Source organism: Vidua chalybeata, chromosome 2 (genome assembly GCF_026979565.1).
Source record: "Vidua chalybeata isolate OUT-0048 chromosome 2, bVidCha1 merged haplotype, whole genome shotgun sequence".
Taxonomy (NCBI): Eukaryota; Metazoa; Chordata; class Aves; order Passeriformes; family Viduidae; genus Vidua; species Vidua chalybeata.
Window position 1 is genome coordinate 27,266,945 of NC_071531.1, and position 72,089 is coordinate 27,339,033.

At 38.5% G+C, this 72,089-nt stretch overlaps 1 protein-coding gene and 1 long non-coding RNA gene across 5 annotated transcripts; one reads left to right on the top strand and one right to left on the bottom strand.

The window, feature by feature from the left end:
- Positions 1-9,262: 9,262 nt before the first annotated feature.
- SLC5A7 (solute carrier family 5 member 7) lies at positions 9,263-57,791 on the bottom strand. Of its 4 annotated transcripts, none has more exons than XM_053936473.1 (10): positions 57,712-57,779; positions 35,744-35,833; positions 33,070-33,289; positions 25,743-25,856; positions 22,346-22,501; positions 19,563-19,711; positions 17,631-17,774; positions 15,685-15,838; positions 14,311-14,528; positions 9,263-13,626 (listed from the first exon to the last, which is right to left on the bottom strand). In XM_053936473.1, the coding sequence occupies exons 3-10, from the start codon at positions 33,242-33,244 to the stop codon at positions 13,003-13,005; spliced, it is 1,734 nt and encodes a 577-aa protein (XP_053792448.1). In that variant the 5' UTR covers positions 33,245-33,289; positions 35,744-35,833; positions 57,712-57,779; the 3' UTR covers positions 9,263-13,002. The 4 variants fall into 4 exon arrangements, with proteins under 4 accessions (XP_053792448.1, XP_053792449.1, XP_053792450.1 ...); XM_053936474.1 differs by having other exon boundaries at positions 35,744-35,820; positions 57,712-57,776; XM_053936475.1 differs by lacking the exon at positions 35,744-35,833 and having other exon boundaries at positions 57,712-57,791.
- LOC128784662 (uncharacterized) lies at positions 24,335-25,655 on the top strand. The gene is made up of 3 exons (XR_008429572.1): positions 24,335-24,467; positions 24,734-24,959; positions 25,610-25,655. It is a non-coding gene; the product is annotated as an uncharacterized LOC128784662 (long non-coding RNA).
- Positions 57,792-72,089: the final 14,298 nt, after the last annotated feature.

Below are 72,089 nucleotides of genomic sequence, written 5' to 3' on the forward strand. Positions count from 1 at the left end.
ATTTGTCCCTATGGTTCCGATAAGGGATGAAGATTCTCCTTAGTCCTCCTTTTATTGTTGATGCATTTATAGACATTTTTTGTTGTCTTTTCTGGCAGTAGCCAGAATAAATTCTAATTGAGCTTTGGCCCTTCTTATTTTCTCCCTGCCTAATTTCATTACATCCTTGCAGTCCTCCTGAGTTGTCTGCTGCTTCTTCCAAAGGTTGTAACGTTTCTTCTTGTTTCCCAAGTTCTAGCAAAGCTGTCTGTTCAGCCAGGATGGTCTTCCTTTCTGGCTCACCTTCTGGTGCATGGGGATGGGCTGCTCTGGTGCCTGTAAGATTTTCTTCTTAAAGAACATCCAGCCTTCCTGGACTCCTTTACTCTTCAGGACTGCCTCCCAAGGTAGGGACTCACCCAATCAGCATCTTAAGCAGGCCAAAGTTTTCCTGTGCTAGTCACAGGTAATCTTTCTGCTGACACCCCTCCTTACTTCAGTGGCCCTTTCAATGGTCACTGTTTTTCTCAGAATGATTATGAAATTTCTTTGCTTAACTTTACCTGCCTGAGAGGCTAGGGTTTGGCACAGCTGGTTAATATTAGTATGGTCAGACAAAAGCACTGCAGAAACTAAAATATCCCTCAAAATCTTTCATGCACTGCTGGTGGCAGCCCCCTAATATGCCAGTAATTACATGTTAAAGTGGAAAGGGACCAATATGCATGTGGGAATTTTGTTTATTGGAAGCAAGACCTTCAGCATCTAAAGTTTCTTCATTTCCCCCAGTAATGACCTTGCACTGGGGGCTGTGACTGCAACAAGATCAGAATTGATGGTGGTGATTTACACTTCACTCTACTTCTTGATTTCACTTTGGTGCCTGCACAAAATGATTGACTTGCAAAGTATTTCTTCTTCAGCTGGCCCTTGGAAAGTGAAGACAAATAATTACTCTTGTTGCTCTAAGATTTTAATTTAACAGCTTTTGCGTTTAAAAGAATATATGCATATGATCCATATAATTTTGGAGGAAGAGAATACTGCAACAATGAAAATGTTTAAAGTGAGCAATATATCCAATATATATATACATATATATATTTGTATATATTTGAACACAGCACATTTACTATGGCATTCCTGACAGTTGTTGTGAGAGTCCCTCTGAAGTTTCATGTACACTTACATTGCTCTTTAGATGATTTTAAAAATCTACAAGAAATGGAACTATGATGTGAAAGGACTGTGAATGAAATATTTTTCTTTGTTATTATAAGTCTATGTATTTCAAAGATTCCATGTTTCAGGTCTCTTAAATATGACATAATATATATAAGTTCTGGTTGTTCTAATTAAGGTCTTGCCCTGTATATGCAAAGTTACATGTATGTATACAGTTAATTTTTACCACTCTCTCTGTACTTTTATTAAAATTACTTCAGCGGTTTTGATATTATATTGCCATCCATCTGCAAAACTCAAGCAAAGTCTCCTAAGGAGAGATAGTAAAGCTTAGCCAGTTGGATAATTAATCTGTCAACCATGCAAAAAAATGGAATTGTGTTAAGGGTTTGGGGTCTTTTAAAAATATTTGGCCAACAACAGAAGACAAATATAAACATAAGTCCTGGCTTAAAGAGCTTATAGTTTAAAGCCCTTCAGAAAATTATCTACATAGGGATGAAAAATTCATTTACTATTAGAGTTATGTGCTATGAAATCCAATGAATGGTTGTTTTCTAACACAGGATTAGTACAAATATATGATATTGGCAGTATATGTTTGACAGGCTGTCTAGGGCATGTGCTATTACTCTGGGATTTCTTTAATAATTGGCTTCAAAGAGATATTTCAGTACTTGAAAGAGCAGACAGTTATTTATTCTGAAAGTGCCAGCAATGGAACTCAAATATCTACTAGATCAGGTGTAAAACCTTGAGCCTTAGATAATAAAACCACAAATAAATTATAAAAGCCATAGGGCAGACTTTAAAAGCAGGCTGGAAAAATGAACAACTACAAAGTTCATTGCCTTCTAGTCCTTCAGGATTCACATTTCATTAAAGAGGGAATCATTTCAGGCATTGAGACAGAGCACTGAATTTGTAAGCCTCTAAGGTGTTTTTAATTTTCCCATCAACTACAGGAATGTTGTAAATGGGTAGGCAGCTCATGTGAAATGAAATGCCCCTTTCAACAATAACATTATTGTAACCAATTAGCAATTGCTAATTTAGCAGTAAATACTGTGCCAAACACAGTGTTTGACTGGAAGAGAGTGTCTTTGCATGGCAACATGACAGTTTTATAAATCCTCTACTACAGGAAATAGTTCTGCATGTCAAATAGTTAACACCACACTGCACTGTTCTGCACAAGGTCATAGAAAACCTGCCAGACATTACTCAGAGCAATGAGAGTCCAAGAACTGCCAGCTTTTGAATTAATTTTGCTAATAATGTGCTGGGGAAATGGCTGTCGAAGCAGAAGGTTAGGGATGTATTCATTATTTCTATCATTATTTATATTATAACAGAATATAGGTATTCTAGACAACTTTAAGCCTTCTTGGGTACATTGCAGACACATAGGAAGAGATGTTGCCTTAGAGACCTTAAAGCTAAACAAAATAAACAAGTGAAGGACAAGCAAAAGCAAAGAGGTGCAGTGACTTGAGGTGCGGTGACTTCTGACCAGTTAACACATGAGAGATAGGAAGACACCCTACTTCACCTCCTCTGCTCTGCTGCTTGCCCAGCTGACCTGATCTAGAACAGTAGCATCAAAAACCCATTTTGTAAAAGTGCCCAAGATGGTCTGAGACACCTAAGACATTTTGGATGGATTTTTCCACCCTTCCATTTCCCTGGTTCTACAGGCAATGACATTCCCTTCCTGGTCCCACTACTCAGGTTATAAGAGCCTAATTGGCCTAATTTGGCATTTATTATTTTATTTTTAATAGCAAAACTAAAAGCTGAACCTCAGGAATTGTGTTCCCAGCCAGTTTGTATCAATGTTTGCCCTTGTCCTCCCATTTTATCCCTGGTAGTTTTATTTATGTCCTCTTTTTCAGCTGTATGGAATAAGTCTCCAGAACATGAACTGTCTCCCTGTATATTTGTGGTTTTCTTCAGTGCAGTGAAACTGCAGCCATTTGACCTTTGCAATAATTGTAAAAATCAACATAAGTTTGTGAGAAGAAATTATATAAGGAGAAATTAGACACAGAGGAATAGCCTGGTGTAAACCTTTGTTATGGTAAAACAAATAAATCCAGCAAATAGATCCAAACATTTTCATTGTCTCATGCCCTTAGTGACAGATTGGGAAGAAAAAGATGGGGAAAGAAGCAGTATGAAGACTTTGAAGAGGTCACATGCTCCCAAGGCCTGCTTCAGCTTCCTCTAATGCATCATCTAGTGAAATCCAAATTATACTACATATGTGAGTCCTATTCTTGTCCTCCTTGTCACAGACCCTCAGTTCCAGTTGCATATATATATATGATGTGGTGGGCCTGCATTTAGAAAAGCAATTTCTTGGTGCCTTATAGATTTTTAATTACAAAGACTCTGCTATTTATCTAGAAGTTTTGTAACCCTCCTTACAAAATATTTGTACTCAGGTCATTGCTGGCTACAGCACAGGTGCAATGAGGGGCAGGACAAACACATCTAATCTATCCATTCCCATCCTAATTTGCTGGTGGTGCCTTGATTTAGAAGCAAAAGTTAGCTTGCTATCAGTAGCTACCATTATTCCCAACTTGCTTTGTCTCCATCCATAAATTGTTTAGTAAAGCATGATATTTTTCTTGTGGTCTTGTTACCCTACAGTGTTCTATGTGACTGAAAACCATCCTAGACCATGCATTTCGAGTGGGTTTATAAACAAGAAGTTCCTCACTGATAACACCTGTCACAATGGCTCATTGTGTGATTAACAAGGATCTATTACTAATGTAAAGTTTACTTTTGAATATTCAATTGTAGTTGGTAACTCTTCAGTTGCATCCCAACTGCTTGTTTCCAGGATTACTCTGGTATACAGTGACAGCAGAGACAGGACCATTAACCTTCTTTACTAAACTGAGTAATGGAAATGTTCTGCATTGTCCTGGTATTGCTATTCAGTGCCATATTGCCAAATGTCTATTTTCTCTGACATTTCTTCTCATGACTGTAGATACTGTAATTGCTGTGAGACCTCTGCCTTTTTATATCCCTATTTTTAAATTAGAAACATGTTGTTAAATAAATCTTTTTGCTGACAATTTCTCTAGATTCATTAAAAACCTCTGCAGCATTCCTTAGGTTGTTGGAAAGAGACATAAATCTAGAGGAGATGTTGAAAGGGAAATGCATGAGCAGTGCAGCTGTAAATGCTTTTGCTAGGTTAAGGAAAAGGGAATGACATGAGAAATCCCTCAGACAAAGCCTTTCTTTCTGAACATATGGGCTACAACACAACTAATTTCTGGTATTGCCTTGCTCTGGTGCATGTATTTTTCTCATAGTACACATGAATAGAAACTGCTTGTGAATGAAAATTAGTTATAAAAAGGCAGTGCCAAGTTTCCCAAATTTTGATGCAAGCATTCAAGCAAGATAAGTTAAACATATATTTTAGTCAGTTCATCAGGCATGGGACTGAACTGTTTGTACAATCCAGGTTTTCTTAAGTTTGTATTTCTGCTTTGAGCTGATTTAGTAGTATCCAAGGAGCAAACATTTAACTCTTTTTAAAAATGAACTTCCCTTAAAACGTTAGCATTGAAATCCTGTGAGAGGGCCTGTTCAGGAATTAAGGCTTCATCTTTCCTTTTTTAAGAAGGGAAATAAGCTCCTTATGAAAATATAACTTGTTTATTTTCCTTATTTGACTATTATGTTAGGCTGCTAAAATGACATTTCCCTTATTTTACAAGCAGTATTGATTAAGTAAAATCCTTGAGGACACTTCACCAGAAGCAGAAAACTTGATTTTAAACTGATGGAAAATACAAATTTTATTTTCAGTCCTAAAATTGAGTAACTGTGTGTGTTCCTCAACATGGACACATTATGTGCATAGCTGCTGCATATGAGTGCATACACAAATATCAGACAATGTGCAAATATCATTTTAACTTACACAGTAGAATACCAATCAGTCTCTGTCAGCAACCACTGCATGATTGCTGGATAATTAGAGTTTTAACTCATTGAGCCCAAATCTTCCTTTCCTTGTCTCCTGCAATAGGTGTTTCTACACCTTCTGGCTTCACACAGCTGATCCTGCTCAACAGCACATTCCCATGTGTGACACCAGCAAGGTGTCAGTACTATCCAATGGCTACAATTCAGAGGCTGTATAAGATGATTCTCCAGACATTTTCATTTTTATTGTCAGTTTTCTTGGTGTTATTTTGAGTAAAACAATCTCCCATTTTATCTAGGAACCACAGTTATTTTTCTTTCCTGTTTTCATCAACCAGAGCCGGGTGTTCTGTATAGTTCTTTACAGACAAAATAATTAACTTTAATAACCTACCTTAAAACTTAAAGATTAGAGTTGTCCTTTTTTAGGTTGGCTGTCTTACCTTTTGTTATTGAAGCTTATCACTAATCTACAATTAGTATATGATTTTGAGTGTATAATAATTAAAATGTACATTTAACAATATCCAGCAGAACAGATAATTGACGTAAGAGAATATCATGTCTTCAAATATTACTTTCCTGTTGGGCAGGAAACAAGAATGAAGCAGAAGTTATTAGTTCATTTCTTTGTTGGAGCATAATATTTTCTAACAGTCTCACAGGATAATAAAGTTTACATAGCTCCCTGATACACAAACCCTGAGAAATTTTATTACTTCTGGTGTTCAGTTAACTTCACTGTCATATTTCTTTCACCTCATCTTTGTGGGTAGGAAAAAAATCTGTACAGAAATCTTTTTTTTATTGCAAACTATTTACATTTCTCTTACGTGCTGAGCAACTAGGCTTGCATTTTGTGTGTTGGCAAAAGTAGCTGTTGATCATTACTGGAGTGGGAAGAGCACATTGTGGAGGAAGTCAAATTAAGATACTCTAGATTCCAATGATGCTGGTATCTAGGAAAGAAAAGAAGGAAACCTTAACATTGCTAAAGGAGCAATTGCATGTTATGCTGGGCAGTTCCACAAGCAAAGTGGAATTGCTCAGCATACATGCAATCAAACGCAGCAGAACTTCACTTGATGATATTTTTTGTGTGTGATTCTGTGGGATGATGTGGTTTTTAAAGATGGCTCTCTCCCATTTTTGACTGACTGTCAGTAGGCTGTGTGCAAGTTCATACCCAGACAACTCATGTGATGCTGAGGACGGACTTGCCCACTATGCTTGACCATAGAACAATGCAAGTACCAAAGGATGGAGAGACAGCAAAAAGACCTAAAGGCTGGTGGGCAGCAGGCACCTCTTCATTCCTCTCACCATGGCCATGCTCCTGCCAAGCCTCACAGGAAGAGAAGCCTTACCCAGTCATGGCTCTGCAATGGTTAGTAGTGTAATGTAAAAATTGACTGTTGTCAAAATAGCACTGATCAAAGATAATCTATGTTTTATCTAAACATACTGAAACCACAAGAAACTAGAAAACTGGAGCTGGCCATGCCTTGACTGGCATGCCCTCAAGTGACAGATAAGTTTTGGGAGCATTTTTCCTTCTCAGTCTTTTTGAAAATTGTGTCCAATGTTTTGATGGATGTGTACTGCTGAATAACACAAAGTGCAGTTCAGCATTCTAATCTCTGTTATTAATATCTGGATAAAAATTATATTCCATTAGCAAATTGGCCGGATACATTCAATTCCTTTTGCTTGCTATGAAATTCATTAGCTTGGCAAAAAAAAAATGACCTTTTCCATTTCGAAAGGAGTAAGTCAATTTTAGTGCTTCAGTCATAATAGTGGAAAACTCTCATTTGGAAGAATTAACAAGTGGCTAAATGCCATTATACATTGAAGGATGCCACTCAAATTTACTTCAAGTGTGTTTAGACTCTTAGAATGATGCACATTAGGACCAGGAGCAGCATGAGATGTAGGTCTGTGACCTGCAGGACCTGACCATCATTCCTGTTTCATCCACACAGTCTATTTTAGCACTACTTCTGCTTTTTGTCTACAATATGCCAATTATTTCAGAAATTCAATCATATGATAAAGAATTTGTTTCTAATTGCCATTGCACATCTACTCTATAGTATTGCACACTCATATGTCTTTTAATTAATATATTTTTAATAATTAATATTGTGTATTTCCACTTAGTGTATTTCCATCTAAAATAATTTCTCATTAATCTTTGTATATAAAGATAATCTTATCACTCTTAGCTTCCAATACAAAGTGATTTTCTACCACCAGATATTTTGCAATGACATTTTGCACTAAGTACAAAATTGAAATATCAGCACTGTTTTCCTGTGCTTTGACTGTTTGAGGCAGAAATCTATTACCCACAGGACTAAACCTGCTAATTTTTAGGCACCATAAAAGTCTTTCTTTAACAGTTTCTGTCAGATTTCAAATGTTTACAGGATCATACAGTTTGAAGTAGGATTTCTTTCACTAAAAATACTAATGTGTGTTTTTCCACATTCATGTTAAATTCTTTAGGCCTGTATAACCTCACAAAATGGTCTTTTCAAATCCTTTTCCATCTTGAGAGCCATTCTATCGTCATTCCTCTACTCTACATCTTGCTTGCAGTTCTAGTTCTTCCATCTCATTACCCACATTTCCTGCATTAGACCACAAACAACTTCATTGTTTCCTTTTGACCTCACAGTGTTTCCTAAGTCAATTGAATATAGCCAACCTGATCAATTCTTTCATTCACAGAAATACTATTTTTTCTCCGTGCTCTCTACTGATTTATTCTCTAGCATAGCCTTCTATCTGACTACATCCTCATTTACATTGACTTTACCTTTTATTTATTAACACCAGTTGTTCATATAGACTATGTCTCTCTCAATCACAGCATGTCCCCTGCAACCTAGATGGATGTTTTTCTTTATCTGTTTTTCTAGTCTTGGTTGTTGAAGGTCAGTGCTCCAGACAGTAAAGTGCAAACTCACCCCTGGGAATTATGCTCTTTCTGGGAACTCTTCCTGAAGGTTAAAAGCCCCAGAGTCCCTAAGCAGAGTTTCCTAGGCAGGGTTTTGCTGTGGTTTTGGCCAGACCTGGCCTGCATGTGGCATTTTATCTATCATGTAGGGTGGCAAAACCATTAATTAATGTTTCCACTGCAACTATCAGCACAACATTACTTAAGGCTTTTTCTTCTTTTTTTTTTTGAATCTGTAGGATTATGGACTTGCTTTTTTTCTAAGTTGTAAGCTACAGGATATCAGGGGTCTTGTCTTAAAGCATGCTTCAGTGTTTCAAAGATGCGGGTGGGAATTAAACTACTAATTGCAAAAGAGACCAGAGCGTTACAGCCCCAGGGAAATGCCTACACTGTTCAACATTCCTTGAAAATCTCAGACTGTACTTGTTCCATAAAGGAACACCTCAGTGCCCTGGAAAACAAACCAGTGTGCCTTATTTTCCCCATCCATGAGTGGCCAGTATTGTTCATGTATTTTTTCAAAGCATTTGGGGGATAAATACTCTGTATATTTTGCACGTGCCATTATTTGGCAATGCCATTAACACTTGGAAAGCCACCCACTTTTATCTTTCCTGTGATGATCAAACTCTTAATAGGAGTATAAAAGTACAGATTTAGTTTTCAATCCACTCATTTTTTTATTTCTAAATAATTATATTTATAACATATTCAATGCCCAATATGACTTCATGTCCCTCTACAAAGGGAAAAAGGTATCAGACCCATTCTCCAGTGGGTTCACACAGAAGTGGATCACAGCTGCAGTCCCTAGGTGTGGGAGTTCCTGATTCATGGTGCATTTTGTGCTCCTTATCAAACTCACAGCCCCTGTCCCAGTGTGGCACTCCCAAGTAAAAGGTCCTTGGCAAGGGGTCTGCAGGAGAGAATCCCGCTGGATGTAGATTATCCTGGAGCTCAGGGGCTTCTCTTCTTCTTTGTGACTGCGAGAACAAGGGCCAGATTACTGAAATGAGAGCTCTATTTCCAACATTGAAGCCAGGTTTTGGGGTAGGGCTGTAGCCATTGTGACCACTCTGATTGCTGGAGTGAGGGCCAGATCCCTTTTTCCAGGACCACATCATCTCTGTGGGGCTGTGCTTGTGAGACAGAACCTCAGGTGATGCTGAGTGATAATAAAATAAATGTCTTTATTTTTAATAGATGGACAAAACAGACCCAAAACTAGACAGTGTTTTCCTGAAATGCATGGATGCCATTGAATACAATACAAATGAAGTTAAAACATATATATCTATATTATGCTTCCTATCTGCTTTGTTAAGTATAGTCTTAATATAGCATTTCTGACACAGACAAAAATATACTTTTTTTTTAACTACATCCACAAATACTGCCCTGATTAATAGCAGACTTACAATAACTTACTAACTGCACATGGAACTTGACCAATACACTTGAAGGGCAGAAGGAAAAATGAGTAACAGTTTTTTCCTATGATACTTCTATTTGAAATCCTAAATTCTTGTACTATATGAAAATAAAAGACTAAATCTGACTTTATTTGATTCACTTAATGTTTACATTCAGTTCAGGTTCACAAAAGTATGGTTTGTTTATAATACGTATACCATCCCATTTGGACAAGTAGAGATGAACTTGTTTGACATGTCAGCTATGTTATCAACCTTGATTTTATGAACACATCTCATGCAAAGGAGGGAAAAAACCCTGTCAAATAAATGTTATTCACAAATGTTCAGAATATAAAAGTAAAATGTATGATTGTGTCATGAATATTTTATTTTAAAATTGTAGGCTCAGAAACAATAACCTCAGTGTCTGAAAATGAGCTGTTTGCTTCACTGATTATAAATCCAATTTACTGCACAGTACTACTGTCCACAAATTGCAAAAGGGGAGAAAGACTGATAATTCCTCTGAAAATAAAATCTGCTTAAAGAATCATATCCTGTTGGCATTTTACTTGTGGAAGTAACATAGTTTTTGTTTGCTTGTTTTGGTTTTTGTTTGGTTTTTTTTTCCCCACAGCTATCAATCACAGATATGGCCTTTGGTTATATAAACAGCTCTGTACAAATTTAATGGTAGGACAGCTGAGCCAGCTGAGCTAAGGCAATAAAACCTGTAAACAGACTTTGCATGGGGGTGTTTGGTTTGGCTTTTGTAGTCCATCTAAGCAGGAATACTGCATAAAATCACATCAATTAAAAAAATTTCTATAGGATAGAAAGTGCAAAATATTCTGATAATGTTGAAAGCATCTGGTTTGAAATTTTTGGACTAACACTTTTTTTTTCACCTACCTTTTTTTGAGCATTTTAAAACCATTTACATTTTTATGGCAACAATGGAATACAAAAGAAAAATATTTTTATTTTTCAATCAAAATTTCTTAAATTATTCCAGCTCAATCCTCTTCTCTTTTCTTTTTTTTTTTTTTTTCCACAGCTGGGCATTTTGAAATAAATAATATCGAAATGTTGTTGTATTCAAAGCATTTGGTCACTATGCAGCATTTCATAGTGAAATTCTAGCAATTCCTGGACAAAACTGAGGTAAGAGAAAAGTTTTTAGGAAGGCCTACAGGTGACTGTAAAATGGAATCCTCTAACTTAATTTGGAACAGCAGCGTAAGGCATTGGTTATGTAAGCAGGTAAAACTGACTTGAAATTTTCCCATAAAAAGGGATTCAGACTAGTGGATTTGGGCTGAAAATGCAGAATAATTCAGCAGTGCCTCTGTTCTTCCCCTCTTTTCTCTATAAAGTCTAATTCCTTATCTCCCTTCTGTGGTTCATGGGGGAATTAAGACTGCTAGGCTCCTGTTTGGTTTGTGATACTCAGCACCCTGAATTTCATTGGTGGCCCATTAACTCATCTGGCAGGAATTTTTAATTTCTTTGCTATATTGGCTCTTCTGAGTTTTTAGTGCAGATCCTGGTTTTGATTCCCTCCACCCAGAGCACACTCCATATTGGTAAGCACAGTAGTACTGCAGGTCACAGTGCATATTCAGAAATGAGTTGCAATGTTATTTTTAAATGAAGTGTAAGGAGAAAAAAAACCCCAACATCTCTGAAATTAACTTTCTCTACATGCTAAACATATATGTTTGCTGTTAAGACTCCACAAAAGGAGCAAAACATATCTAAGGATTCAACCTTGTGAAAGCTTATGTCAACATTACATGCACAAATTGATGGCTTCTTCCTTTAGCAGCAAAACCTATTCTTACATCTCCTATCCTCCAGTATAACTCCTCATGCTGTGAGTGTTAAAAAAAGAAATTTCACTGGTGACCAGCAACAGGAGGATATATGGATTTCAACCGCACATTTTGCGTCATACACAGATTTTAAAAAGAATTATTGGAGCATAACTCTTAATTGTAGAGAAATGTAGCTACTAGAGCTCGCGCTGAGAAAGGCACATACCAATGGGGACAGACACAATCATCTTGGCCGTGGGCAAGTGGAAACAACATTGCGCGTTCCTTCTGGCCCAGGCAAAGTCAGCAGAGGCCTCATCTCCCCACTTTGCTGCTTCTGGCCAGCATTGCCATTTGTGAGCCACGTCTTGTCTGCACCTGGCCTCTGCTGCTGCTCTGCAGGCTCCCTGTGACGGCCAGGAGGACAGGGATCAATGGAGGAGTCCGGCACTTAGTGGAAGACACCACTGTGCCTCTCACTATGTTTGTGGGTTCAGCATTCCTTTCAGTTCCTCTCCAAGCTGCTTTCAGAGGCAAACACTTAGAGATGTGGAAAGCTGTACAGCCAGCCTGGTTTTTTGAGAAATTTTTGAGGAAATGTAATTTTTCTATGGAAAATCTGGATTTTTCAGAGTAATTCCAGCATGACCAAGCCAAAAGACTTTCCGGCATCTTTAAGGATAGCTTTTTTTTAAGTGAAAATTGAGCATTTTCTGCAAGGAAAACCCTCTCATCTCTCTTTTCAAGCCTTATTGATTCTCTTTATTTTTCAATACTTATTCCATTGGTGAAGTTGCTTGGTGTCAGACTGCTTTGCTTGTGTTCATTTTGATGATAAGTCAAGATAAGTCTTCTTCACCCAACACTGAAAAATTCTATTTAGTTTGAGTTTTTCTATAAGAGCCATTTTTCACAAGCTGAATTTCAACTCCGGTTATTGCTCTAAGAATTTTTGTGACATTCACTAACCACAGAAAGAGAACACCCATATTAACATATTTTGCTTAAGGTTGCCTTATATCAGCTATAACATAATTTTAAATTGGTGATTTAATTTTAACTTTTAAAAATTAATATATCATGTTTAGCACTCCTATAAGGAATTTATTACTATTTGTGCATTTTGCTGTCTCATATAAATAATAAGGTACAAGATTGTAGTATTTAAATTTCTTTATGAGGAAAAAAATTACCAGACCAAAGCCCCAGGGAATTTCTCTATCTGTCTTTGCTCAAGCATCTAGCTCTTTAGTAATAAATCACTTATAGCTGTGGCAATATATTTTCACTTAATGCCAATAAAATGCTAAGTGATAATACTTCAGACTTACTGTATTATAATCTCGTCATATGATATCCTAGCTAAGAACTGTTGCACATTTTCTTCTACGTATATTTTAAATTTTAAATATTTTTTTAATGGTACAGTATATAGCTCTGGATGGAAGGAATGGGATTGAGCATATACTTCAGTAAACACTCTGTGATCTAATCCAACATATTAGATAATAGCAGAAAAGAGTTCCTCCCATGGGATGCTCCTGCTCCTAGAAACAACTTAAAGAATGTGCAGCGGCATTTTATTCCCAATTCTTGCTTTTCTTCTGATAAAATGCTTCTTACTATTCTTTGTAGAATATCCTGCTTCTCATTGTTTTGCCTGTGGCTACAAGATTTTTTAATTATCTTCAGTGTTGGATAGTTCTGGACTTGAATCAACGTAGTTGAAGGCTTCCTTGTTTGTGAAAGTTGAGCTCAAAGTTAGACTGTGTCGTGGATTCACAGGTGCAAGTTCATTTAATACAATATTGTCACTTTTTACAAGAGTCGCTTTGTCCATGTGTTCTCTACTGTATCTGGCAACAACAGCATCAAGAAAGTCCAGCTTCGGTGGCAAAGTCCCACTTTCAAATAAGTATTTGGCTAAGTAGGAGACTATGACATTAGTAAAGAAGGAGGTGAGCATAGCAAGTGTTTTAAATGGGAATCGCTGGATATAGAGGTTGTTATCATCTTGATACCAGCCAGGGTAGAAGATCAAGGGCTGAAGGTAGAGGTACGGTTCTCCTCCGGTTATTCTGAGGACAAGGCCAAACAGGTATCCTGCAATGGCACCGTAGGTGTTGGTTCCTTTAATAAATAACACACACAGGAGCTGGGGGAATATGATGATATAAATGAGGTCAGAGCTCAGGTACCAGAGGCCGTACACTGATGAAGCCAGCAGTGCCATTGCTGTTGCTGATGCTCCAAACAGAAGAACAGTGATTCTTATGACCCACACAATTTCCCTGTCTGAAGCCTGCAAAAAAAAGGCAGTGTTAGGTGGTTTTTTCATGTGTGCACGTGTATGCCTACACTCATATACAGTCAATATAAAATACTGAATTGCAAAAGAAATCTTTGCATGATTCATTCAATAATAATTACAAACTAATAACTCTATCTAAATCTGAAGCTCAGAGAAAAAACCCTAGGGATTATGGTTGCCATTCCCAAAGCCATTACTCTTTGAACATAGCAAAAAGCTTGATGATGAGTCAAAGAAAAAAAACCTGTCAGAATCAGAATTTCTTTTTCTCTGTTTCCTAAGAAAAACTCCAAGTCATTAGACCATTCTAATGACATCCAAATGATTTCACAATAAATGAAAGATTAGAAAAATGTCTCATTTTGTAAAGAATTTAAGTGGAACTTAACACTTGTAGCAACACTATTTAGCTGTTTAGATAAATTGCAGTTCCATGAGAACTTTTGACAGCTGCCCTCCCCAAGCCAGCTTTTTCAATTTTGTCATCAGTCACAACCATAATTATTTTTATGATTTTCAGTTTGTTCAACATACTGTTAGCAATTAAATTCTTTTTCTAGCTATAGGCAGGAACATGAAAGAGGTGTTTCATTATGAAATTATAGTCTATGTATCACCTAGTGAAGGTCTCAGCTAAAATTTTCTCTAAAAGTAAAAACAAAAACATTGTCTCACATTTTGGCGGAAGGCAAGCTGGTAAATGTTCCGAGCAAACATAGAACTTGCTGATAAAATTGAGGAGTCAGCTGAGGACATCACAGCAGCAGATACGGCACCGAGGCCAAAGAACGAGATGTAGACCGGGCAAAGGTACTGCAGCACGATAGGTAAAATCATATCTGCTTCTTTTCTGCTCTTGGGGTCAGGGACACCGTATTCAGTCTGGTTCCAAGCTGCAATATGGATACCAGTACGTTATCAGTAACATTAGCAGTCACAGCACCTCTTGACTTCATGTGTAGCAAGCTATTCATATTACCACATTTTAATGCACATTCAATGAAAAAATTGTTACTAGGGCCAGACTGATGGCATTTCAGAGAGGTGTCACCCTAGTTTCTGTTAGGCAGATTTGGTTCTGCTCAGCATTTTTCCTTATCTCTAAAATAAAATTTAAATTGTTCATAAATGTAGTTTTATTCAATAAAATAAGTCTGGGATCCAAGTTTTTTTGTGATGTGTTTACTCTTTTGGATTACAAACGGGGCTAAAAGTAATGTAAACATTTCTAACAGAATATTTTTAGCAGTTTAACTACACAATCATTGTGATGGGGATCACTTTCACTATGACCAAAAAAACCTTGGCAAGGATATATTGGTCAAGGTAAGAAATTTCTGATAAATCAAAGCATCATTTAGGTTGGAAAACACCTTTACAACCATTGTGTTGAACCATTAGCCCAGCACTGCCAAGCCCATCAATAAACCACAACCCCAAGAGCCACATCTACACATATTTTAAACAGCTCCAAGGATGGAGAATCCACCACTTCCCTGGGTAGCCTGTTCCAGTTCTTTACAAAGCTTTTGGTGAACATGTTTTTCCTAATATCCATTCTAAACCTCCCCCGCTGCAACTTGAGGCCATTTCTTCTTGTCCTGTTGCTTGTTATGTGGGAGATGCACCTTGCTACAGCCTCCTTTCAGGTAGTTGTAGAGAGCAAAATGTCTTCTCTCAATCTCTTTTTCTCCAGGCTAAATAACCACAGCTCCTGCAGCCATTCCCCATTATTATTACTGTAACAACCAAATAAAAGTACCAAAATCTAACACAAACATTGAATAGAAGCATTGTGTCTGTAGGTACCTAGAATGTACAAAATTATTTAATTTCATCCACTGTGGTAGGGGCAATTTCCTTTGGGAGAAACATTCTATAACATTATTTTTCTGTGTAGTCTTCTGTTGAAGGAGTCATGAATTGAAAAATGATGCCACCTGGTTATCTAACCTATATGTCACCTATATCTAACACAAGATTTATTTTCACACACTTGTTGCACAATTCATTTTATATTTATTGTACTGCTTATTTTTAATCATTTACCTGTAGATGCTCCAATTGCACCAATCAGTACTGCAGGAATAGCCATCACAAGACAGCCAAAAGCAGCCAGGAATGACAGAACTTGAGCATATGTGGCAGAAGATGAAGAAAGAACTCTCTGGAAATATGCTTGCCATGGAATTCCTCCTAATGTCTGCAAACACAACAGCATGCTGTGACTGGGGGGGGTAGCTGAATCATTTTACAGAACATGTACAAGGATCTCTTGAATGCTGAAAGCCATATTGCTACTTTTTAATTTATTTATTGATTATCAGCCAGCCAGTAATAACTCACAAGCAATGTTAAATCTGTGTAAGTTGCTTAAACCCCATTCTTTTAGACAAGTTATTTTTTTATAAAATTAGCATCAACACTTTGCACTTTAATAGTATCTGTAATCCCCAAGTCTTTTGACTTGATAAAACTTTATGGAAAGTAGTATTTTCATATTTCATATTTGAAGAATTTGCCCTCCAATACTCCTCTTCCACTAAAATTAGATTAGACTCTGACATGATATCAGAGCAAGATTTTATCTTCCTTTGTGAATGCGTGTAGTCATTTACAGAAGGTGAGACATTCTGTATACATTGAACTCAGGAATCTGAAAAATTATTCTCCCACTGCCTTAAGCAAATACAATACCAATAGAAATTGGTAGAAGACACAGGCAAAAAAAGGAGAAGTTTTGATTTATGGTGAAACCATTCTCTTTTATTTGGATATGTAACTGAGGATCCTGATTGGACTTAAAATTATTTCTTCAAAATATGACACAAAAGAGTATTCCCAAAAGTTGAAAACTTGAGTGGTAACAATCCTGTCTTGAGAGCAGGATTTGAATACTTTCCACTAAGTAACCATATGTCTGTCTCTAAACAGCATGGAAAGAAAGCCAAGCAAATTTCATAACTTAGTTCTATAGACTAAATGAGGCAGAAGGCATTTGGACCAGAAAGTGTGTATACAGGTGTTTCATATAGCTTCATGCACACATAGAGACTAAATTAATGTTTCACAGACAAGTCTGGTTTCAACGTGCTATTTATGACTGTTTTTCTTTGCTGCCTTGATAATAACGTTCTTTTATCAAAGCTTTCCAAGAATGTGTAAATTTCTTGAGCTGTAATGAAATAGACAAGACGAAAAGAAAATGTGTCATAATTTGGCAATGTCAGAACTTTCCTTTGGTCAACAGCAGAAATGAAACCTTTGGGCTTACAGGAGAGAATACAGCCACTTGAGCTAATGTCATACTTTAGGTCTCTGAGAGAATGCTGAATAAAATAACATCTTTTAATAGACCAATTATAAAAAAACCCTGAAGATTTTTGGCTGAGAGGATTTTTTAAAAAGCCAGAAAATGTAATCCCAAAGTAAAACATGATAATAAAACCAGTGTAAATTTGCATAGGGACACTGAGAATGGAAAACGTTAGCATGTGTTTCTAGATCCTCTAATGGAAAGTACTTAATAACCACTGATCCCATGTGTAATACAGGTATTAAATAATGAAAGACCTTGGTTCATTCTGGCATATGTTCATGTATGAATTTATCCATCCTGCCATCCATCTCTGCACAGTTTTTCTTCCCTTATACCTAAGGCATATTTAATCATTTGTATAATGTCTTTATTGCCTTCTGCAATATATGAATTCCTCTGCCAACAATGACATCAGTTAAGCATTAGCTGCACACTTTTATTTAATTTTAACATGTCAGCTCTTTCAGCCTGATGATATTTAAATTGCATTCCTGGCAAAGCTGGCTGATATGTCACTGAAATCATTCAAATGTGTAGAAATATCAAGCAGGAGTCAAGAGGGTAAAAGTTTTCAGTTTGATAGAAGCTCTTAACTAGACTCTATCACTTACAGCTGTCACAGTAACATGGTGTAAGTGCTTAAATGCTTCACTCCTTCATACAAATCACCACTTACCAGTAAAAAGAAATTGTCCAACCATGTGTAAATGTCAAGCGAGTTGATAGTTCCAAGCCAAGGTGCTTGGTACACCTGGTGCACAGCTGTGAGCCCAATGTCTGTTACTGCAGGATGGGACATGGCAAAGGGGACACTGATCCACTGTAACCAAAGAGAAACAATGTGCTCAGGTCTAAAGAAGATATTCTAAATCTGTGAAATTTAAATATTAACACTCATCTAGTTTTCTTATTCTTGCTTGTTTGAATAAGATTGAATACCAAATTATCAAGATGATTTGCAAAAAATCAGATTATGTGCAGGTGGAACATCTCTGAAATCCAGAGGGCTTGGTAGTGGATAGATCACATGTATCCTGGAGAGTGTGAGCAAAGAATTAATAAATGGAAACTGCAAAAGCAAAAGCAAAGACACATTTATACAACTTTGTTCTAGTTTACCTAACCTCCTCATATATTGTTTACAGTCTTTCCTGGACCACCAGACATTAGAGGAAGGAGCTGAAAAACTTGGTGACACTGGGAGTAAAAACTGTTCCAGAGTCTGGAGAGGAGCTGGGATAATTGAATCTGTGGTCTCCTCTGCTGTGACATCTACTGTAAGAGTGTCCCATCTGATCTAAACCTGCCTCCCTAGAGCATGACCATTTAGATACTGACTCTTCAGCCTCACTGATGACACTCTTGAGTTCATGAATATGAGTTCTTCAGCATTACATTATTGCTGTTTATTTCAAATGGGAAATTACAAAAAGAGCCCAATCTGAATTAAACAAAACACTATAAAGCTATAGATCTAATAATTTAGAAAACTTCTGTACAACCTTCATTTGCTTCCAAGCCCAAGAGACAGTATTTTCCCCACTGTTCAGATGAAGAACAAAGATATGAGGGCAGAAAGTCTGGAATAACTTTTCATTTGAGGTGGCCAGTTGGAACTTGGATTTGCTTTTTCAGGCTATTTAGTACCTTTTCCATTAAATCACTTAAAGGCCATAGTCCTCACAGTAAGAAGCCACAGAGTAAGCACACACAGAGAGCTGGTTAGTGACCACCTGTGTAAGCACTGGCTTTTCCCTAGAGCTGCACAAGAACTCTGTTGAAAGCAGAGAAAGAGCACTAGGCCCCCAAGATGCCCTTTGATTCCTTCATCTTGAGCCACTCCATTTATTTTAGCATATCACAGTTCTCTGCACGCCTGTGACTGTCTATTACTGCCACTGGCAAACAAAGCCAGCAGCTTCTTTGATTGCACCCTTGTGATCTGGACTCTGTCACACTGATGTTTTTCAATAGGGGGCTTAAAGAACAGCAGAAAATAAAAGGCTACCCACTAGCATATCATTGATAGCTGATGAGGGATAGTCACACTTCTACACTGAAACAGCCAAGACATCTGGCAAGACTTCCTGTATTACGGTCTCCAAGGGTGGTGGAGGGAAATGAGGGAAAAACCAAGAAGGTTAACTAAGTTAACAGGAGGTTAACTAAGCTGTGTAGGTGACAACCACAGAAAAGAGAAGCAGTAGAGTATCAACTCTGCAGGTCCAGTGACAGAATTTCTTTACCAGCAGCTTCCTATGTCTGATGCCTCCTTCCAGTGCCTGAGTCACAGTCCTACAGACAGATAGAGAAGGAGTCAGCACCAGTCCTATTCTGAGTTAGAAGTATACTCAAGAGGAAAATTGTAGTAGAGTAGTTCGACTGCCAGACTGGTTGGAAAAAAGCCAAAGAATCAGACCTCTTGGACAGCACTATTTCCAAAGTACAGGCTGTACATTGATGCAAATGCAGACTCTTTTAAAGTCAGCACTCTGTGAGTCTGACCGGTTAGCAATGCTGTGCCTGGTACACCCCAGGACATGCTTGGCCCTTCTAGCTGTTCAGGACAAAATCCTTTACAAAATAGGGTGAAAAAAGCCAAACTTACCAGTCCCAGGAAGATGCAGAAGAGCTGAACTACGTCAGTGTAGGCCACAGAATAAACTCCACCCACAAGTGTGTACATAGTGGCAATCAGGGCAGAAATAATGACTGAAATATTGACATTAATGTCAATGATCACACTTATAGTTGCACCTAAGGGGAAAACCAAAGCACTGTGTGTTAGTGTGTGTATCACAGCATGTCTGATGAGAATCCCACCTCTGTTAAGTCGCATATATCGGTTTTGGTCTGACACTTAGTAAAAGCACTAATAATTCCTCCCCTCTATATTCTGCACACCCTTTCTGCACCTTTGAAGGGAAAAGAATTGCTCCTGCTGGTCTAAGTTTAGCATATGTCATTTTGCAGGTTCTTAGGAAATGGAGAAGTGTCCCAACAGCATTTCCTTACATTACTCAAGGCCTGTAAGGACTGAACTCTCTTGTTCTGTCTGTGAAAACCAACTATGCCCATCCCTGATTGCCACAGTCTTCAGAAGGATACTGAGAATGCTGCTGCAATGCTACCAACCAGCTGCCACAGCACTTGCAGCATGCATGCCATGAAGTCCCATGAAACTGTGTCTGTCCAGTGTATTTTAAAGTTTCCTCACTTGGTTCTCTTCCAGCTAGTCTTCCTTGCACTGGACATTCCCAGGCTTCTCAGGGTCCTGGGATTCCTAAAAACTGATCTTACCAGCAAATAATTAAGCAGAAAAGGCACTGAATACCTCAGCTTTTTCCACATCTTTTACCACCAGGTGCCCCATTCCATTCAATAGCAGTCCACATTTTCCCTTTTATTAGAATGAACTACTCTTGAGCATGGAGGAGGTGATCTCTGAATATCAACCAGCTCTTCTGGACTCCTGGACTCCAGTCTCGCATGGAATTCTTCCAAGCAGAATGTTGGAGAAGCCCAGCTCTACTCTTCTGAAGTCTGTGGTTGCAGTTGTGATATTTGCCTTGTTCCCCCTTCTCAGGACCATGAGCTCCACCATCTCATGCATATTGCAGCCAAATTTGCCTTTGACCTTTATACCCCTGACTTGTTGTTCCTTGTGTGTAAGTAACGGGTTCAACAGAGCACCTCCCTACAACAGCTCCCTGATCATTTGTGTCAAGAAGTTCTTGCCAGTGCACTCAAGAAACATCTTGAATACCTTGTGTCCTCCTGCACTGCCTGTCTGGTGCTATCAGAATGGTTATACACTTCTCTTAGATTGCAATCCCTTCAAGCGATTGCAATGTTTTAAGACCATGTTTAAAAAATTCCTCTCTTTCTAATTATGATGATTTCAGTGAAGCATCTTGCAACTGCTTTTAGTGCTTGCAGTTATTGTAGATGGATATTCTGCAGCACATATTTGGAAGAGTTTTTGCCTTAGAAGACAACATGATATGTGATATATAAGAGCTTCTGGGAGCTGACAGATGTGGCTTTTGCTGTACAATGAGGCTTCAAAATGCATATGCTTAAGAATTACAAGCTCAGATCTCTTCCACAGCTTAAAGACCAATGTTTCTCATCTACAACCCTGCCAAGCAAGGAGTATTGATGAAGAGCAAGTAGTGAAGAATACTGGGATTAAACATTCATCAGTGAGAATAGGTGTAAAAAAGGAACTAGATTACTCACAGAATAGTTAAAATCAAAATCTTCAATGATCTTTATAATCATTGACAGTCCTTGACTGTTGGCTGTTCTATAAATCTAGAAGGGTATTCACACCACTTGTGTTGAAATAAAAGAGAATGGCTTGTCCTTAATCAAAAATATTGCAAATACTCTGAGTGTTCTTCAAGTTATTCAACTCCTATCACCTCAGCATGCAGTTTTTTCTTAGTCTTTTAAGGATTTTGTGATGAAATTGTGGTAAACAAGCTCCCCATTGCTTTGCAGTTCATCATAGCGCAGTTGGAGAGTACCTTCAAAGTTTATTTCTGTTTAAAATAGCTTATGCTAGAAGGCATTTTACCACATGTGGGTGCATTATTAGTATGATTAGTTGGTAAAAGTCAATTACTGGTGCTTCAATTCAAGGGCTTTCTCTATTCTTAAAGGGGTTGCTAAATTCAGGCCTGAAATGTAATTAAAAACCCTGGAAGCTGATTTTTTTCAGGATTGGATGAGTAGTTGAGTGATTTTCTATTGAGTCATAGTTTCCCTAATTCTCCAAATACTTTCTTGAGTATTTTCTTCATTTTGTCAAGAAGAAAGCCATTTAGAATTGAAGAATTTTTCAATTTATTGATCGGTGTCTGGTTGACTTCTACTGTTTGTGTTGTGGAATGGTCTGTATATGTAGATCTCCTATATGCAAAGGATTATTTTATTTGGATGCATTGTAAATGCTGTTACACATCATTAAGGGAAATTTTGACTGGCTTCTCTCATCCCAGAATCTAAAAGAAAAGCTGGTTCAGATTTGACACAAAAGGGTTACTTGCAATCACTTATGTTACCCTCACTATTAACAGAAATTTGTTCCTAAATCCTTTCATGCTCTTTGAAGTTATCTTTAAGATAACTTAAAGGTATGTGAAAATGAATAGATGTGGCGTTCTCTCCTACAAATAGATAGTTTGCATGTCTTTCCCTTATCAAAATAATAAAGGGTTAGCATTACCAGACTTATTTGCTAGTTAGCATGGGTCTTAGAAATGTCACAGTCCGAATCACTTGGTTTAAACAGCCACGTTTTGAAGCCAGAATTTTAATGCATTTCTGATATTCTTAATAATTTCTACCTGTAATAAATTAATATTTATACTGCTTATTCCTTACCTAAGGCAGAGAAGATGGCAGCAGCCCAAAACATTTCTCCCATTAAAGCTGGAATAAACAGTAGTCCTCCCATCCTTTTTCCATAGAGCTGCTGAAAGGGGTCCAGCATTGTCACATAGCCTTTGGTTCGCATGGGTTTTGCAAAAAAAAGGCCACCTACAAAGAAAAAGCTGCGTAAGACACCAGCTGCAGTTTAGAAATGCATTACCATTAAGGGATAAAACATTCATTGACAGTTAAGGGTACAAAAATGTCACCAGTACTGTTTGTGTCGGTTTGTTTGTTTGTAAGTAAAATATCCTCTGGAAACTCTTACATATGTCTACAGAATTACTTAAACACACACACTCCATTAGTATCTGTAGTCTTATGATTTAAAATAAAGCTTTTTCTTATTTTTTCTGGCTCAGTTTATGTAATCTCCCATTATGGATACTGTCAGAGTTATGTCTAATTTTGGATCAGCCTAAGAGAATGGCTTTTCTACCTAATCCTGAGGATTCTTAGACCAGAATCCAGCATGAAGTTTCACACAGTCCTACTCTAAAAGTAAAACCATCTGAGATTCCTGAATTAGAAATAGAATTTCACATGTGGTTTAGTGCACACACAGCAAATCTGATTATTTCAGGACAATTCAGATTTATTATGTATGTTTGAAACAACTTTAGTACACCTGCAAGATAGGTCAGAGGGGGTTGTGGGGGTCATTCTGAGTTCTGCTGGTGTCAGATTCCATGAATATTTGTCATATGGTTATTTCACTTATGTATGTTCAGGATTTTTGATATATCACTATTCCGCTCTGCCTGGCTGGTATATGGGCTGGATACATATCCATAAATGTGCAAAGGTCTCCCCTCCTCAAATTCTTTCTGTCTTGGGGAAAAAAAAGGACCTTTCTGAGGGAAGTTAAAGGGCCTTGTATGGAAACCTATGTAGTTGAGATCTGCACATGACTATAACCAAGTCACCACGGTAAAACTGCTGTATAAGGTATAATAACGGAGTGGAAACCCTGTCAGTTCCCAATAACATATACTGTATGGCATTTGGCAACCTTTAATTAGGTTCCTCATTATAAGATGGGTCATTTATTCATTGTATTGTGCAGAAGATTTTCCAAATTTCTATGTATTGTCTTTTATAGATCATATTTCTTCATTTCATCAAATTCCCTGAACAGAAGGCACTGGGTAACACACTGTCATCCCAATTTATAGTGCTTATGTGAATCCTCTGTTTAGGCAGGTAGATGCAGAAACCCTTCAGCTTTTTTTTTTTTTTTTTTTTTTTTTTTTTTTTTTTTTTTTTTTTTTTGGTGATTCTTGGTTTGGTACTGGATCCTTCTCCTATTCTACTTGTTATGCCATCATTGCAAAAGAAAACTGAAGAAGGAAAAACATAATCTATTAGGATGCTCAAACACCTGTCAAAGGAAATAGGAGGTATTGAAACTTTTAAAACTAAATTGCTTCAAAAAATAAGGAAAATAAAATTGTATGGAGAACAAACAGGAAGATTACATCATTCGTAAATACTTCCTGTCTGAAGCAGTAATATTTCTCACAGCCTTGTATTTATAATTTTGATTATGTATTTTTTTAAGAAGGATAAAGAATTCCTCCCCTCAAGCCTTCATGTGCAGATCATGCCTAGAGAAATTCCTCTCTCCATATATCTCTCCGTGCTCCACAGAGAGATATACGGTTACACATATGGACTGCTTTTCTCTGCAGTGGTCATCATAATTTTCAGGAAAACAAGTCTGAGTATCTATAAACAGAGAGGCTAACTCTTCTGGACTATTGTTAATTTGTGTCAGTTCTGCAGAGGCTGAGAGCCAGGAGGATGCTTGTGGCTCCAATCCTAACAGCCCATTAATGACACCGATGGATTGTGACCCTCATGACCTCATAGTGACACCAACTCATCTCCAGGCAGACATCCACTGTGCTATTCACATGTCCTCTGAACAGAGAGAGACTTAGCTTTCTCATGATTTCTCCTGAGAGAAGCTGTGAGAGAAGCAGAGAAAAGAGAATCAAAACAATTCTTATCTCACTTGCTGCTGCTGTGTTTGTGCACATGTGGAATGTGTTCTAGAGATTGTTTACCCAAGGTGATTTCTTAATTGGATACTGGTGATGGAGTTTTAGATTGATTGACCAATTAAGTCACAGCTGTGTCAGGACTCTCGGCAGAGAGAGTCACAGGTTTTCTAGCTAGCTAGTTAGTAGTGATATAGTTCTTATTAGTGTTATATAGTGTAATATAGTTTTAGTATAATACAGTATAATAAAGTAATTAATTAGCCTTCTGATATCATGGAGTTCTGTGCATCATTCTTCCCGCGTTGGGAATCCACAATTACTGTTTTCCTTACAGCAGATACAGCTGTTCTCAGGGATGGCAACCACTGCCAGAACTGGACCTGGCCTGCATCTACAGTGGAGGAAGCTTCTGCCTGGGAAGTGAGGATAACTAGGACAGGCGATTGGAAAGCATTTTCAAGGAGAAAAAAGAAAGAGGAAGGAAAACATGTTGTATAGGAAGAAATAAAATGTGAAAGAGGATCTGGAAAAGCAACCAAAGAAACAAAGGGACAGATTAGGTAGGAGGACCCTCAGAATAGACTGAGAGGTCAAGTAATATTAGAAAAGTGAGTATATCCGGCCCTTTAAGGAAATATGAAAAACACGGTATCTTTTTTTCCCGTTACAACATGCTTTTTAAACAATTGCATCATTATTGCAGCATTAAAACTTGTAATGCTGTCTGTATTTTACACTCTGACCCTGCATATATCAGGATTCTGCATTTGCATTCTGACATGTGATTTAGAGTTTTGCACTACATTTAAGAGGTTGCATGTTTCGGTTTGAAGGAAATAATTTCCCATCTGAGGAAATATGTGCTACGTACTTCCTACACAAAATCAGAAGTTACCTAGATTCTTGGTGGAGATCTATAAAGTACAAGCACTTTCCTAACCCAAAAGGGTATTTGTCAAATTCTAAGATTTATAGGTGTACTGATACCTGGGCACCTGGGTCATGTTCCAGATCATATAGGCAATGAAAGAGAACTTAATATATAAAACTTGGTATTGACAATTTAAACACATCGCCCCCCCTACGTCTGCCCCCCCCCCCCCAAAATAATATGGTGGTAATAATCAAATCGGTCTTGGCAAGCAATTTAGGAGACTTGAGAAATCAAACTATTTATAGAGATTTTTTTTTTGTTTTGTTTTTTCAATAGCCAAATGTACCAGAAGAAGGGATCCAGTTTACCTCAGCAACCTTTTATCAGCCCCTACTTCATTATTTCAAAGAATAAACCTGACATCAGAACTCTTTAAAATGAGGGATTATTAGTTTTAGCATTTGCTTACCTAAAACCAGGCTAAGGGAATATCCAATAGGAGCCTGAGCCCAAGCTAGACCATAGTCTGGGACATACACAGCTTCTGCTGTCCCATTGATGTAACCTCCTCCAACCCATGTGGCTGAAAAGGAAGAGATGGAAAAGTCTTTAGTATCCACAAAGAAAGAAAAGCTTACACACTGTATAATAAAATAGTCATTATGTATGATATGGTTATTTTTTATTTTATGAACAATACAAGTGCCAGGCATGGCATCCTTTTATTAAAGGCAGCCCTAATTTGAATTTACAGCCTAAGCATATGAAAAAAGAAGTCAAATGGCCTGAGGCAATCATCAAAGTGTCTAAGTCTCTTTATAGTCAGTGAAGATGTGAAGGTTCAGTCCCCCACTAATTTATGATTACTATTTTGTTTGTGTTAGTACCAATGAAGGAGAGGTATAAGAGGGAGTCTGAAGAAAAACATTTAAATTAGGCAAAAGTTTAATGAACACATTATTTACCAGGACCTTCATGAAAAAAAAGCCTTTTAAATTTTAAATTGTTGCTACATAAAGCATACTAATAAACTCTAAGTTCTCAAAATATTTCTATATAGAGTTGTGATGCTTTTTTTGTTGCCATATAAGTTCTAAACTTTAATTCATTTATTTTATGCTTCCTTGAGCCATATTCAATAAAGGATATGTGCTATCTCCAATATTTCTGATTTTATCTCTCTCTCCAAAAAGCAGTATTTTTAATATACCAATCTCTGATGCTTAATGAGTTGATTCTCTGCCTTTAAGAAAAGTTTCTACATTTGAGAATTTGGGATCAACAGTATATATGAGAGAAAAACTCCAACAGAGAAATGTGTTGTGATTACATCTGCAAAAATATTTCATAACAAATCAAGTAATAAAGTTCATCCCTTCCTGTTTGCAGATTCCATGCAAAAATTTTTTTTATTATCTCTAATGTATAATGAGCAAGTTTTAGAAATCCAAGTTTGCAGTTTGAACAAGGGCAGACATACCATTAGAAGTCCTAGATTTTTGTAATGATGTTTTGATTTATGTCAGAAGCCTTTACTTTTTTCATGTAAGAGTGGTTAGGGTTTCTGTGTAAAAAGTCACAATAGTTTGAAATGTATTTTCCTTAAACATTCCTCAGAATTTTCTCATCACCCACCGTCGTACAAGCAAACTCAATTTTGTGTTTAAGACAAACAATTGGAGAGAAAAACAAATTAAGAAAATTTAATAAAATTCCTTAAGAAATTTCATTAAGACTAACTACTATTTTCCGCTTGACTGTGATATCTCTCAAGTACTACTAGAGGGTATTTTGCTGAATTACCTTATGGCTTTAGAATCAAAGATCTCCAGCAACCAGAGAATTACAATTGTCCCCCTTTCAGCAATTTGAAGCACAGGAATGAACCATTTTGTTGCTGGAAATGGTATAATGGACTTTTATGAGGTGTGTCCATGCAGAGAAAGACTGCAACAAAAGAAGTGACCCAAGGAGACCTGTTACAAGTAGACTTTTGGTTATCAAGAGCTATTGTGTACTTCAGAGATAAGGGGTGAGCGATGCCTATATGAGGCCACATGGGGAAGATGGATTAAGGCTGATTCTTAATGAGAAGAGCAAGGATACATAATCTACATAAAAAGATGTCAAACATTTGGGATTTTGTGACTCTTTACAGTGTGAATTAAGATAGAAGGGAGTGTGATACTTTGTTTACCAGAGTTCTAGAATTATGGAATCGTTTGGATTGAAAGGGACCTTAAAATCTTCTATTTATAACCCCTCTGTGATGGGCAGGGATGCCACCTACTAGACCAGATTGCTCAAAGCCCTGTCAAACCTGTCCTTAAACATTTCCAGGGATGGGGCAACCGCAACATCTCTGGGCAACCTGTTCCAGTGCATCACCATCGTCACAGTAAAGAATTTCTTCCTAATATATAATCTAAACCTACCCTTCAATTCCCTACCTCTATGTCTCATCACTACATGCCCTGATCCCCATCTTTTCTATAAACCCCCTTTAGGTACTGTAAGGCTGCTATCAGGTCTACACAGATCTTTCTCCTCTCCAGGCTCAACAACCCCAACTCTCTCAGCCTGTCCCAGAGATCAGTGTTGGGCCCAGTCCTGTTTAATATCTTTACTGATTACCTGGATGAGGGTAATCATTGGCACATTAACAAATTTGCAGGTAACACGAAGTTGGGTCAGAGTGTTGATCGGCAGGAGTGTAAGATATGGACAGGCTGGAAAGATGGGCTGAGGCCAACTGCATGAGGTTCAACAAGACCAAGGGCTGAGTCTTAGGCTTTGGTCACAACAACCCCAGGCAGTGCTACAGGCTGGGGACAGAGTGTCTGGAAAACAGTCCAACACAAAAGGACCTGGGGGTGCTGTCAACAGCAGATGAACATGAGCAGATATGTGCCCAGGTGGCCAAGAAGGCCAATGGTAGCCTGGCTTGCATCTTCAATAATGCAGCCAGCAGGACCAGGAAAGACATCATCCCCTTGTACTTGGCATCTCTAGTGCTGTGCCCTGTTCTGGGCCCCTCACTTTAAAAAGGACATTGCTGCTGAAGTATGTCCAGCAAAGGGTGACAAGGGTCATGAAAGATCTAGAAAAGATGTCTGATGAGGAACAACTGAGGCAGCTGGGTATACTTAGTCTTGAGAAGTGTAGGACCTCATCACTCTCTACAACTGCCTGATAGAAGGATGTAGTGATGTGGGGTCAGTCTCTTCTACCATGCCTGCAGTAAAAGGACAAGAGGAAATGGTCTTAAGCTGAGACAGGTGAGATTCAGATTAGATGTTAGAAAAGCAATTTTGACTGTTAGGGTGGTCAGGCATTGGAATATCTTTCCCAAGGAGGTGGTGGAGTTACCACCCCTGGACATGTTTACGAGGTGTCTGGGTCTGGCACTGGGCGACGTGGTTTAGTGGTTTAGGGGCTACCAGTGGTAGTGCTGTCTTGACAGTTGGACTCGATGATCCTGAAGGTCTCTTCCAATCCTGATGGTTCTACAATTCTGTGATTCTAAATTTTTCTCAACAGGGCTGCTCTTAATCCACTTTTCACCTACCCTGTATCCATGTTCGGGCTTGCCCAGATCCAGGTGTAGGATCTTACACTTGGCCTCTTTCACTGGCCCAGGTACCTTTGAATGGGATCCCTTCCCTCTAGAGTATCAACCACAGCACTCATCTTGGTGTCATCTGCAACCTCGCTTGAGGGTGCCCTCAATCCCATTGTCCACGGCCCCGATAAAGCTGTTGAATAGTACTGGTCCTGATGTGGACCCCTGAGGGACATCACTCTCTACGGAAAAATCCGTGACTACCTGGGATGTGTGTTGCCTATTGTGCCTCAAGCATAATCTTATGGATTCCATAATCTTATGCAATAAGCACCTGTATACAATATCAAAAAGTAAATATTTAGGAAGGGAAGCTTATTTGTCTCTTTCCCCAGAAAATGCCTAAGCATGAATTCTACGTTAATTATGCACTTGGTTACAGGTAGGAATAATATCCCATAGTCAAGGGCAAATTTCCAGCATTGCTGCAGCTGTGGTGAAGGAGGCTTCCAGCTCCAGCACTGACTTGCCAAGGGTTGCTACAGAGGTGTCAGGTGTTCCCCAAGGGGCACTTGGATGCCATGCCTAGCTCACTTATTTTCTTCTGGGGGAGATCAAGTCAATTCCCTTCTGTGTGATGTTATAGGGGTCATTACCTTCCACTGTCTGCCCTGCAGACAGATATTGCTGCGTGGCAATAGGTGGCATGAAGGATTTAGCCCTTATTTTTAATTTTATTTCTTGATTTCTGGATTGGCGTTTGAAAAATTGCTGCTAACCAATTTTTCTGTGCACATGACTGTCCTGGAACACCTGTCAAGGACCACAGAGCTCTAGGAGGTGTTTTATGTCTTTTTCTGAGGGAGTGAATGGATAGTCAGCACGTACACTGACACAGGTAAATACATTAGAAATGAAATAAAGGGATAAGATAGGATGGGATTTCAACCTTAGATATTAATTTTCTGATCCTCATTTGCTAAGCCACAATTTAAAGTTAGTTTAATACCATTATTTTTGGTGAAATTCTTTTTGTTTTTACCTAAATCAGCCAAAAGGAATACAATATTTAATAATCTATGGAAGCATTCATTTGGTAATCTATTTTAATCTTCTCTTTGCCTGCTGTCTGAAGAACAAAAAAATGCAGCAACATCCATTTAAAACATGCACTGTAAAAAATGATCAGACAAATACTGAGGGTAAGGAGTGCAATTTTTCTTCTAGTTCCTGTGAGACACACAGAAGTTGATCTCTGAGTTCCTGATATATAGTGACATATACTAGGAAACCAAATTTTTTGGCACTTCTTCAGGAAGAATTCCTTGTCTGAGCACTCAAATTATTTAATAAACTCATCAAGTTCTGTAAAATGAAAATTCTGATCCAAGGATTAGAATAAAATAGAATTGTGTAATTTTTTTTTCATGTGAAAGGGTTATGTAGCTCTAACCAACTAAAATGCAAAAATTACATCAATAGATTATTAACTTTTGGGTCATGTTTTTGAGCATTTCGTTATGTAATCTCAACTATTTCCTTTGAGGTTTAAACTCAATCACTAAAATCAAATTAAATTCAATTTTGTTGCAAATATCACTTAAAAATCATTCACAAAAATAAGGAATGCTAGTATTTAATGCAACATTTTATCTATAATTATATAAAAATTACACACAGATTGAATGTGTCTACTATGGTACAATGTTATTTCATTTTAATATAAGCTGCTCTGATTCATCCACAATTCAACCTTTTCACTCTTTCTGTTTTCTTATTTGCAGACACACTCAACCTTCAACAGGCTTTGTGTTCAGCATTTCAGTAGCTGGTTGATACAGCTTTTTCTTCTTCAGGATCATAGAATATCCAAAAATATCCACAGCTGTTATTCATAGGTAGTACTTTAAGATTTTACAATGTTGTTTAGAAAATCAGCTATAATTACTCTGGAATTTTGACTTTGATGCTTACGTTCTGAATTTTATTTCAAATTTATAGGCTAAGTGCTGTCATTCTCTCAACTAAGTAATCCTAGAAACTTCTACCACTTTTATGGCCAATACCCGTGGAACACTGTAGTGTTTGTCGCAGGCATAAAAGAGAGAATTAGGCCTTATCTTATAACCCAAAGTGCTTCATGTACATAAAAACAATATCCTTTCTGAAGATCTTTAAAACAATTCTTGTTTTCTTGTTGCAGGGTAGGCTTTGCTTTCTAATTTATATTTAGACAATTAAACCTGAAAAACATAAAGATGATGTTGGAATAGTCATGTATTGCAAATAGTCATGGTTGCGAGGTGCAAAAAAAGCATCGACCATTTTTTAAAAAGCGAGTATGCCCTTGAATAATGTGTCCATTTTGTAACAATTATCAACCTGTAAAAATTATTGTGGATTTTCATCAGTTTACTTTCATAATTGTTTTGTTACGACTTTAGAAATCAAGTGCCCCAAGCACCCTCACCAAGACAAAACTCGGACTAACCCCTGGCTCAGCAGATTTGTGCCCAGATCTTGCTTTATGCGTCAGGCGTGGTTCAAAACAACTGAAAGGTAGGTTAGTTGCCATATCAAGCTTTAATTGCCAGATTTAAGGAAGGCATAGGGGAGAAAGTGTCAGCCTTGACAGTATAAAATCCATGATAGTTTTAGCTACCCAAAGGCTTTGGGATCAGTCTGATATTCTGCTGCAAAGGTGAGATACTGTGCCATCTCTAGAGCTTGCACAATACACAATGAACATGTGCGGGTGTGCATTGTGGTGGCTACAGAACATGCCTGAGATATAGGAAATTGCAGTTCAGGACTCATCTGTGCTTCAGCTACTACACAAAATATTCCTGCAAAATAGGATTAAGGAGACCAGAATTTGTACCTTGTATATGCAAAGCTGTTAGTCATAGCCACTTCTATGGGAAATGCCTTTTTTAATCTTGACTCCCCTGATTTAATGTTTATTGTTTTGTAGCAACCAATATTTCTGCAAAATATTCTGGTTTCAGTGCCCTTGAAAACATTTCATTCAGCAGAAAGCAGTCTAACCAGCTCTCACTATGAGCAGACTCTCATCATATCTTATGCACCAGTAGCTGATGGATGCGTGATACAGTAAATTACAGCATAGTGCAAAAAGTAGAACATCTGACTGTATTCAAACTTTATTGACTTTTACAAACATTCTTTACTCAATATCTAAACATTCAGTCTTTGAGTGAGCAAAACGCCCCTGCAAAAGAATGTGAATTTATCTCAAATAAAGAACGCAGAGTTTTTGCTCAAGTTTTACCTGGTTCTTCCTTATTAGATCATTGTGAAAGCAGAACAGGGCAAAACAGCAAAACATAAATATAGTCAGATAAATTCAATTTGACAATTGAAAGGGCTTTGCCTGAATAGGATTTAGATTAAATTAAGAATAAAAAAAAAAAAAAACAAAACATGCCTAAACATTAATTTGCCTTAATATAATGGTGGGCAAATTCACTCTTCCTATTTTTGTTCCAATACCATAATAGAAGTTTTGAGATTTTGGATAGTATTTGCAGATCTTATTTACCCAGGTAAGACAGCTGGTTTGGCTGTCTCTGGGAGTCAGAGAGCACCATTTACAGAATCAGTGAAGAACTCTTCCTTCACCCAGCCTTTTCTTTCTGATACTACTATTGAGAGTAAAGAATTATTTTGTCCAACTGCTGAAAAAGAAGCTAAAGAATCCACAAAATAAGTTTGCTGAAATCTGTACAGTTACAAGTCTGCAGTTATGCCAATTTTCTTTTAGAAAGTTAATTTATGTTGTACACCCTCCCCTTCCCACCAATCTTTTTCCCTACACTCAGATTAAAGAAACCCAAGAATAACACACAAATTTGGATGGGTTTAAAAACAATAACAGTTATTTTAAGGCTTTCTAATTAATCTATAGTAATTCCATACTTATGTCCCAAAAATATCAGATCTACAGATGAATATGGAATGAAAGTATATGAAAACTAGTTAAAATACATTCTTCTTATAAGATTTACAAATACAATACATACAATACAATACATACAATAAAAATGTTGTTTTTATACAGATGCAACATTTGGCTGTTCATTAAAAAACTGGATAAAAAGTATATATATTTTCCCCACTTTGCATTACTCAACATGCAAATTGCAATTCATTCAGATGGAAAACTGACAAGTTATGCACTGACTAGGAAACAATAAGGTGCTCTTTTACATACCTGTCATTGTAAATCCACCAACTAGCAAACCAATGTCTCTTCCACCGACTATAATAGCTTCGCTGCGATCTCCGCTGCCGGTGTTCTTGGTTTTCCAAGCAGCCCATATCCCTACTGCCAGGATTGCCAGGTAGAAGACAATTATGGCCACCAGTCCCTCCACATGGAAAGCCATGTTGAAGTCCCAACTGCTTCTTTTATCGCTATTTCATTAAGACCTCTGGAGAGAATGCAATAATAGGTCTGCTTTTAGCATGCCTGCTTTTTAGAATTAGTGTACAAAAGCCCTCAGATGTTTTTTCAAGAGACTATTCCAGTGAATTTATGAAATGAGAGTTTCAGATGCAATTGAGATTAATGTCACATGCCAATTTAAATGCCTGTGGAGCAACAACCAGTGGTTACAGTCTCTGAACACAAAGGGGAATGAATGACGTGGGTGAAAGCTAAACTATCCTTAGAGAACTCAGTTATTGAGCACTGAATTATTTTGGTATCACCAAGTCCTCAATGTCTGGGAACTTTTCAGTCACAGACTAGTTTGGTACAAGAGATAGAAGCTCTTGGCCATGTGGACTATTACAAAAATCTCTATTTTGAAGACAAAACTGCCGTAAGTAATACTAGAACTACATATAAGTAATAGCTACAACAGCAAATCACATCTTTAAAGTGTTAGTATGGGAATGTCAAGTCTTGTCCCCCTTGTAACATCTCCCATATTTTAAAATCTGCGATTTCTTTTTTGCAACATTTAATTGGCCAGCATGAAACGTATGAATCTGTTCTCTCACACTATGGGAAGCAAACGAAAAGCTTAAAAGCTGTCCGAAGGCAGAAACGTTGAAGTATACGAACTACAGCAGGGGAAAACTCCCGAGCGACGCAGACAGCGGCAGCCCCGTACCCAGCCTCTCCCGGAGCCCCCTCCCCATCCCGGCCCCGCCGCTCCGCGTTCGCTCTCGCACAACCGCGCCGGGCAGACCCGTCCGCGCTCCCGACGGCTCCGCGGCTCTGCCGGCGGGGCCAGCCGCCCGAGCCAGCCCTACCTCCCGGGGGCTCCGCGCTCCGCCGAGGCGCCTTGCGCGGCCGCGCCCCCGCCCCGCGCCCGCGGCAGCAGCGCCCGCCCGGCCGCCGCGCCGTCGGGCAGGGAGAGGAGCTCGCCGCCCGCCGCCCACCTGCGCTCCGCCGCCGCGCTGCCCCGCAGCCCGCGGGGCACGGCCACCCATCCCGCGGGGCGGTGTCGGGGCCGAGCCGCCGGGGGCTTTGTCCCCGCCCGGGGCTTTCCCGCTGGCGGGGGGAGGGAAGGAGCGAAGGAAGGGTCGTGTCGCCCCGCGGTGCCGACGGTGCGCCGAGTGCTGGGGCTGCGACGGGGGTCTCGTGGATTAAAAAGAGGAAAATCTCTTTATAAAGGAGGAGGGTTCAGTGGGGTGAGAGGACCGCGTCCGTCAGAGCTGGGGGGAGGAAGGGGGAAAGACGTCAGAGTGATAGGGGACGTTGGGGGGAAGTAAGGATGACTCAAGGGAGACTGATTGTCGTGTCATGGCAGGGAAGCAGGGTTAGGAAGTAAAATTGAGGTGAGAAGACAAAAGGGAATGAGGGGAAACAGGAAAGGAACAGGATCATATTGAACCAACGGGAAAGAGGAAGAAAAGAAAGGGCTGATCTAAAAAGACATATTGAAAAGAGCGATGGAGAAAGGGAAGAGAGCAGAGGTAGGGGGAGGGAAGGTGAGCTCTTTGGTCACTTTAACCCTCCCTGGCAGCCTTTCCTTGCCACCCCTGGGCCTAGCACTGAGCAAGCACCATGCCAAGATATGTCTATGAGTGGCTGGTCAGGACCATCTTTTGCCACACCTCCCTTCCAAACCTTGTTGAACATGCATTGGCCTTTCTCAGATCTGGGACAGCTAATTCTTTGGGCAACTCCATTTTTGTTGTGCCTCTTATAAACCTCGCCTGCAGAGCTACAGTCATACCAGCTTTCCTGTGCTTGCACCTTTGCTTTCTGTCTCCAAATGATGCTGGACAGTGAACTTCTAAGTGCCGAGAATAAGGGTACACATGCAAAGAGAACCCACATATGCCCTTGCCCCAGTTTTGAGAAAGGGAAGATCATGCTGAACTGTGACATTCTCTGTCAGCTCTTGAGAGGCAGCCATCGTGGGCCATTGGCTCATGTAAGTTGAAAAGTAGAAATAAAAAGCTCACAGGAGTACAGAACTGCTACTGACAAGAGAACTTGAAGCAGAAAATCTGAAATCATCCTAAATTCAAGAGGAAAACCGCAATATGGGAAGATGTAAAATCAGAGAGAAGAAAGGTGGCAATTCATAAAAGTTCAGTCTACTGCAAAAAAAAGACCCAAGGGCTGGCACTTTCCTGCATTTTTGCCAACTGCCTGACCAGCTTGGCTAGCAGAGCAACTTTGTCTGCCTGCTCACGAACTGCTGAGCACATCACACCACATTAGCCCCAGCCATTTATGTGCCTCATGGGCAATAAATTATGATTGTGCACTCATAAATTGATTGTGTGCCTAAGACTGCTTTCAGGTCTGGCCTCACTTGAGAAACCCACATAAAGGTGGCCAAAGAATTAAAGGTTAGAAATGTTCCTATTTTTGTCAGCCAGGCTCTTGGGTTTTTCAGCGATTATACTGGTGCAATCCTTACCTTGGGAGTGCATAGCCTCCTCCCAGTAGTAGGCAGCTGTGACAAATCTCAGACACAGGTGATCATCAAGGCACCACCTAAACAGAAATACTGCCATGGAGGAAACACGAATAGGTATTTAAAGATATTTTATATATATATATATATATATATATATACACGTATGGTTTATATATAAATAGGAGGTAGAAATCATATGCCTCCTTAGAAACAATGAGGGTGTCTCGGTTAGAACGAATAAAAACAAGTTCTAGCAAATTAAAATATGATAGAAAATACTTGGATGCTAAAACGAATGTTAAACTAAATTCACATGAAGTTTTAATTACATTTTAGTCTGGTTTTGTTCAGCTTAATACAAAAAAAAAACCAGTCATGACCATGCAATGCATTGCTCAAGCCCGTCTTAGGCAAATTAAAAAATTATTAACCAATGGAAAAAAGAATCCTTTCTGAAATTAAATCCCAACTCTGATCTTCAATGAAGCCTGTAACAAATTTCTTTTATACTTAGTGGGTTATATTAAGACTTTTTTATGGAACTGGAATGGGAAAACTACTTTCCATTATAATTATTCTAGAAAATATTTAATTTAAAATAAATTCTATTTTAATGAAATTCACTGAAACAAATCCTGAACACCTATTATTTTTAATTTATGTAGGCTCTTGTGAAAAGTTTTGTCTATTGGATGCTCTAGAATGATTAGCAAATGTCCACCCCATGAATCAGCTCTGTCCAAGTTTTGCCTTACATTTTACTCCTCTAGTTATTAACTATAAATAAGTTAAATGACACATCCTCTCATGAGATTTCCATTTAAGCTCTAGGTTCCTTTAGTTGATAAGGCTTTGGGCTTTGAAATTGCCATCACATAGATGTAGCTGAGAAGGCCTGAGACAATTATTTTAGGGAATGTTAGTTGATTTACTATGAGTTCTTTTCTCATCTACTACTACTATATCAGGTAGATTTCTAGTGCTTTCTTTTGGGAAAGGACTGTGCTACGCTGGATCCCTGGGTGCATTCTGCCAGCTGCACTCAACAGCATCCATCAGCCACACCCCACAGAGCTCAGCTCTCATGATATCTGAGGATGTGCACAAATGAGTACAGCAAATGTTATGTCCCTTGGGAAAAGATGTGCTTTGGTGATAGAGATATTTTATGCAACTACAAGACTGATTCCATATGAGACCTGACCATGTTTCCAAAGAGAATAACTTCTGCTGTCGAAACACTTACAACTGAGGTCACCTCTTCCAGGAAAAGAGACAATACGTTGGTAGTTTTTGTCTTCTAAAGCAATTGCACTGCATCTAAACATAATTTTCTTTTTAAAAATAATATAGCTTGAAAATATGCTGTTTGAAAAGAAATTCTGAAGCTTAGTTTTATTTATATTTAAGAAAGGACACACTTTCGAGTGAAAGGTGTTCCTCCTCATGGCAGGGGGATTAGAATGATTTTAAGGTCCATTCCTTAAATGATCTCTAAGGTCCATTCCAACACAAACCATTCTATGATTTTATGAAAATTGACATGGACTCCTGCTTTTAATCACATTTTTTGATACAGCTATTAAGGAGTGTTTTGTGGAAACAATGGAAGTTAGCTTTCATATACAATACCTGTCTTTTAAGCAAAGATGTTACAATATTTACAAAGAATTATTGAGCCCACATACGGTTATTTGGACGCCCTCTTGGAAATAGTACAGATTTTTGCATTTTTAAATGTATGTCCATCACCAAGACTTTTCTTGGGAAAAGGTCACCATGGATACAACTAACTGAGCTGATAAAAATAAAAAATCATCTTTTCAGGGAAAATTAGGCTAAACAGTCACCTAGTTTTGTTTTGTTTTTTATTGCTTCCTGCTAGTTGGTCTCTCAGAGGAGATTGAACAATAGGAAAGTGAGGGACAGAAACTGAAGTCTACTGCCAGTAAACATTTATGTGGAAGGCTGTAATTCCCAATATTCAAGAAGTCACAGGTTGAAGTCATGATGTAGGACATCTTAACAATAAATATCTATGTGGCTATGTGAACTTCTGAGGCAAAACTTTAACTTTTCATAGATTTCTATGTTTAAAATTTTCATGGTGTGATTATGCATTTTATGATTTTGAATTGCAGAGTTACTAAAAACATTATTATTCTTAAGAAAAAACAAACAACAAAAACAACAACTAACCAACCCCAGGGTTTTGAGGTGTGTTCCCTTAATAGAAAAAGCTTTTACTACAGCTTAGTTTAAGGCCTGTATTTAGAGTTTTGTTGACACTTACAGAAAGGTTCATGTAGAATTATTCTAAAAAAAAAAGGCCTCTCCATCTTGTGCTTTTTGGTGTAGTATCCATCTTAGATTCCTTCTGCAGTTTCTTGATTAACAATGGAGTTCCCAAAGAAATTATCCATCCATTTGCTCAACAGCTCACAAAAACCCCAACTGGATGAGAACTCTTTTGGAAGATATATTTGATGGTTATTTGCAGTCTCTGATTGCCTTGCTGGGAAGATACAGCTTCAGTTTTGAGCTTTTAGGATTCCAGATAGTGTAGATCACTGATGTGACTCTTTTGATAGTAAACTGGATAAAGTGTCAAAGAAACAGATTTTTTTTGTACTGTGACAAATGCTATGTGGTGTATTTTTTAGTTCTGTGCTATAGTTCCAGGCAGTTTTTAATATAAAACAAGCGAGCAAGACAAAAAGAATTGTAAGAATCTGAAGTTTAGTACTTAAAAATATAAGAGAAGCAGAGTTAGGACCGTGTGTGAAATCTTAATGTCCTCTTGTCTATGTACTTTTTGAGGTTTTAATTGCATAATCACATACTAATTTTTCTTTGAGATGCCTGTCTCTTCCAATAAGAGTTGATCTTCTCTATTTCTTTTTATATTTCTCATTAACCATGTGGCCTTACAAGTACACTTCATTCAAACTTTGCAATGAAAATAAAAGTGGTGATTTTCTCCAGGTTTCTGTGGCACAAAGAATTAGTACTTCAGAAATACAGATAATTTTATCTACAGAGAGCACTAAGGGAATATGTGACACATTTGTATAGATTTATATATTTAAGAAATAGGTCCAGTCAGTTTCTGTAGCTGCCTTATGCAAATCTCAGAAGCAACGAATGTTTTGTTTTGCTTTGTTTTTTTTTCTGAAGATCTGAAGAAAAGAAAATCAATATCCAATCTAAGTCAGACATCTGACATGAAAAATTTCAGCTTGTAGCCTGGTTCCTGGCAAAGTTGCATGCAATTAAAAATAAGCCTTTTATTGTAACAAATTTTGGGCAACCTAAACTGAATTAGATTTTGAATACCTGTTGTAAAAAAGCTGTTATTAAAAAACTGAAATTAAGGGATTGAAAGAGAAAAGCATGTTCTATTTTTTCTTTCTCTGACACTATCTGTATTGTATTTTTCCTGTTTTACTTTGTAAATAAGAGCAAATCAGATCAAAAATAAACTGGTTAATGGTGAACTCCTGTATTTGAATGATACTGAGTGAAATGAAGAAAGTAAGGAAGTTTTGCAGTATTATAATTATTGAATACTGATATTCCCAGTTACTTGCAGAAGCCAGTGACATCAAAGCTCCATTGCAATAAGTGCTAAACAAATGTATTGTAAAGTGAAGACCATGATGCAGAAGCTGCATATTTCCCCTTATTCTTTCCTGCATTGATGATCACCATCACTGAGCAACATGCGAAATAAGCAAAATAACTGTAACAAAATAAAACTAGAATGCAAACTGTGGGTTCTTAGTAGAAGACATAATGCTAAATATCTGTTTGGCAAGCTATTCAAAAGTAAGGCATGTCATTATTTTGATTTTTTAAAACAATACAGTGAGTTAGGATCAATAAAGGGGAATAGATAAATCAGAGATCCACCTTTCTTTGAATACCATGAACTAAATGAGATCAAGTTGATTGAAATGCTTATTGGATTTCTGGGGAAATCTGTCCCTGAGCAACAAATCTGTCTGCATGGAGACCCACCATTTATCAAGCTCATAGCAAAGGGCTTTTGAACTGGTGGACTGGTGTTTCATCCACACAGGAAACAAAAAACCAAGTAAAACCCAACACAGAAAGAGAAGTGTGGTGAGTGAAGGCTGCCCCTGCTTCACCCCAGCAAATAAAGTCACACAGTCATGAGCAAACTGATGCACAAGTGGGAGACAGGGCTGTTTGCAGATCTCGGAGACAATCAAGTCTCATATCCCAAGAGATCCCAGAGCAAAAGGAGAAACCAAAGGAGGGAGAGAAGTTTCTGAACCACTTTTGGAGCCATTACTGACTATATGAACATTCTGAAACCATGGTGAAAATAGCTTGTAGTGAGTTTGGGTTTGAACTGAAAAGGATGCAAGAAAAAACTAGGATTAATTTAATCCATGCTCAGCTGTTTTTCACATTTTGATACTTGGCCCTGCAGTGTCAGTCACAAGGGCTTGATGTTAACATGTCTGGATTCAAATGGTGCATTATTTACTAGAAAATTTTCTGTTGTGGTATTGGAAAACAAAAATAGAAACTGAGAAAGCATTTCAGGAACTTTAAGTTTTCAAACTTAGTTTAGGAAGGATTTTTTTTTTTTTTGGTGACAGCATGGAAGAGACCTTTACAACAGCAGTTTCAGAAGAGTTTAGGAAAACGTGCTTATGTACCTTCACCAGAAAACCTGCACCACCCAGCATTATGCTACTTTGAACTTTGTTCTGATAGGACTTCTGTCTTTAGAGGAAACCTCTAAAGAATTTTGGTAAAGCCTCTGATGACTGGTTCTTTCTCATGATGAACTTCAGATAAGTAATATAATGTTTATAGATCCATGGATACCACCATCAACTAAGAAATTAGAAAGCAAATTGAATTAAAACCAAACAAAAAGAAAAACAAATAGTAAAAATCCTAAGCACTAAACAAAACCATACAGAAACTAAATTTTGTTAACTATGATCCTAAGATACTATATAATCTTTACTTTAGATGTTACTATTTTTAGTAGGTATGGTGCTCATGTTCTTATGACAAACATGATTTTCAGTGCATAATTTTGACCAAGTATGAACTCACAAAAATAATTGAAGAAAATCTCATGGTGATTAAACCATGGCAATTTCCTTGGAAATATCTAGTAATAACAATGTGAAAAACTGGCCTTCCAGGTATCGCTATTAGTAACTGATCCCAAGCATTAAAAATTCATTTTTTCTGTGGCACCAGGTAAATTGCTTTATCAAAAACTGGTACTCTTTGGACACAGCTTCTCTTCACTCATGTCCATATGTTTTGGCTAAAGAATAAATGATTTCTCAAAGGAAAAATCTTGAAAAATGGAATGGATTTTGTGAGGATTTTAAAATTAGAGAACTCAAACCTTTTAATTTTTTTTTTTTTTTGAGGAACCAGGTTTTGAGTAGTATAGCTGAAATATTCACACAAGTCACATGACCCTATTTGGGCATTGAATTAGTCTGTTGCTATGTGCATGGTCTGTAATAACAGAAAAGTTGAAACTAGTGTCAGTCAATTGCAATTCTCAAGAAAGAAGAGAAATGTATCAGCTTTAAACAATTTTTTAATAAAACACTTGTCAGAACAATTCCTAGCTCTCCTGTATAATATTTACAGAAACCTAATTAAAGTCTACATCTGCTTAGCTTATTGTGAAAGCCACATAAAATGTAATTTAAACTAACTTTTTTTTCTCCACAATGAAGTTAAGCATATACAGATGGTCAGCCATTGACAGGGAGAAACCCACTAATACATGATATTACCATGCTTGTTCATGCTTCTGAAGTTTTTATGGGAAACACGATACCTGCCTTCTACAGAGCTTTTAAATTCTGTCTTTAAAATTGGCCAGTGTCTCTTCAACCATTCATCTCAGTTCTCTTACTCCACTACTCCATTCCTTCAAGAAAATTAAAGTCGGTACCTACATACAGATGTCTTAAATAACACAAACAAACCACATATAGAGCAGGGGTGAACAGAGGAAAAACAAAAATGGAAATCCTTCCTGTAAAAGTCAGTAATGTTTAAAAAAGTGTCAGCTTTTTAGCAGCCAATAAGCTGCATACAGCCATCAGGGAACATTTCAGATTTAAATCATAAGTGATCGACAAGAAATGCAATTTGGTTTTTTCAAATTAAATAATCTGTCTAAATAAAAATAGAAAATGTATTATTTCTCTACTGTTAAGTCAGAGAGCTTGAAATAGAATCTGCAGCCAAATTGAAGGCAAATGGTAAAATTATTCTGATTTTATCACCTTTGAAGTAATTCCTCTCATCAATGTCAGCTGATAGGAGGTGATTTGAAAAGCACATGTACTGCTACCAGGAATTTGAAAATGGTGCCTGTAATTAGTGTGGGAAAATGGTATCATAGTAGATATATCCTTGGAGGAATGTGAAGGAAGTGTGGGTAAGTTTTCTGGTTTAGTCATAATCTTAGACAGAGTATTCAGGAGTTTATAAAGATAATGTTTAAGTACAAATTGTGTGGCTGTTAAATCTCATAAAACTTTTATTGAATTTATGGAAAATTGTCAAATTGGGAAGCCTACACATTTAATGATGAGGTTCACAAAGTCAATATTTCTGGGCTGAAATAATGTCCAGTTTCACCAGCACACTAGTGATGCTAGTTGTTTCTAGTCAAAAGTTATTATTTTATGAGTGTTTTTTTTTTTTGTGTTTTATTTTATTTTACTAATGCACATTCAGAAACATTAATGAACATAATACTGTAATACTTAGTTGAAGATGGCTGGAATTTGGGGCTTTTTCTTGTTTTAAAACAAGTTTGAATCAATGGAATTTAAAAAGTACCTCCAATTTCAAGAAAAACTCTTCTTTTGAAGCAGTTTCAAATTATTTGGAACAGAAAGGGAAGACAACTGGATTAGCAGGATAATCTGGACCTTTTAAAAGACATGTTATAAACGTATTTATCTCAGTGCAAGGGATTCAAGTATTTGGGCATTTTGTAGCCCTTGTATACAGATGTATCTGATGCAAGGCATTGTTCTTCTGTGTTTATCACTTTGTCATTTGTTTCAGTCAGTGCTGCTTAGATACAAATATCTTGCTTACAGTATCTGTAATGACATCTATTTAAAACGGAGTTATCTGTGTATATGTCCATTGCTATCCCTATTGAGTGATTGCATCACTATGTAGCAGTTTGGCTCTACTTTCAGTAATTCAAATTCTCCTACAGATAACTAATTGCTCATCATGATAATCCTGTGGATTTCAGTGGTTCCACTAACAGATTTACAAACTTCTTTAACTCTGAATCTCAGTACCTACAGATATATTGAAACAGATCAGTCAAAGCTGAAAAATGCTTTCACTGAAAAGTTCTTGACTGTGGACAAAAATCTCCTCTTATCCTTTAAGAATGATTTCATCCAAACTCCACCTTTTTGTTTCTGTGTTTCTCTGATCTGAGTATGTATTTAAAATGCAGTAAGAAAGCTTTTGGCACACAAATCTATTTTGATAAAATTACAAATAATATCTTGTATCTTCTATGTATCAGTAAGTAGATCATCCCAATTCAAAGACCCTGCTTCAGGACTTGACAGAATTACTGTAACTGTCTTCAGTTTTAAAAAAATGGTGAATCATAGAAACTAAATGGAGTCCCTAAATGCCATAGATTTGTTCCAGGACTCTTGGTCTGCAAAACAGAGTGTAAATGACCAAAATATTCCATATTATATACTTGAATACTTGATAAAAAAGAATTTGATCACAGAAAGAAAGATTTTGAAAGTAGAGTTTAGGTTTAGAATAGCCAATGTTGACCAGAAAACCTTGTACCTACCACTAATTCTTGGGCTCTTGGTGATGTTGGCAAGGCATTCAAAGTTCTCTGTGTGTCAAAACTCCACACTTCATCATCATAATTGTGGCCAATTGCTAATCTTGATGTGCTCAAGAAATGGAGAATGTGACCTTTAAAGATCTGTGGTTCCTGCAGACCTGGGTCAGAGCAGGTCAAGAAAAAAGGAAACTTGCATAGCTAAACCAGTCTGTTAATCTGTAAAAGGCTTAAGTATCTGGTTTAAAATACATGAATGTTATTAAAGCTCTGATGAAACTGACATTTTCAGTACAACATTCTTTAGCAATTTTGATTAATTCCATTTTAAATAAGAATAATTACTTCTGTTGTTTTATTTATGAAGAAAAAAAGAGAAAGAAATAATGGAGATCACTAACTGATCCTTAAGGTATTAGTGCTTTGATACATGTGGGAAGCAAATGTAAATATAATGAAAGCTGGTATTTTTTCTATTATTTGTTGCTCATTGACTTGAAACTGGGAAAAACTGATATTAAAATTTGGAGGAACTTGTGACAATTCCATAGATGCATTTCACATGGGGAATTTGCTAAAAAATGTGCCTTAGAGTACAATTTTTGAAAGGGCCCATAAATTAACTGAGGTGAAAAATTAAAAAATAAAAGGAAAAAAGCTAGGCTCCATTACCCAGTACTCTAGCAGATTTATTGGGAAGTCACCCTTTCAGCTAGTGTTTTTATAGCTTAAATGAATTACAAGTAAACATCATATTTGTATGTGACTTTCCATGAAAGCAATGTTTCAAAGTGATTAATTATTTATTACACACTCTGTGCTATACAGGCTATCCATCCAGCTGTTAAAAGTAATGGCAACAAGAAAAAGACCCTGTGGGCTTTAGCAGGAGTAACTTTCAAACAATATAAAAGGAAGAGATTTACCTACAAAACTGAAACTTATATCAATGAATGAGAGGCTCTTCTGAAACTCAGCAACCCTTCCTGCTTGCCTCTTGACTCTAACTTAGTGCTACAATAGAGTGGTTTGTGTTTATGTACTGGCTTAACCAGTATTTATGGTTATGTACTGGTTTAACTGGTCTCTACCTCTTTTCTTAAAGTAATAAAAACTATCAACACATGGGAGGAAAAAAAAGCCAAATACACATACTTCTCTTTAGAACTAATTCCTCTCCTCTCCTCTCCTCTCCTCTCCTCTCCTCTCCTCTCCTCTCCTCTCCTCTCCTCTCCTCTCCTCTCCTCTCCTCTCCTCTCCTCTCCTCTCCTCTCCTCTCCTCTCCTCTCCTCTCCTCTCCTCTCCTCTCCTCTCCTCTCCTCTCCTCTCCTCTCCTCTCCTCTCCTCTCCTCTCCTCTCCTCTCCTCTCCTCTCCTCTCCTCTCCTCTCCTCTCCTCTCCTCTCCTCTCCTCTCCTCTCCTCTCCTCTCCTCTCCTCTCCTCTCCTCTCCTCTCCTCTCCTCTCCTCTCCTCTCCTCTCCTCTCCTCTCCTCTCCTCTCCTCTCCTCTCCTCTCCTCTCCTCTCCTCTTTGCTTTTGCTTTGCTTTTCCTTTTTTTGCTTTGTTTTGCTTTTCTCTTTTTTTTTTGAACATGTTTTTTGTAATTTGCAGACTGGCTTTGTGCTTTTATCCCAAGAAATATAAACTAGCACGAAGAATTATGTTAGTATTTTAATAACAGAATAATTACTAAGTGGTTGGTTATTTTAAATTCTTATGTGCATAAGAATTACTATAGATCAATTAAATTAATTTAAAATAAAATTCTCTCACTAAAATTTACACCAAAATTTCACTGGCTTTCCAGTGAAACTATTATTTTTACTTTTGTTTTGCTCTTCCCCACCACTCCCTCTTGCAGTTTAGGGAAGTCTGACCCAGGCAGGCTCCCGGGGGCATCAGCACCATGGACAGAAGCCGCGGTGACGGGCGGCGCTCAGCCGGCACCCGAGCCCCGAGCGCACAGGAATGCCTAAACCCTCCCAGAGAACTGAGTCTGATTACCTGAAACACCTCTTAGCCTGCAGCAGAGCCTGTCAGAGGTGTCATAGATCAGTTTCAATCACCCACATGACCCGTGTTTTGGGAGCAAGGAGGGAAAGATTATGTTGTGTGAAGGTCTCATAAGTTCCAAGACCTTAGAAAACACTGCAATGAAAAATGGAATAAATCAGCTTTGCCAGCTAAACAAACTACTTTGACACTGTTACCTCTTTCATGTAAGGACTGTATTTTTCTTTTTGTTTGTTTGTTTGTTTCTTTATTTTGGGTGTTTTGTGGGTTTTGTTTGTTTGTTTTTAATAGTGTCAAGCATATTGCAGATACTCTTAAAACATAAGGCACCCATCTTTGAAAATAATGGTTTAAGCGATATTAATTATGATGCCCCTACTTGTTGAGTAGCAATCATTAAATTATTATGGACTAGATAGCTTCTAGTGAAATATACAGACCATTTTGTTCTCCTCCTCCCTTCCAGTGGAGAAAATGGAGAGTGGGCATTCTCACTGGGCAGTGGGACTTCCACACAACAGATATGTGAAAGCATATGGGTTATATAACACTGCATTAATTTAAAAAAGCCTCCCCAAATCCACCAAAATCCTGTCAAAGATTTTAATTTCTCCCTATTCTGATCTAAGTCAAGAATGACTTAGAGAATAATTAAATTATCCATTGAGTTGAAAACCTGTATCAAACTCAGGTACTGTGATAGCAGTAGTTAGTGTCTGTGGTTCAACCATAGCAATCTTAATAAAAAATATGAAACCTTCTTACCTAACTTCAGAGACATCTTCATGTGACTTAGTCATTCCAGACTCCCTTCATGGTCAGTGAAGTGTGTGCTCACTTGAAGTGAAAGATGCAGGTCACCTGAATCTTTGAAGACATTTGCTAAGGACAAGGCGGTCTTATTGCTGTGGTCATATTATTTTCTAGTGGCTAAAGGGGATCACTGAGGCAACTGCTTCAGAAGTAGACTTATCCACTGCAGGTGCCTGTTTTTATCCAGACAAAGCCCTCAAATGCTGACACTGAGCAGTGTGCAAGTAACTGGGCAAGCATCAGGAATGTCTTTTGGAGGATTAAATATCGAGGGGTGGGGAGGCTGCTGGGAAGCTCCACACAACTTGTCATTTGCCTGGAGGATATGCCATCAGATGATAGATAGTACCTGACTTGTTCAAATACTTCCAGTCTTACTGAAATACAACCAAATGACAAAAGTCTGCAGATTAAACTTCCTCTGCATGCATTTATATCTCAAATATAAGCCTCTGCCAAGAGTATTACAAATGAGACCATAACTGATTTAGCTTTGCATTCTCCTCACTGACTTGGATGCTGGTTATATTTCTTTAGTTTATTCAATTTTTCAGCATCCCTTCCATTAAACAGTTCAACAAAAAAAAAAAAAAAAAAAGTTAAATTACTCAAAGAGATGCCAAAAGCTGAAATATGTTTTAATTCAAATGCCTTTTCCCCCCTAGGTATATAATACTGATACAGAGTGAATATAATATTGAAATAAAGTGAAAGGTGGAGATAAAGTTTACATTAAAGGATCAGGTGATTAAAAGAAAAGTATATAAAACTCCCTCTTTTGTACTTGGGGTCTGCTTTGAATGAAACCTCTTCTTCCTATCAGACCAATGAAAATCAGATGAAGAAGAAATTAATGCTGTATTGTCCTCCTGAGTCTGCAGATAGCTGAAGCAACAGTTCTGCTTCAGGAAATGGGAAGGATGCTCTAAACTCATCCAAAGAGGTGGATGACTGATAAAGACTGGTGGTAAAGGCTGAAATTGTATTACCCAGTTTTAGGCATTTGATAGATCTACCTGAGCCAAAAGCTGAGTTTTCCCTTGATTACACAGCCAAGGAAGAGGGATGTTTTCTTCTGGATATGGATGTGAGTACATACTGAGATTTCTCTGTCTCCCTCCCTCTGCTGGGAAATTTTGTATTATTAAGCTCTTTCTATAGGCACTTTCACTTACTGCCAGAGTTATATGGTATGGTCTCCTTTTCAGCCTCTCTCTGCACCTCTCCATCCACATTAGTGAACGAAAAATTATCCCAATAGATTACAATGAGACGTTTATCCAAGAATTCAAAGCCATTCTCTGAACTCCTTGTATGCCAGAAGGGAAGCCATACAATTGCTACAGCTTTCAGCTATTCTTCTCATTTATAGTGCCCGAAGAGTAGATAATTTAGTTATATCTATGGTATGCAGGAAACTGGAAAACTGTGGATAATAACATAGAGTACAAGAAACATTGATTTTTAACTTTTATTTCCCCCCCCTTTTTTTTTCAGAATGAAGAACCCAGCTGTTCCAATTATCTATTCACAAATCTCACATTTCATACTAAAAAGTATTGCTTCTTCATTATAAGGAAATTGTTGTGGCATTTCCAGTCTCCCAGAGCAGTTCCACAATCCTTGCAACAGAATTTAGACCCACCTGTGGGCATATGTATCAGTTCCTCTCCTCTCCTCTCCTCTCCTCTCCTCTCCTCTCCTCTCCTCTCCTCTCCTCTCCTCTCCTCTCCTCTCCTCTCCTCTCCTCTCCTCTCCTCTCCTCTCCTCTCCTCTCCTCTCCTCTCCTCTCCTCTCCTCTCCTCTCCTCTCCTCTCCTCTCCTCTCCTCTCCTCTCCTCTCCTCTCCTCTCCTCTCCTCTCCTCTCCTCTCCTCTCCTCTCCTCTCCTCTCCTCTCCTCTCCTCTCCTCTCCTCTCCTCTCCTCTCCTCTCCTCTCCTCTCCTCTCCTCTCCTCTCCTCTCCTCTCCTCTCCTCTCCTCTCCTCCTAGCAACATTATTTCCTCTCATTTCAGAGTATGTATATTAATATATTTCAGAGTATGTATAATAATAACAAATAAGAAAAATCAACAGACATATTTTGGTTCTCTGCTTCTATACTGCTTCAGGTGAAATAGTTTATGACAATCACATTTTGTGTCTAGACTGCATCACACTCTTCAATAGCCAGCCTATGCTGAGGGGCCATTCCCCCTTCTGCCTTGTTCCTCACTCTGTTTATTGCTAGTTCACTTGCACAGGGGTAAGAGTCAAAGATCACAGAAAGATTATTTTATGTGTCATGGCTTGTACCACTAGAAGCTGATTATATGCAGTAAAATGGTATTGTAATGTCCTATACCAGTATGCTAGATCAGTGACAGATACATGAAGAAAAATAAAATTCAATTGTTTATGGTTTTCCTAACTACTACCCACAGCACACTGTACTGTTCAGTTATCCTTTTCAATTTAGTGCCAGAGATAATTTGCAGACTAACATGTTACCACTCAGGGAACTGGATATTTATATCTGCTTAAGCCTGTGGGACTCACATGTTGTGAGCCTGCCAGTTTCCTTGTGTCAGGGCAGATGTACATTGCCATGGTGGGGCACAGAGAAGGGAAGGAATCCCTCCTCACACAGGCATTCTTCCACTTTGGTTCTGGCTTTGCTCCCATGTGCTGTTAGGCTAGAGAAAAAGCAGACATAACATGCCTGGATCATTAGTGTCAGATATGTGCCAATCCCTTACCCATTTTCTCGGTCAGTAGTGAACAGCAACCACTGCCCCCAGCATCCCAACCTGTGGTGTATGGAGGTGACACCAAACCATGAGTGCTGCCTGAGCAGGCACGTGGTCTGGGCTGCAGTCCAGCACACACCCTCACACCTCAAGAGAATACTCAGTAAAGTGTTGCAAAGAAATTTGGGTTTTCAGGAATAAAGTGGCAATACAATTGTAAATAATATTTTTAAAGTGTCAAAGAAGTGGGAGTTGAATTATTTTTTTATACTTTTTGTTATTTTCTGTGTGTTTAATGGTAACTACAACCAAAATATGGTTTTGCTTTATCTTTATTTACTTTTTATTTATTTTTTTTATACCAAAGACAAACACAATCTTAGCATTTTCAGATTCAAATAAAGCTAGATTGTGGTACTGAACCACCGAAGTATGACCCCATGGGAAAAGAAAAGAAATGGATCTAACCATGAACACAACACTTTTTGGAAAAGACTTTTGGAAAGCAAAATCACTGTCAGCAAGTAAATTACTTTGTATGGATCAGACACTGACTTCAGTTCTCTGTCCCTCTCCCCACAGTTTTCCCCCTTTTTCATCACAAAGGACTACATGGAAAGTGTGTCTCATTAAATGATCTGAGAAAGGCAGAAAAGGGGAAAGGACAAGATCATTTCACTTGTATAGATGAGCAGACAGAAAAACAATAACAAGGCAATCAATTGAGCAAACAGAGGCTGTGGCAGTAACACAAATGATCGTCATTCTCAAAATCTGAGGCACAAATAAATTTGTAGGGGAGATATTAATCACAACGTAATTCTTAACAAATAGGTTTGCTTATAGAAGGACTTTAATTCATGCTTATAAAATATCAAAATACTGAACAAAATCAATAATCTTTTTGGTCTGTGTCAGATTTGTAAATCTGATCAGATCTCTTTTTTCTCATTCAATTACAATTTAAGATTAGATCTCCCACTGCTCTAAATTGCCATGCTTCCAAGACTTTCGTGGTATTTTGTTGATGTGCATTACCTGAAGTTTGGGCTCTTTGTAGTGGTGGTGAAAATATGAAAATAAAGTATGGAGTAGAAAATCTATTTCTGTTCAAGCTATGAACACAGCCTGGGAAATGCAAACTGTCCTGCAGCATGTGAAGATATCAGGATCAAGTACCCAGCACATAAGAAAGCATATAAAAATTATAGTGTATTCTTATTTATGAAGGGGTATTTACACGAACGCACTCCAAGATGTCATTTAGACTGGATTCCATTCTGCTTTAGCCTTTAGCTTCTGAATTGGAAGGAATTTCTCTTAACAACAACAAAAACAACAACAAAACCTTCACATGTACCTCTTAGATTTGTTTTATTCACTGTATATTTAATACACAAATCTGGTGAAATTAAAATCAGCTGATCACCTAATTCCTTGACTGCAATCTGGAAACTGTACTGAGTAAGAAATCTTCAAAAGTGCCTTTTGAGATTGAGTTTCTGGCATCCATAGGTTTAAAAATTCATGGAATCATAGAACAGTTTAGGTTGGAAGGGACCATATAGATCCTCCAGTTCCAACCCTCCTGCCCTGGGCAGGGACACCTTCCACTAGACCAGGTTGCACAATGCCCCACCCAGCTTCACTTTGAACACTTCCAGGGATGGGGCATCCACAGCTTCTCTGGAAAGTACCTGGTTCCAGTACCTCACCACCCTCTGAGTAAAGAATTTCCTCCTTACATCGAATATACACCTCTCTTCTACTATGATCCATCTCCTCTGGGTAATGACATGTTTAAGAAGAAGGAGCTAATGAGAAATATTGTAGTGTAGATTTTAGAGCAGTTTTGACAAGAAAGGATAGCAAGTGCAGCTGAAAGCCTGTTTTACATTTAAAAAAAATAACATTGAACTCGAGCTTTTTAGCATCTTCTCCTTTCTAAAGGCATTTTATTCTGAAAAGCTGAGCACACTCCGTTAGCAATATGTTCAGTCAAGAGCATCTGGGGAAATATATTTGTTGTATTAAAAAACCTACATAAATATTCCCACATTTGCTGTGTGGGATAACACATAGCAGCTGTATTGTAAAACCTCATGCTTTGCAGAACACAGTCCATCAGAAGAGATGTGTTTTGGTTCATCTGAGAGAGAGATGCCTATAAATCACCAGGTGGTAATAGGAATTGTCAGGAAAAGCTCTGCTCAGCAGCACAGGAATGAAGGCACAGAGGAGAGTTTGGTGGGAGGGAATCTTCCCTGCCCACCTGTCACTCCTTCCCTGTGTCCCCATAGCCATATGCTCCCAATTTTAATTTCCTGTTCCAGGCAGGACAACTTCCCTCTGTCTTCATTTAATCTACCTTAAATGCCTTTGCTTCATTTAACCCACCTTTGCCTCAAACAGAAGAGGTCCCCATCTCCTTCCTACCACCAATTTCCCTGAGCAGACTGCCAAGATGCTTTATTTACTGGCACCCCATTTGAGGGCTGCCCATCTATTAATAGGTGTGATCTCATATCCCCAGAAGTCCTTGTTGCTTTTCTGTCAGGGACATACAATGCTCATCATGGGTGAAAATTAATGTCTCAGTATTGTAAAATGAATCCCTAATGAAGGTTCAGACCTTGGAGATTGTGAGAAGCACAAGTGGATAGTGTGTGACACTGGATCTGATTGTATATCTGTTGTATATTAATGGAGGTGGGAAGCTGCTAGGAGACTTGTGATTATTTTCCATCTCAGCAAATGTAGGTACCTTCTACACTCCACTAGGATAATTCAGCTACTTTGACAATTTCCAAAATTACTGGAAAATTAAGTTTTCTTGTAGATATCTGGTGATTTCTTCAGCTTTTATTTGGCATAAAAAGACAAAGTTTTTTAAAAGTTTTTTTTCCTCCAGGTAAAAGCTTAGAATCACAGAATTATTTGGGTTGGAAGGGACTGTAAAGATTATCTATCTAAAGATTACCCCTCTGCCATGGGCAGTGATACCTTTCACTAAAACAGGTTGCTTTAAGCCCCATCCAACCTGGCCTTATTTATCTAATCAGTTCAATAGCATTTTGCCTTGCAGAATGTTTTGTTTGCTACTGAAAAAAAAAATACTCTGATGTCCAGTCTGTCTGGTATTCTGTCCATGATAAAGACCCAGATTTTGGCCCAAGAATCCTGATGTTGTGTTTTTAGGAGAGAGCATTGAGGTTTAGTGTTCTAAAAGTACCAGTCTCCTGCAGTAACAGTACTAAGAGGTACTGAAGTTTAATTAAAACAGAGAAGGGGTGAAAAGAATGTACTATCATAATTACTGTTATTTCTGTCCATTTTATTTAAGAATATTTTTGTGTTTCAGGCATACTTTTGGGAAGTTACACTGTGGTTGTAAAATACTGTATTTCCATGCAATCTCTGAGATTATTCCTTTGGATTTGCCACAAACACTTGCAGGTAAGTCCCTGCATGATGCAGCAATGAGGTGCTAGAGACACTGTAAGTAAGTAAATGCAACAGGATATGGTATCATGGATACTTTCATCCTGCTTCTTGCTTGCATTCTGGGCCCAAAGAAGAGTTGTGTGAATCTGATGAGTTGCAGGGGGTTTTGTATGTTCTATTATTTGGAAGTGTCATCTGTGCATCAACAGCGTTGAGCCTGGGGTCAAGGTGAATCCCTTGCTGAGGAACACAAAGCAAAGCTGAATCCACCTGCATCTCAAACTCCTCTAGGAGTAGAAAAAGAAAGAAGTTTAAAGGTACTGTGATTCCAGAGCTTTCATGTGAAAAGAGCCACTTGAGACTGGTAAAGATTACAGCCAAGAGTATAATATCTGCTGGAGTGTGAAAAGCCTGGAATTAGAGAAGATAATTACTCAGCAAGCAGCACCCACAGCTAAGGGAAGGTTCCTGCAGTGCCATGCAGTGATGACCCCCAACAGAGCCAGTGGGGGAACAAAACTCTTGCCTGCTCTCCTCAACATCTGGTGGAAACAAGGCTTCCTTTCCCCAGGTGGGTGAAAGGGCAAGGATGGTAAATTCACTCTTTAGCTCTTACCAGACATGAGAGATACAGTGACATGGCTTCTACCCCGTGGATCATTCAAGAAGAGCAAAGAGCAGAGAAATATTATTTTCACTTCTTCCTCAGGCCTTTTATTTAGAGGTAGACTGTGAAAAATAGAACCAGGTTTTTACGGTCTTTATCCCATCTGGTCTTGGGATAACAAGATTTTATATGCTGTTTTTTATCTTTCTTGAGGGAAAAACAGAGAAAACTCTTGGAAATATCAAGATTGCCATATATAAAGTTTGTAGTTTTTTTTCTCATAGGCAACTCTTGTTGGACTTTTACTGTGGTCATTTTTAAATAGAGAGTGTGCAAATATTTGATGGTCTTCTGTACAGTGTTACAGAGCTTAGAACATGGTTAGCATTCTGGGTAGTGCATGCAACCAAGTTAGTGAAGGGAAGCTAATCTACACTAGATTACAATCATCCTTCTATTAATCTGCATTGAAAATAACAGAAATGTCTGGTGAGTGTGATGACTTCAACAGGTCAATCCCTTAAGGTCATCACCACAATTCTTTTGTTTACTCAGTGTCAGGCACTGGGCAGGGGTCATGGCAGCAAGATCCAATAAGAGCACAGCCAGACCGTCCACACTTCAAAGTTTACAAACTGAAGAGGTTACCACCTCCCTCAGACCTGTATTTCCTTCTCTAGTCCTCATTGTATTAAATGTGCTTCCAAGCTTGAAAGCACCGTTATCTTATGGAGCTGCAGCCCAGCTATTCTCAAGAATCCTTCAAGCTGCTGCAGGTCTGGGTCTGCTCAGGTATCCACTTCAGGGAATGGGTGTTCTCTAGAAAGGCCACAATAGGAATGAAGTCTTTTTCTGAGGAATTTTTCTCTAGCACATGGAGCAAAATCTTCATTTGGTAATTAACATGTCTGCAAACACAGCACAGAAATTGATCAGCTTCCTCCCAGGTCTGAGCAGAAATCATCAGCACTGTTTGCTCAGAGCAACTGCAGTTGTTGTAAAGGTACTCAGACCTCTTGGTTGTTGTGCACCAGTGCCTCTAGATTTACTCATTACAAACCTAGCTTTTTGCTGCCTCCATGAGTAATGGTTTTGGATGCCACCAAATATATTCACAGGTGGAAAAGGAAAAAGGACAGAAAAACACTACTTATTTTGTCCCCTACCTCCAAACCTTATCTGAGAAAACAACTATTTACAGCAAAATAAGCTTCTAAAAAAACAAGGGACAACATGGAAAAAGTTATTTTTCTTCCAATTTACAATTCAGTCCTAATAAAGGCAGAAAGTACAATCATATTGTAAGCATTGTGTGACTGCTATGGATAAGCTGAGGCTCTAAGTTTAAATCTTCACTGACCTCAGAGCAAAACTACATCCAGACCTGGCTATTAACGATGGGCACTTGCTTCCAGTTCATCAAGGACTTTGTGTATACCTCAGGACATCTCTACAGGCATGGACACTACATTCAGGAGGAGTGGATTTACTATTAGCTATTCTGCTGCTATTACTCATTGACACATGCTGCTTCGTTTGTAGATGACCAACAACTTAGTTTCATTTAGGGATAAGCTGCCTCTCAATTATCTTGTGGTAAACACAAAGAGTTACCACAACTCACCTGACTTTACAAATCAGTGTATTACTTTATGCAGTACTGTATTTTTCTTGTGCTTCTAACCAAAATTATGTTCCTGCCATGTGTTATGTGTGGCTTCCCTTTTCCCTGACAAGGGACTTCACCTTCAGCAAAGACACCATTATTTAATGACATATTCTAAGGATATATATTTTCTTTTGTAATAATGAGCTTTGCTTTTTGTGTGTTTACATGGTGCATCTCCCTCTGGAGTTTAGATGATTTATATATTGCCATAAAAAGGGGGGACTCTGGATCTGTTCTTTCTGTAGCAGAGCCAGCATCAGAGCAGCACTGATGCTTCTACTTGTGCTAGGCTTGTTAAGTAAACAAATACAGATGTTCCATTCCTGATGTTGCCAGTTAGAGACATCCTAAAAGTTGATAACTCACAGAACTGCCAAAAGAAAAAAAGAAGTAGGAATTTAAGTGCAGCCATTGGTCAGTCAGAAGACATTAGACATTGGAAGAAAAGCTGCAACCCCTTCATTACCAAATGAGGAATGAAATTCTTTCAGTTTTCAAAGTAAAAAAAAAAAAGGGGGGGGAATAAAAACAAGGAAGATTTTTCAGAGCAGTATGAAGTTAGCTGTGCTGCCTATCCTATTTGTTTCAGGAGAAAATCTAAGTACCTTATAGCAAGTTATAAACAGCCTACTGCAATAAAACATGAAGTAATTTGCAGCAACAAAGTAGAAGAAAAAATGTAGTGAACTAATCATTTAAGAGGAAAATGAGAATTTTGATATAAGACTATGTAAAGAATATTTCTATATGATGTGTGTTTAATGTAGTTGTGGAGCCAATATCTCTTTTAATATATGAGAATAGACTGTTCACAAAGAACAGTGAATAATGAAGGAAAAAATTCCAACAGAACTTAAAACTTATGTCTCCCGTCCTTTTCATTATGTACTCTTTTGAGGCAGGTCAGGAAATAAGAGATCTGTCTTGAAGAAATTTAAACATAAAAACAGGAGTAAGAGTGTTAAACAGTGAAACCCTTAGGAGAGATAGATCTTCACACAAAGGAGACTGGGTAGTAGTTGCAAGTATTTTTGAGGAGTGAGTGATGCTGAGCTTGGAAACATGAAGCTAATCCTTCTGGAGATAAAAAAACACACATTTATGAAATGGGAAGGAAAAATCTCTGAACAAGTAGTGCTAAAAGCAAAGAGGATGTGGATGCATTTGCAATGCAATATCACTTAGAAAGAAAAGGCTACTAGAGCACGCAGCTGGGTGGAGGGGAGAGAGGGAATGTGAGGACATAGATCAGCTGCTAAGAATCAGCAGCATTCTTTGCACATGACCCTACTGCTCCAGGCCTTGCTGGTTACACATGGTTAGAATTACTCCATAGGTAAGTGGGACTGATATGTTGTAAATGTTTTAAAATATGAAAATTAATTCACTTTTACTAAAGACAGAACTCAATGGAAGTATCAACTAGCAATTAATTGACAGGTGAAATCAGCAAAGAGCTGGTTATTATTTTGTATTATCCAATCAGATATTTTTCTAGTGATTAGCAGAATAAATATTCTAGTAATGTGATGTTTTTGAAGAGAGAGAAGTAAATCCCTGTGTAGGACATGGATAAAGAGAAAACAAAGCAATAAGAAAGAAACTGTATTGCTAAAGCAGTTGTTTAAAGCTCTGCTTAAATAAGAATCTTTGTGTGAAATGCATTGAATGCTCAGGCTTTAAAAGCTAAAGAACCAGTCTTTAAGGTGCAAAACTTATTTTTGGGCTAAACAGACGAATGGGGATATAAGCATCATAAAGTCACGCCAGGACATTGTCCTAGAACTCTTTGACCAGATACTGCTTTGAATCTCTTCCTTATAGCTAATTTAAACCTACCCACTTAAGTTTAAAGCCAATACCCCTTTCCCTGTAAAAAGTACCTCTCCAGATTTCTTGTAAACCCCTTTAGGGGGGGAAACTAACACAGAAAACCTTAATGGCATGTTCTATTTTCACAGTATTTCAGAGTTGCATTTGTGGTCAGACAATGAAATATAGCCCGCAGGAAACGGCTTTATCTCCCCTATTTTGGAAAAGTCGTATGCACCTCCTGGGGACAGTGGCAGTGGGATCCGAGATGAGAGCGAGCAGGGCTGCCCCAGCCGCAAAGCCGAGCCGGCTAAAGGACGGGGCTGCCTTTCACTTCATTTCGAGTCATGGTCTTAAGAGAAAAAGAAGTAGGAGGGTTCCACCTGCCGGCCAGACGCTTAAGCCAATTGCTTCTGGAAAGGGGAATGTTTCCATCTGCGATTCTGTCTGTGTTTGTCCGTGCGAGGCAGAGGGAAACCAGCAGCACAGGTCTGACTGTTTTGCTGTCCATACCCATCAGCAAGCAGAGCTGCATGCAAAGCGGACTTCTTTACTGTAATGGTTTCCTTGCAATGATTTTCTCTACTGTAATGTTTTCTCTTGCAATGATTTTCTCTTAAGGTTGAATAGATTAGTATCAGAGGTTCCCAAATTTCCTGATTAGCTACAAACCTAAAAGCAATCAGCTCAGGTCTATTTACGTGCAAGCCCCACTGCCCTGTCTATTCTACTGGGGGTTGCTGAAATAAATAATATAGCTCTTAAGAAGTCATCTTCCTTGTGACTAATAGGGGCTGAGAGCTGCAGGTCATGTTTATTACCTAATGGGAGGATTTTTCTTGTGAGTCAGAGCTAACCTGATGCCCTAGAATGGAGAAATGAGACAGTGTTTATTAGTCAAGTGTCACAAACCCTGGAAACTTGTCACTTCTGTGGTGGCCTTCAACTGGCCTGTAGGCCTCAAAGCATAAATAATTACAAATTTATAATGGAAATATATGATCAATTACATAATTACCTTACTTATATAATTCGACCGGTAAGAGCAGGCCCAGGCCGCTGGGGACTAAGGCTCCTATTGGCTGGCTGACCAGGAAGTAACTGGCTCAGCCAATGAGGACAAACCTCACGGGCCTCATGGGTATATAAGGAGGTAAGCGGTCGGTAAGGTGAGCGCTGCTGCGTGAGGTCCGTGTGTCCTGTGCCGTCTCTGAAACTGTGACAACGTTTAGAAGCTGAAATTTGAAACACAGCTGTCTGTGTTTCAATTACTGATTTTCTATTATCTTTCAAGCACTATCCAAAGTACCAATACAGCAGGTTGAATTTTCTGCAGATCCCCCCTGACTTGATTCATGACCTTGTCAATTGACACATTTTGGAAATCCAAGGAGCAACATTTTGCATCTTTTTTGATTTTTATTTCAAGTTGTCTTTAGACAGCCTGGGACGGGTGCTGTTTTGAGTTCCTTCGAGCCCTACTTCAACAGTGGCAAAACCACCTGCAGGAATTTGCCACCATGCTGGGCTTCTGGAAGAAAGAAGAGCTGAGGACTTACCTATAAAATACTTAATATACGTATTATGTGAACATAACATATGTAATATGTAGTAGAGCAGTTCAGTTAGTAACATTATTTCCACTGATTTCCACCCATTTTTTGTCTCCTGTGGGATATTGAATAGGATGTAAGGTAGAATACATCTGAAAACTGTACAGCCTGCTAGAAAGCAATTGATTTCCTTTTTCTCTCTAAAATGTACATTCTTACAGTACACCCTGCAGCAGAGAAAACCAGTAACACAAATTATTGAGCATGTTTATTAAAAAATCTAGTCCATGTCAGGAATATATAAAGCAGAGACAGACAGTAAAAGAAAAAAAGAAAAACTTCACTAATGTAGACAGTTGAGTGTTCTGCTTCTATAATTCCATAACAGTACCAGAAGAAAAAAACAACAGATGTGTGGAATGCAAATCTCCCAAAGTCAAGAATGTTTGCAGTTAGAGTGTGTAAACAGTATCTAATTTTGTGGGGGAACTGATTAGGAGCACCACTCGTCCTTGAAAGAACCAGATAACATATTTGAAAATCAATCTGTAGCTGAATAGATGTACAGTTGAAAAGGCTCAACTAATTGCCAGGATTAAATGGATTCTTATTACAGGTTAACCATGATGTAAAGGTAGCATTAGTCTTCTCTCATTACCCTCTTGGGACTCACTTTCTCTCCTGCTATATGTTAATCACATATCTGATGGGAGAGAGAGATACCACCTTGTGGAACTGGTTAAGCATTCCCTCTTGATTTCAAATTATTAGAAAAATAATTTAGAAAAATACTGCCCTTACAGTCTTAGAAAAATACTGCCCTTCTGTAGGATGTAAAGATAGAGACAGATTTCCTCTGTGTAGGCCTGTTGAAATGTGACTGACAAGCATGCTCCTTAGAGTGACCAAACGGCAACTCAGTGTTTGAAGGAAGGACCAGTTCAAAATGGAGATCTGGACCTCGTAGCAGATGGGGAGTTTGCAAGTTGGCTTCTTACTTTCCTACTTCTGCAGGAACAATTCACCAAATGCGAGAAGTTTCAGATTCTGCTTTTGTCTTTTGTCACAAAAATTATGAACCTCAAGATTATAATGAGTGCAGCATGAAAAACTTCTCATGTGCTTTACGTACTGGTCCGATATGAAGCTTTAAATTAATTTTAAGGTAATCTTGGCTTTAAACCAGTAGGACCACACTAATCTGTTTTAGGATGCTGCATGGCCATGTTTGCATTCCAAAGAGAAGGCATATGACACATAAGGTGAATCACTATTTTTGACATGCTGTTGCACTATAAGATCATGACAGGAGGATGTAACTAATTACATTGGCTGCTGGTCTCCATACTGATACTTTCTATAGCACAAAATTAATTGTAGTGCAGCTGACAGATCCAAACATCCTCCAATATGCTCTTTAAAGTGGAACATCACTCACTCCTCAAAAATACTTGCAACTACTCCCCAATAATCATATCCCAGTTACTAGTCAGATACATAGGAATAACAGTGGCTGCCTAGATGCTGTCATCAAAATTTATTAATTCATTCATCTTGCTTACATATTGTTAGTAGAAATAAACATGCAGTGATTTTTCTTTTTCAAACAACTGGAGTTTTGCAATCATCAGGAAAGGTTTAGTCACCACTCCTGTGAGCTGAAAGAAAAGAATATGAGAAGAGCAACAGAGCAAAATCTATATATAAAATTTTGTGTGCTGTGCAGATCTTCTGCGTGGTTTTAGTTTGGATTTTTTTTTTTTTTTTTTGTTTTTTTTTTTTTTTTTTTTTTAGTTTGTTTGTTTTTGGAGGAAGAGTATGGCAGTGTGTGCAATAAGGCTAAAGAAAAAAAGAAAACCAGCTGTGGTTGGTGGATGAATGCCTGAAGATGCAGCAAAATGAAAGATGAGGCAGCAGAAGCTGCCCTTCCCAGGCGCTGCTGCTTCACTAGAGGGAGATAGAGCAGCAGCTTAGAGTTTTGTTTCATCTGTTTTTAGCCCCTGGAACGTTTTTTCTGTGAGAAGGCTTCTTGTTAATTTGCCTTCTAAATCCTTTCCTTCTCTTTCCTGAGCACCCATGGCTGATAAAAGAGACCCAGCAGAGGTTCTTGCAGAAATGTTTGAGATTCAAAATATACAAAGTGCAGTGCCACTACATAGAGTATATGGATCTTTGTAATATGCTGGCATCAGGCCATATTCTAGGATAATTTCTCCCTTATTCCTGCTAGGGAATGGATGACTGGGCATTTGTACTGTGGTTGTGAAAGGAGAAAGTTTCTCTTCAGGCCAGGCAGGGAGCTGGCATCTGCAGTTTGCCTTTCTTTGTGTTGTTTTGCCAATGCCATCAATCTACACCCCCCTTGAAAAGAGTGAGAGGCAATCTGAGAATAGTGGAGTAGCTACCTTAAATCAAAATAAATCCACAATGACAGATCAAGCTTACAGCACAGACCCCACTTGTTCCAGCCCCAGGGTAGCAATAAACTCTTTAGACTGCCCTGTCCGAAGTGGCCCAGGCAAAGAAGGACACATGGATTTGTGGAAGGGGGTCCTGGTTTCTGAATAAAACCCCTGTTCAGAGCATGAACTCATGGAAGTGTCCAGCACAGATGGCCAAGACAAGGCATAGAATTTGCTGAGCAAAGAATATGCTGAACAGGAAGAAACCCACAAGGATTATCGAATACAACTCCTGGCCCTGTGTTGGACACTCCAAGAGTCCCATCATGTACCAGAGAGCATTGTCCAAATCTTGAACTCTGTCAGGCTTGGTGCTGTGACCACTTCCCTAGGAAGGCTGTTCCAGTGCCCAAACATACTCTGCCTGAAGAACCTTTTCCTAATATCCAACCTCTCCTGACACAATTTTGTGTCATTCCCTTGGCTCTTGTCATTGGTCACCACAGAGGAGAGATTGGTGCCTGCCCCTCTCTTCCCCTTGTGAGGAAAGTGTAACTGCAATGAGGTCTCTCCTCAGTCCTCATCTCCAGGCTGAACAAGCCAAGTGACCTCAGGGGCTACACATATGACTTCCCCTCAAGGGCCTTCATTGTCTTTGTGTGCTTCCTTTGGGTGCTCTCTAATGGCTTCATATCTTTCTTGAATTGTGGCACCCAAAACTGCACACAGGACTCGAGGTGAGGCCGCCCCAGTGTAGGGCAGAGAGGGACAGTCACTTCCCTCAACCTGCTGGTGAAGCTGTGCCTGATACACCTAAGGACACAGTTGGCTCCTTTGGGTGTTGAGATGGAAAATCTATTCCACCGTGCATGGACATGGAGGCAACATCCCTCTGGAGAGTACTGTGGGCAAGTCTGGGCATTTCAAGGGAAGGAGCAATAGTCCTAGGGGTCAGGAGAGGGGGAAATAAGGGAGGAGGAGGGAAAAATGGGAGGGTGAAGGGTTCTCTTTGAGGGAGGAGGGAAATGAGGTGTAAGAACAGACTTACAAGGAAAAAAAGCAATCAGGTGGGTTCCTGCAACCAGGAGCAGCAAGAGATTTTTTTTTACTTCTTTTTAAATTACAGAACAATCAGTACTTCATTTTATTTCAAAATGGAAAACCATTCCTTTTTCATTAAAAATGTACGTTCCATAAAATATAGATCAGCAGCAGGCCCCTCTGGTGAACAGTGAGTTACAGTCCTCCCAATCTGAACTAAATTATTTGTGTTGGTTTTACGATCTGAAATGCAAAGTCCTGTGCTCCAGTGCTTCTTTCCAATGACTTTAAGCAATTTTTTATAATATTTGCAGCTTTTTAATGTCTGAACAAAGCAATACATTCAGGAATTATGAGAGGAAAAAGGGAAAGGAAACCAGAAAAGCACTACTTACAATGGAAAATAATAATAAAAAGTTGCAAAGCACTCTTGTGTAGGAGAATGTGGAAAGGGAAGCAGGACTGGGTAATGGAACCTCAACATATAATCTCTTCAAAATTTAAGTACTTCATATTGAATCATTTGACTTGAATCTGGACCTACAGTTATAATTAAAAGTCAGCTCTAGAACATGGAGGGCCATGCTCCTGCAAAATGCAGAAAATTTTGCCTAAGGATCACCTTCTCAAACCCAGTTCAGCACAGTCTTGTGTTGAAACTCAACTAATCATACGTGACATCCATCATTAGTTGCAGCTATGAAGGAACATCAGAAGGACATGAAGAAATGTGTGTTTTATTACTAAACAACAGCATCAAGCCCAGCCTTGGCTTCATTTCAGATTTGAAATTAAAACACTTTTCCATACATTTGCTCAAAACCAAAACTAATAATGCTGTTGGGCTGTCCTGAGTTGAAAAAAGAAAGCTGGAGAGGGACTTTTTACAAGCATGTCTAATGATAGGATAAAGGGAAATTATTATAAACCGAAAGAGGGCAGGTTTAAATTAGATATTAAGAAGAAATTCTTTACTGTGAGGGTGGTGCAACACTGGAAAAGGTTGCCCAGAGAAACTGTGGATGCTCCATCCCTGGAAGTGCTCAAGGCCAAGCTGGATGGAGCTCTGAGCAATGTGGTATAGTGAAAACTGTCCCTGCCCTAGGCAGGGGAGTTTGAGCTGAATGACCTTCAAGGTCCTTTCCAACCCAAACCATTCTATGATTCTATGACTCATTAAAAGTTATGCATCATGTTTGCCATATTGAAAGAGTAATTTGTACAGATTGTTCAGAGTATTGCCCCAAAACCTCCCTGAACATCTATCAACTTATTTATTTTCTTGAAAACTACCTCATTCTTCTGGGTACTGTATTGCTACATGCTGTATAGGCTCCTTCCACACATATTCATAAATATGGTAGTGCAAATATAAATATGTATATAATAGACTTATTCAGATGTAAATGCAATTACTCTGAAGACCTGAGCTGTGTCCTGCTGAACACCCTTCCTTTCACTGAAACTTGTTGAAATGACTTTGGATTTTAGAGCTGGTCACCAGTGCCTGATGCGGCTCTCTCTGAAGTTAGGGTGGGTGACTGTTGAATTCAGGGAGAGACAGTTTTGCTCTTCAAAGTAAATTTTGCTGACAGATCCCTGAAGATATTAAGGGCAGCAAAATTTACTTTGAGGCTCTTCACACTGAATGTCACAGCTACCTAAGAACAAACCTGTTTAATAATTTTGTTGTAATTGTCAAATAATTATTATGTGGCCTCTAACAGTTAAACCTTTTTTTTCCAAAATTTGAGCCATTGACTCTGTGATCATTAGAGTTTCTAAACATAATACCCTTATACCACTTTTTATAAACAATTAACTTTCAATAGGCAAAATTGCTAGTCTGCCAACAAGACTAATTATGGTTTAAATTTTGTCCCATTCACAGAGACATAAACATTCTCTCTTTCAATATAACACCTTTTACATAGTATTCCTAATTGCTGCTGTGCAGACTTCTGTTGCTGTCTCTTTGAAATGCCTCTCATTTATACATTTATTCTCTTTTTCAAGGTTTTAACACCTGGCTGTGTATACATTCACAGCCTTGAAAAATTTCACCTCTAAGTCTCAGAGCCTTTTTTCCCATCATTGTTTCACAGAAGTCTATATGGTTGTCCTTAATTTGAAGGAGTGTAGAAGAACCAACTTATGGAATCTAGATATTTACCCATATTCCTGAAATCCGCAGCAGGCACCTTGGTGATTTCAATTGGGAGGTATTCCAGGAGAAGACGCAGAGACAGAAATTCCAAGTGGTTGCTCCCTGCCAGCACATTGCAATTTACTAGGACAGAACAGGTTTGGTACTTCTGAAGATGGGGAAGGGAAACTTTTACCATTTTTCCTTCCTTCCCAACTGTGAAAATGCTGCTGCACACCAGCAGCATGTGCAGTAATGAGACACAGGACAAAGAGTTTGCAATGGGCATCTCTTCCTGTGATGGCTGGGAATATATGTAATTGGTACATCACTGTGACAGATAATTCTCCTTACTCTCCTTAAGCATTTATAAGTGGTAGCAAGCCCAGTAAGAGCAGCCACAGGCCTTTTGCTAACTCTGCCTTACCCTGCCAGACCCCTGCCCTGTCCTGCCAGGCTTGTCACCATCTGGCTGCGAGAGTCTGCTGTGTGAAACAGAGCCCGACAGCAGGAGTCCTTGTGTCTGATGTAGGATTTGAGTGTGGAATAACAGCTAAGGACTTAAAAGTCAAGGCACAGGCTGTATGTGGAGGGTGCATGGCTATGGACAGCTCCGTGACAGTTACTGGCTGTTGGAGAGGAGCAGCCTTGAGGGCTGAGGAGAAATTGCTGAATATCAAAATATGTAAATATAACAAAGAAGAGAAGCAGTGGCAAAGCATGGAAATACCCAGGCTGATCAGCCAGGTGCCATCTCTGCCACAGTCTGAAAAAATAGCACCCTATGGAGTCACCCTGTGTTTTGCCTGGAGTGGAGGCCTAACCGTCCAGAAATAGAAGTGTCTTGCAAGAGCCCCAGATCCTGAATTTGGGGAGAAGAGTGGGATCACCATCTGCTCTTCCTGTACGTCACTGAACTTGGCAGGAACCACATGCTACAGAGCAAGTGGGTGGGGAGGTTTGAGGATCTGCCCAAATTATATATATATGTATAAATATATAATTTTATATATATATATTATATATAAAGGATTAACATAAAATAATTACAGATCTAGAGGTACGTTCAGGACTTCGTTACTTGCCACTGCTGCGTAAGCACTTATATGAAATAGGTGCATAACAATCTATTAAAACAAAAATTCCCTATTTATAATACGTATACAAATTGTCCTATCTGAGGATTTTAGTGGTAGAAAATTGAGACTCAAAATATGAGCAAATTTGAAAAAAGTTAAATTAATGACTGAAAAGCAATTGGGTAAAGAAAAAATGAAGAAGAGAACAGCTGTGATCAAAAGATCTAAACAGATTTCTAGACAGAAAACTGAGTCCAGTATATGCAACTATTCTATGTATGTTAACTTGTATGCTTAAGTATATGCATGTATGCTTCAAATCCCTTTTCGTTATTAACACTTGCTAGAATGGATGTGAGTATTCTGTGGAAAAATTAAATGTAGGTTGGGAATCTGGGGTATGAAAAAAAGATCCAGGCTAAATAATCTGAAATCCAGATGTTGAAGAGTCAGGTCCCAGCACATGCCTCCCACAGTGTTGGCTCAAGATTTCACACCTTTCATTGTTTGCTTCTTGGGAAGGAAATCAAGCTGGAATGTTATGGGGAGAGGAATCTAGTGATCTACTTAATACCAGAACAGAAATAGCTGTACCCTTTGGTTCAGAGCCTGCTCAGCCTAAATCCTTAGGAAGAGCTATACTCAGCTACATTTATGTATTTATACCTTCAGTTTACTGGGGCTCAGTTTTAAGATGCATGTCTGAAGAGATGGAGCCAGGTCTATACAATGGTTCAGAATTAAGCCACACTCTACACCCATCTCCTGCACATCCTTTATCTGCCTCCTGGTTTTTTTGAATAATTTTACCAAACTTTCGGCCTGTCGCAATGCCAGCACTTACAATGCCAGTAATTGAACCATGCCCCTCTTGGTGAAGTTAAGCATCGGGTCTGTTGGGATAAGAAAGATAAAATTAAATTGCCCCTGCTGTGAAATCTGGAAGAGGCATCTGCAATAGCAGATATCCTGATAGTGAAGATGTTTAGAAAATCAAAGGTGCACAAACCAAGATGCACAGCAGCATCTTTAGGAAATAAGTGTGTGCTGAAGTCAATGGGAGCAGCAGGAGAGCAGCACCTCTAGGAAAAAGAAAAAAAAAAAGGAATTTTCCATATGTTTTGAATTGGAGGCCAGTACATAAAAGAGTGGAATGTGAATCTTCCTAGCTTAAAGAATACAGAAAGAAGGGTGCTTACTAATTATCTTTTAAATTGGCTAATATGTCACCTGATGAGTATGCGCCTCTGCTGGGCCATCTGGGAGTTTAGTAGCTGCATGAGGCATTAGGTTACATTACAAAACACACAGGAATTCATTATCTGGGGCAATTCTCTTTCAGCCATCAAGCTATTCTCCCTACTTGAAGCCAATGAGTTTACTTTCCCATGAAATCTACTCTGTATTCACTCCCTAAAATAAGTACTAATTAGCTAAAGATAACAGTCAAATAAACCACTTTAACTGGGAAACAGAAATTGGCAGTTAAACATAAAAGTGTGTATGTAAATATGCTGATTATCTTCAGAGTTTGATAAAACATCTGTTTTCTCTGTAGAGTGCAGGTATTTCTTCACAAACCATGAGAACACTGCTATTATCTCAATGTCTTAATTATATAAATTAAAAAGAAGTCCCAAACAATAAACCTGACACCATTTTTTTCTATCTAAGATGTGCTGGACTGCATTTTGCCTTAATACACTCCTTTAAGTACTGGTAGTTAAAAAATGAAAATCACTGTATCCTTTCATTCCTTCTTCATGTTGAGAGTGAGATATGAAGATTTTCAAAGAGCAAATTAAAAAGGGTGAGAAACATTGACATGAGTTTATTGAAAGTCTTCATATTTAGTTTCTTGATTTGAACTTTATATTGTACCTTATGCCTTTCAAATACTGATGCACTAGTTCAAACAGAGATTTGAGTTCACATGAAGTTTCAAATTATTCCAACAAACATGGTAAATAATTCTGTGTCAAATTCTTTGGGACAATATATATGTCCTTCTGCAATGTCCCAGTTTTGGTATCATTCTCCAATAGAAAAACATTGTATCAGAGCATTTTCAGCCACCTTCACTCTCCAATCTTACAAGGTCATTCACTGGAAAGCAGCAAGGTCATGGAGCAATTGCCTCTCCAAGCATCTTGGTTTTATTAGCTTTAGTGTGGTTGTTACTGAAATGCTCATCTTTATTCTTATTAACATATTACTGTAGATGACATCTACTTGGACTGATCTTACTCTCGTGGAGACAGATTTTTGAGGTTTTTGAGCATGCATTAAATTTTAATTTGCCCAGAATTGCCACAGCTAAACAGGTTTGCAGGACTAAAGTCATTCATAAAGCTAGTGGTCTGTCGCCTTCTGATGAGAAGGCGGGCGACTTGGTTTCAAGATACAGCACGGCGATCCGGCCTTCCCCGGGTCTGTCACTCGGTCTACTGACATGCACAGACACCAATGTGGTGGATGGTCAAATGGCGTTTATTATCTCATCTCGTGAGGTTAAATAGTCAAGGGGGCTTTACTACGTCAAAAGGGGACGGTGGGTCTGGCTAGGGTTAGTAAGGAGTGGAAAACTACTGGAGTTAGGAGGGGCTGCATGCTTCAGGGGTGATTGATCACTTATAGCAGGAAGAGAGGGGAAGGGTCTTGCTTTCCGTCACATCCCGAGATTTTCCGTTCGCCTGTCCCTATCTACCACAGTGGTCTTGAATTTTTACAAAAGCTACAAAGCACAGAGCTTCTAGGTTTCCTGATGGGGGGAAATAAAGCTTATTGTATTGTTCAAAATATGAATTTTGTTTAATTCGTTGTTTTGAACGGGGCAATCCAAAGCAAATCGTGAGGCAAATGATGCAAAGTCATCACTGAAGTGTTATCTTAAAATGATGCCAAAATTTTGTTTCAAAAAGTACCATGGGATATGGCCCTGGAGAGAAGAGAGATCCAGGAGAGCTGATTGCTTTTCAAGAATCACTTCCTCAATTTCCAAGCATGTTCCATCCCGACAGAAAAGAGGTCAAGTAATGGTGGCAAGAGGTCTGCCAGATGAACAAGGAGATCCTGATGGAACTTGGACATAAACCCAAAATGTACAGAAAGTAGAAGCAGGGTTGAAAAAACCCAGGAGAGATGTAGAACCACTGCCTGAATGGGATGGGGGCTTTCCCTGGTTATATCATCTCTGAGCTGGCCATGAGCCCAAATGCTGAGGAGGTGGAATATTCCAAGTGTCCTTGGGTTGAGGTTTGGAAAGCCAAAGCCCATCTGAGGCTGAACATGGCTGTGAAAGGCAACAAAAAGGGCTCCTACAAGCATGTAATGTATCAGGTTACAGTCAGAGATTTTTATTTTTGCATATTACTAATACAAGGAAATGGTGAGTTATCATTAATGAAAGAAGAAACACTGAGCTGACCTTCTTTTTCTCTCCCTTTATTTCTTCTCTTTAGCTTCTTTCTTTTTTATGCTTAACAGCCAAGGTACATGCCTAATTTGGGGGAACATACATTTACACCAGCTTTCTCCTGGGCAAGGAGGGCGGCAGATTTTAACCCAGTCTTCCTCCATTCTGCAGTGTCACCTGCCAGCAGAGGACATTGTATCACAGAGATGGGGAAAAGGGGCCTTTCCATCAATTCTGTGTGCAAATGTGAGCAAGTGGCAAAGCATATTGAACACTTAAAATTGATTGCATGGTTCTTAAAGACCTCTGCATGTATGTCAGTATAAACTTGAACCTTAGGTCAGAGGGCCAAATTCGTGTAATTAAAAATCTGGAGATTAACAGCAAAGTTTCTTCTTCCCTAGCAGTGTGCTTACCTCAATCCTGTGGTGTCCTTACTGAATTCATATATGAGCTTTTATTTCCAAGTTCCTTTAACCTATCTTTATTTGCCTTACTCTGAAAAATAGCAATCCCCCTGCTAGTTTAAACACAGGGCAAGTATGGCAGCAATGAGACAGCATAGAAACAACAGCTGGTGCAGGAAATTATGCACTTGTTAATAATAACCATAATAGTAAAAGACACTGTGCCTGCACCAGCTTTCACAGGAGCCGTGGTCCTTGGTCTACTTATTCACAATTGTCCCTAGAAAAATATCCATTAGAAACTGCAAAGCACCGAATATGAAATTCCTTGAGACATTTGTGCTAGAATACCAGTTTTCTAAGAGGTTAAAAATACTTGGAAAGCCTCATGCCCTGCAGTGTATGTTCTGTATTAAGGAACCACTGCTGGAATGAATGCAGCTGTATTTTCAGCAGGGTAAACAGTGTTCCATAGACTTGCACCATTATCTGGGGTCTACACTCCTGTTTCCAATTATGGGTCTTTATTTTTCTCATTCCAGTGTTGAGGGAAATGTCTTCCCAATGTCAATGTCACAACAAGAGTTGACTGAAAAGTTCCAAAATATGGGAATATGGGATCAAAAAAAAAAAAAAAAAAAGAGGAAAAAGAAAAAAAAGGGAAAAAAAAGGAATAGATTAAAAATGAATCTTCTGGTTTTGAGTCAGCTGGAGAACTGATGAAAACAATAGTGAGATAATGCTTTAGCAATCTGGACATCAATGACTAGGCAAGATACAACAGATATAAATTTTTCACAGCCATTAACAGACTTACTGATCCTTTTTGGTTTCTGGAGAAGGTATGAAGAAACATTTGATTGCAGCAGCAGGGCTCCTGCAGTCTGTAGTCTTAATCAAGAGAGGCTAGCAATATGTTATTGCTAGAATTAATGTGAGTGCAAAATTCTTACTGGCAGAATTAATCTGACTACCAACAGATTTATCAACTCCATTTGCCACCTATTCCTATTTCAAATCATAGAACCTCTGCACCAAAGACATTTCCACCTTTCTGCAGGCAAAGACAAATGCAACAAGAAGAAACTCTCTGTAATGATGGAGGGCTTGATGAGAGTGAAAATGCTCTGAGTATCCTTGCCCAAAGGTCAGCTCAAACATCTGAAAGTTCCCCCAGACATAAAAGCCAAGCAGCAGAGTGACTCTGAAATCTAATTGCTATTGCTAGCAAAAGATCCTCATGCAGCTGTGCCAAAATACATCATCAGCACAATGTGACAGCCGCACAGTGAAGGGGTGCATATAATTTTTATCATTTTTGGCAAATGGCAAAAATGCTTACTGAAGACAAGGACTTTAAGTCCTGCCAAACATCAGCCTGTTGATGTTTGAACCCTCCTCCCTCATGGGCATCTGCAGACTTTGGAGCAGGTTGGAAGAAGACAGAGAGGAGCAGCCCTTCTGCCAAGGCTGACCAGCTGGGCAGCAGTGAACGTCCCCCTTTCTTGAGTTGAAAACCTCACGAAGAGCTGTCTTTAATAGATCTCAGCTTTTACTTGTGCCCAGAACCCTTTAGCATCAGGCTTCATGTATGGACATAGCACAGGGCCTGTTAGTGATCTCCTCAGGGCCATGGGCACAGCGTGAGCATTCACACTTACATTTTAGATAAGGCAGCCAGAGGAGATCACCAAGTACAGAGCTGGCAGGATAGACCTGTGTGCACCAAGCTGGCAATAAGACAGTTTGATTTCTTTTTGTATTGTGGGGTGTTTACGTGTGTTGAAAGTTTGCTTTCCCCCCTGCCTTCCTGTTAAATGCATTTTCCTTCATGTCTGAATTGATTTTTGGTCCCAGAAAGGTGAAGAGGTCTATTAAGCAGAAGTGTGCTGGCTGCAGGGCAGTGTGTTCTGGGGAACTGCAGGCACAGCATGGCAATTCATTTATTTGCTACTCTGTTGTTTTGTCATGAAAGAAAAGCCTAATTGAAGATAGTCAGTCTTTAATGAATAAAGCTCTCTGTAATTTCCAGCTGTGGCCATGTAATCAGCGTTCATCTGCATGAAAAGGACTTTCTGTGCCCATATTTCATTTTGATGTGCATCTGTGCCTGTATTTTGCCCTTCTGATTGGGTTGACAGTTTTCATCTTTATTAGTTCTGCCTTTCACTTCTGTCCTCCTATTTGTGTTAGAAAACAGAAACAAAATCCCAGAACCCCCCCAGTAGATTATATTACCTAATGGTTTATTAGAGTGTTTCTCTGAACTTGATCATTCAAATTAGTTAAATTCTGTTTGGTTTTGCTTACTGTTTTCCAAATAATTTTTGTAGTAGTACTTGAGAATTTTTCTATCATGTTATTTTTGGTCATTCTCTCACTCCACAGCACCGCTGTGCCACTGCAACACACTTTTTAATTAGTTTCACCACAGTCATCAGCTTTGTGATTATCTCTGCATCTTGAACACCTGGTCTGACTTTAGAAATGACTTGCCATCTGGTCAAATACTAGGCAATTATAACAATTTAATGGCAGGATAAAATAGTGTTGGTTAAGAGACTTGATTGTTCCCTCCATTCCTTCCTCTCATGCAGTTTGGTTGCATTACTTCAAATTAAATTAAAATCCCATCATCAAGTTATCGCTCTTGGGTGGGTTTTTATCCCTCATTCACAATACTCATAAACATCTCCTGGAGTTAGTTTAGTTTTAGACTCTCCAGACATTATGTCTCTAAGAACAGTGCAAATTACTGCTTTAGATTCACTGATATGATACTTATTCTATAACTTGCATTGCATATCAATAAATGAAGCAATAAATGAGTCTTGTCTGGAAACTTAATGCTTAGACAACTGCAGGGGAGCCATTTGTCAGGAACACACAAATGGAATCTCACTAATGTTATACAAATGGTGGGCTTTTTCTGTAAAAGTAGTTTAATACTACTGTATGCTACTCTTGGCAGCCGATATGCATCACCAGATTATAAATAAGCTGATTGTTGTGAAAAAGTCAGTGGATCAGATAACAAACTTGATGCAGACTTGTCATTTTATGATTTGCTCATTTTATGACACTAGGGTGAATAAGGGTTTGCTTTCCCATTAGATATTGGCTGAGAAGGTTACTTGGGAAGCAACTTATCCAGTGTTTTTAGTATACTAATAGAAGTTGGTTTGGAAAAGTAAATCTATGTGGTTTATATGACTTTCACATTATGCAAAGAAAAAAACACTCTAGGGTTTTTCACATTTCATTCCTTTCAGCATTTTCAGTTTTTTGAAGTATATTATTATAATTATTCAGATTTCATATGATAATGATGCTAACAAAAGCAATAATAAAGT

What these genes read in the sequence shown, in the direction of transcription:
- SLC5A7 (XM_053936475.1), bottom strand. Translation starts at nt 33,244, where the DNA reads ATGGCTTTCCATGTGGAGGGACTGGTGGCCATAATTGTCTTCTACCTG. An exon ending in TGGTGGATTTACAATGACAG is followed by an intron (nt 25,857 to 33,069) that starts GTATGTAAAAGA and finishes CTTCCTTTTCAG; the next exon opens with CCACATGGGTTGGAGGAGGT. An exon ending in TGCAATTGGAGCATCTACAG is followed by an intron (nt 14,529 to 15,684) that starts GTAAATGATTAA and finishes TCCATATTGCAG; the next exon opens with CTTGGAACCAGACTGAATAC.